General features: G+C 40.3%; 2 protein-coding genes across 2 annotated transcripts in view; one reads left to right on the top strand and one right to left on the bottom strand.

Annotated features, from left to right (window-relative positions):
* Positions 1–37,141: 37,141 nt before the first annotated feature.
* Positions 37,142–61,896, bottom strand: LOC142170468 (uncharacterized). Its single transcript, XM_075232383.1, has 4 exons — positions 61,643–61,896; positions 38,107–38,350; positions 37,510–37,639; positions 37,142–37,365 (listed from the first exon to the last, which is right to left on the bottom strand). The coding sequence occupies exons 1-4, from the start codon at positions 61,894–61,896 to the stop codon at positions 37,142–37,144; spliced, it is 852 nt and encodes a 283-aa protein (XP_075088484.1).
* Positions 61,897–71,920: 10,024 nt separating this feature from the next.
* Positions 71,921–72,089, top strand: part of LOC107808000 (multiprotein-bridging factor 1c-like) — a 787-nt gene continuing 618 nt past the window's right edge. Inside the window, exon 1 of the mRNA XM_016632483.2 lies at positions 71,921–72,089. This exon is cut by the window's right edge and continues 618 nt beyond it. Within this exon, the coding sequence (XP_016487969.1) occupies positions 71,993–72,089 (97 nt within the window). The 5' untranslated portion in view covers positions 71,921–71,992.

Raw genomic sequence — 72,089 nt, 5'->3', positions numbered from 1 at the left:
ACTACGCCTGACCTGGTTCCCATTTAAGAGGGGATACGTAGGTAGCCCTATGGGTTCAGTCACAATTCAATAAAATTTCCATTTTCCCCACTATTGGAAACTGAGGCAGAATTTTGAGGAGGACCCTCAAAATTCCGAAGTCGATTCCAGCCATTTATCGTTAACAGCCGTCAGGAGCAGCCGCCCAGTAAACTGGGGCAGAATTTTGAAGAGAACCCTCAAAATTTCGGACCAAGTGAAGTTGCAATATTTTGAACCACGTCGCAGTCATCGGTTCATCTAAAGAAAATTATTCTTAATTATGTACTTATATTATGCTTTTACTAAATCATGCATGTCTGTTACCAAAATTGCTTTGTTTAGCAATGCTACCCCAATGATATGCACAGTATCACCGAAACAGAGCCGAGCATGTCAAGCAAAGTCAGCGGGGATACGAATTAACCTTTCCCCTTTACAAAACTCACGATTTTTCTTTGGATGCAGGCACCTGAGTTGGAAAATCTTCGAATATACTATACACTCATATTGATCAGGAATACAACTATCAGAACCGTCACCTACTCATAGTTTCTATACGCACACAATATCCCCAACAACCACAATATTGAAATCAGATATCAGCTAAGAAAAATCTACTGCCACCTACCTTTTATTTCTTGCATAAGGCTACCATTCGGACTTCCGAGACTAAGCTCTGTCTCCATCTGCATTCTTTGCATTGCATAAGGCTACCATTCTACCTTCAGAGACTAAACTTTGTCTCCATCTGCATTCTTTGCATTGCATAAGGCTACCATTCTACCTTCAGAGGTTAAGCTCCACCTCCATCTGCATTTCCTGCATTGCATGAGGCTACCATTCTGCCTTCCGAGGTTAAGCTCTACCTCCATCTGCATTTTGCCGCATTGCATAAGGCTACCATTCTGCCTTCCGAGACTAAGCTCTGTCTCCATCTGCATTCTCCGCTTTCCATAAGGCTACCATTCTGCCTTCCGAGGTTAAGCTCTACCTCCATCTGCATTTCGCTGCATCGCATAAGGTTACCATTCTACCTTTCGAGACTAAGCCCTGTCTCTACCTGCATGGCTGAAATATCGCCACTTTATTTATGTCTCGCATGGCTGAAAGATCGCCACCTTCATCTACATCTTGCATGGCTGAAATATTGCCACTTTCTATCTTGCATCGACTGAAATACCGCCACCTCGTTTACATTTTTGCATGGCTGAAATATCGCCACTTTCTGTTTACATCTTGCATCGGCTGAAATACCGCCATCGCATTTACATTTTTTGCATTGGCTGAAAGATCACCTCCTTCTGCATCTCATGGGCTGAAAGATCGCCAAATTGTCCGAAGGCATCATTATTCGGAGGCGCTATTTTCATAGCCCGAGAACGCCATGCCATGGCCTGAGGACCCCATTTTATCTTTTGCATATCATTATTCAAAGGCATCATAGCTCGGAGGCATCATCTTCATAGCCCGAGAGCATCATTTCATGGCCTGCGAATCCTTTATTATACACTTCATGGCCCAGGACATCATGGTCTGAGCACATCATCTTAACCGTCCAAAGACAACATTCATGGTCCAACGAAACTTGCATCACGTTTAAAATTATGCACAATATATGTTCATATTGCTCATTTGCAGGTAAACCGGCTATTAACGATCGTCTCAGCAGGAGCGATCCCGCTCCAGTTCCCGCAGCCCGGATTAGACCTTAACTATCCTTACTGACCTGAATACCGCGTCCGTTCTTGTAAAACCTCCGTCAGCATATTCCGCCGATGGATACTGAACTACATATGACCTGATTCCTATAAGACCAGGGATACCTAAAAGCTCAGGAACCAGAGCATAGTTAAATTCTTCAAACCATCTCGTTCGGTCAAAATTGACCATCATATCTTTACCTGACAACTCTTTCATCCTTCTCGGGTAAAGAGGGGCAGCTGTTGATACCCAATTTTTCCCTGTATATTTTTCACATATACAAAATACTTTCAAAATAATATATGTACGCATATATAAGCATGCCCAAGTATTTTAGTATTTTTTTTCCAATTTTTAAAGATTTTTAAAATCAATTTATTGCTCATTTCAACAGTATAAAAACCAATAATTATTCCCAAAATTATCATTTTGGTGGATAATTTGTTTTATTTACCATATTTATACCAAAATATAGTTAATTTAATTTTTACATATTTTTACAAATTTATTTGGTATTTTTAAAGCTAAATTGCATATAATTGCAATTCTAGCCTACTTTAAGATTTAATAGCATTTTTATAATTATAAAATTGGTTCCAACATTTTTAAATCAATATTTATATATTATTAACTGATCCAGTACTCTTAATTTACTTTCAAAATCATTTTACTATTTTTTATAAAATAAAAAGGAAAAAACTGGATATTTAAATTTCTGGCCCATTTTTATTTCAGTCATAGCCAAATTGACCCCCCCTAATTGACCCAGTCTGAAACCCAATTGGACCGACCCAATTCTAATCTAACCCGACCCCTGACCCAACCAATTAACCCACCTGGCCCTTTCTTTCAATCTAGGCCATTAATCATTTAGATCAACGGCCACGATTATCCCTTACCTTTTTTAATTCACTAACCCTACCCTAATCCCCTCATTTCCATCTCTCAGCCGCCTTTGAATACTCTCCCTCTCTCAAACTCTCTCGAAAGTTCCTGAAACCCTGGCTTCTCCCACCTCCCTTCAACCGCAATCTCACCGGAACCCATGGCTTCTCAGGCCATGGATGACCTGTACTCACCCTCCTCCACCATTAAACCCTGGGTGTTCGTTTCGAGGTCCGAACTCGATGGTGTCCTTTCATATCTCTACAGATCCAAGGTTCTATGGCCTCTCAGGCCTGGCTCCGGCGTATTCAAGCATCAGAAGCCTATCTCTGACCTCTTCGACTCAAGATCGGACCTTCTTCCAAGCCTTTCTCATTTCTAGGGTTTCTCTGAAACCCTAAGCTATTCGAAGTTTTTCTCTGGTTGTTTTCTTATATCTATGCTATGTCTGTGCTCTACTTGATTTCTTAAACGTTTCCCCTAATTTTCTTTCAAAAATTACTTCTCTTCGATTAGGGTCTCTCAAAAGGTTTTAAAATATTTTCTGACTCCTCTTCTTCTTCTTCTTCTTCTTCTTCTCTTTGTGTGAATCTGTCTATGCTATGTTTTTATGTTCTCTTTTCTACCTCGCATGTCCTTCTCCTATGTTCTTATGTTTTCCTTATTTTGTATGTCCTTCTATTGTGCTCCGTTCTTTCTTCTACTGGTTTCTATATCATGCGTTCACATGTTTATCTTATATGTTCGTTTACCCCTATGTTCCTTTACTGTATTTTCTACTAAGCTTTTAGGTCTTTAGTTGCCTTCTTCTAGATTTTGTTTGATTTCTTTGTTAAACATGTTTCCTCTACTGTTCTCTTAAGTGCTATACTATCTCGTTTCTCTTCTGAAACTTGTTTAAGTTCCAAGCTTTCTTAAAACGTGTTCTTTATGCTTCAAATCAGTTCTTCATTCTATTAGCCTTGAACCTGCTATTTTATTTGTTTGTTTTCACATGAATCCCTGAAAGAGACCTCTGAGCCTATTTAAGTTATTTGTTTTCTCTTCTCTGTATCTAACTCGAGTTGAAAACCCTGGGATTTGGAGGTTTTTTGGCGAGTTTGATCTTGTGTTTTGAACTAGGGTTCTATTTGGGACCCTGGACACTCTCAAACTCATTCTGAGTCTATGTACTGGATTTGAGCCTCTTTGTTATGACCCAGAACTCTTCTATACTAGGCTTTTTCGCATGATAGTTCTTTCTTGTTCGATATATATGTATGCTTTATATATGAGGAATTTTGCCTTCAAAAGGTTTTGTCAACTTGTGATTGATTTGGAATTCCTCTTAATAAGGTTTGATTGATTGTTACTAATTTTCCTTAAGTAAAACCCTTTCCTCATTTTTCCTGACTTGGTTCATTCGAACAAAGCCTGCAATTTTGATTTCACTGGCTATTGAGTGATCGCCTTTCCTTATTTGCACAAACCATATACCACTGGACTTTTGCCTTAAATAAATTCTATGTATTTACCCTTCTTGTGCTACTTTGGAAAATATTTTGATCAAACTCTTTCCTTAATTATCTTGCCCGTTTGAAATCAGAATCCCTTAATTGAAGGGAGACCTTATGTGATTGATTTCAAAACTATTTTCTTACCTTTTCTTACTTGTTTTCTGCACTATAAAGGGCACGACCCTTCTGCACTTTTACACACTTCTAATTCAATACTCTTTAAGACCTTGAGTTCAATACTCTGACAACACTTATTGAACACTTTCAATTTCAATACTCCTACATTCTCAATTCAACACTCTACTCTCTTCTGAAATCTTCTGGCTGTGTGTTTGCAATTTGGCTTTACTACTGCTCTTCTCTTCTTATTTTCCTGAAACCGGTATGTTCTAATTTAACTTTCAGCTTCATTCCTATGTGTTTGCTTTACTGTTTCAACAATCTTGTCTACTTTGCTTTTTATTTTCTGTATTGAATATGCTGTCTCTTTGCATCTGTTGCTGTGTGAATTCCCCATACCCTTATTCTTCTATGTGTTTGAGTTAAAGTTCAAAGCATGGTAATATCCAAATTGTTGCTCATGTCTGGACTTGATACTTTTATGGATCTTAACTCCCAAACAATGTGGCTAACAGGCTAGTTGGGGTGTTTCAGCACTTCCAATTGCTGGGTATGACCACTAGCTTGTCTTGGCTTTCCCCAAAATCCCCTTTATGCACTTGCACTCTCTCTTAGATTCTAAGTTCTGCCCCCCTCCTATGAGCCTTGCTTTGGGACCTTGAGCTCCTTATGAACTTGGACATTTGAGGGCTGGCCCTTCCACACTGCACTATAATCCAATCCTGCAAGATATTTGGGTGTAAGCACTCTCGAAGTCCACTTGATACTCTTAGGGAACTTTGACACATCCCGAATAGGAGAAAGGCTTTGGAAATTTGATCTTTGGAGTTGGTTTACTTCATGCTTCAGACAGAAGTCTGAATCAGGCTCTCCTTGGTTGGGATTTTTAGCTTTCTGATATAATTTTATTTAACTTTTCTTTATTCATTCTGTGTTGTAATAATTTGTAATAACTTATGGGGTTCTAGTGAAAAGGGGAGGGTCACTCACGTATGCATAAGGGTAGATATCATATTCATAGGTATTTACTGCTGCAATCATGTCTTGTTTTCACTTCTGTATTTTCATATTGAAATCATGTTTACAAGTCCTGCACTTCTGCGTTTTCATATAGAAACCATGCCTACAGGTTCTGTATTTCATATAGAAATCCTCTCTATAGGTTCTGCATTTCATAAGTAGATACCATGTCTATAGCCTCTGCATTTACTATATAGATACCATGTCTATAGCTTCTGCATTTCATACATAGAGACCATGTCTATAGGTTTCTGCGTTTCTGCCTATCAAATGGAGAACATGTCTATAAAGTTTCCTGAATTATGCATATGCATCTATCACTAGGCAAACACATTTATAGGCTTAAATAATAAAAATCAGGGTTTTAAACACCATGCCTATAGGATTTCTGCATTTTCGTAAAGGTTAACTCAATAACGCTTAGAAATCATGTCTACAGGAGTAGCCAACTGATCTGAATCGTTTACAAGTCCAAAATCAGTAGTAACATTTATCGACGCCCCCTTTTTCTCTAACCGTGGGGTCAGAAATCGGGTATATGACATTGGGAGGACAACTCTATTCCCTTTCGAGAATTGGGTTTAGAAGTTGAAGAGTCGCCACCTAATGATTATAGTGCATTAGGACACTTTAAGAAGGGTTTGAGATGAAGAGACCAGGGATTATGGTAAGGGTTAGAAATTATCCCGAGGAAGGTGTTAGGCACCCCTCAGGATCCACGAGTGTGGTTCTCGGCCATGCTACAATTGTGACTTTACAAGTAAACCATCAAGGATCAAATAAAGACATGCATACAACATTGCAATTAGGTTGAAACTTATGAAATTAAGTAGAAAGAGAGCAAGAATCTGAAAAGTTTAAACGACTCTAAAGGAAGCAAATAAAGAAAAGGGGTCCTAGGTTTGTATTTAATATGGATCCTTTCAATGCAATATCCAGCAATCACTCCTCAGAAGAGGGGTCGCACATGATATTAGCGCACTGGTCATCATATCCATATCTACCCTTCCCAACCCGTTAAGATATTAAAGCGCGGAATGGTATCGTTGTTTATTGCATGCTATTACCCGTCCCAATCCGGTCAGTCTCGGAGGCATTGAGACTACTAATCCTAAAGGGGAGGGAGTTGGGGCTTTTTCAGAGTTTTCAAAAGGATAAAAATCTAGGCGACAAGCAATAACAAATAGCAGTTAAAAGGGGAACAAATAGCAGTTAAGGCTCAAGTAGGCCTCCTCGTTCAAATCAGCAGATCATTTAGCATGACTTACAAGTACTGGTTTGGTCTGAATTAAATTTAACGTAGGAAGGGTGGCTAATTTATCACATATTTTCAGATAAGAAGTCTGAATTAGGCCTGCCTACTGGTTGTAATTATCAAAACTGATGCAATTATAAAAATTTACCCTAAGGCTTGCCTAGGCGTTAAACAGAACCTATAGGCATGATATCTATTAGTTTCAGAAATAAAGAAGTAAACTGATTGCAGAAAAAGAATTGTCAATTACAGGGACATAAGATCTGCAGGCGTTAAACATTATTGCTACTGATTTTAGGCTTATAAGCGAGTTGACGATTCAGGTTTAGTTAACAGCTCCTATAGACATGCTTTCTAGGTGTTACTGATTTGAGCACTGTTATTGCTTATGCAGGAATCCTATAGGTAGATCGTCTACATGCAATTGATTAGGTATTTAAATCCTATAATAGGTTTGCCTGATGACGGATGCAGAATGTAGAAAGTTCTATAGGCATGGCGTCTATATGAAGATGCAGAATTTTAAAATCGGCTTCAAGCATGGCATCTGTTATGAAATTGCAGAAAACCCTATAGATATAGTATTTATATGATAATGCAGAAAATCCTATAAACATGGTATCTATACGAGAATGCAGAGTTTCAGTGATTTATAAAATGCAGAACTTTAGAAAAATGGTAATCCCTATGAACATGGTATCTACATGAGTGCTGAATTTCAGAAGTATAGTAATTCCCTATGAACATGGTATCTATCCCTTGCATGCATAGTCCCCTGCCCTTTTCCACTAGCCGACCCCAAATGTTATTACAAGATTATTACAGACCAGAATGAATAAGAAAAATATATCAGAAATTAAAGATTCCAACCAAGGAGAGCCTAATTCAGACCCCAGGTCTGAAATATGAAATAAACCAACTTCCCAAGATCAGATTCCAAAGCCTTCTCTCATCCGGGGTGCTTCAGAGATCCAAGGAGTTTCAGGAACTCCAGGCAGTGCTTACACCCCAAATATATTGCAGAATTAGATTATAGTGCAGTGGGGAAATGCCAGCTCTCAGGTGTCCAAGTTCAGAGGGAACTCAAGGTCCCAAAGCAGGGCTCAAAAGAGAGGGGCAGAACTTAAGATTCTAGGAATAGGTGTAAGTGCACAAGGGGGAAGGGAATCAGAGAGAGACAGGGCAAACTAGTGGTCATGCCCAGCAATTGGGATGCTGGCACTCCCCTGACCAGCCTGCTAGTCAAGCATTGAGAGTTAGGATCCATTGTGGATCAAGCCAAGGCTTGGACAGTAATTAGGATACTGTCAGGCCAAGAGCTTAACTCAGCACATAGAAGGGAATAGGGGTAGAGGATTCATAACAGAAACAGAAGCAAAGAAAGGAGATATGAAGCACAAATTACAGCATATAGGCAATAAAGTAAACACGAAGCTTGAAGTTGTGAAGTAAACACATAGGGGGTGAGGTAGAATATTTAAACAAAGGACATACCAGTTTCAGAAAAGTAAGCACAGAAAAGCAGGATTCTTTCAAGCAAAGTCACAATCAGAGAAGAACACTTTATGCTTGTGAGTTCAGAGAACTCGGGCTCTTATGAAAATTCTAAGTGTATTTGAGAGTGAGAAGTGATCAGAATTGATCGTGTCAAAATTGATATTCTAAAGTGCAGAAGGGAAGCCCCCTCTTATAGTGTAGAGAAGCAAGCAAGAAAGGTAAGAAAACCTTTTAAAAATCAGTCTCAAATATTCTCCCTTTAGCCAAGGGATTTAATTTCAGACGGAAAAATGTAAACAAGGAAAGGAAAATTGAGTAAAATCTTTCATAGTAGCCTAAGAAGGGAAAATACATGAAGTATATTTAAGGAAAAGTCTCAATAGTACTTGATTTGTAAAGAGAAAGGAAAGGGAATCAATCAGACAGTTAACAAAATCAAAGTAAAAAGGTTTGATTCGAATGAACCCAGTCAGGAATAGGGAGAGAAAGGCTCAACAAAAGGAAATTAAGGGCAATCTATCAAGACCCTATCAAAGGGGGTCCAAAATCAATCAAGCAATCGTCAAAAATCTTGAAAGAGGGTTTTCTCACATATAAAGCAAACAATTCAAACAGAATAGTCTAGCATTGAAGGGTTTAGGATCACAAACAAAAGAATACGAGTTCAGTCATAGATTCATGGTGAGTTTGAATGTTCAGGGTCCCAAAGTGGAACCCTAATCCAATTTATCGAAGAAACCCCCAAAATCTAGGGTTTCAAATTGAATCAAACACATAAACGAGAAGGCAAGTGAACAGACCCAAGGAGTCTCATGAGGAACAAACAGACCACGATAGCAGGTTTGAAACAATCAGAGAAAGAAAATCGATTTGAGAGAATAAAAGGACACGTTTTGGAAACCCAGAGCTCAGACAAGTCCAGAATAGATGAAACATGCTTAACAAGAACACAAACAGAGTTTAGAAAAGAAAAAGTTAAGAAACTCGGTAGTAAACACACATGGTAGAAGAGTGAGGAAAATTTAACACGGATTAATCATGTGAGCACACATATAAAAGAAAGAAAAAACAATACATGCGTAATAGAGAAGGAAAACATACGAGCATAATATAGACGAACATCTAAAAGAAAAGAACAGCAAGAATCAAAAGACCTTCAGAAACCCTAATTTGAAATCGAACGATTTTTGAGAAGGAAATATGGAGAAAACACTCAAATCGTCAAGAAAAGCACAGACATAGCACAGATCTAAACAAATAACGGTGAAAGAACCTCGAATGGCTTAGGGTTTCAGAGAAACCCTAGAAGTGAGAAAGGCTTGGAAGAACAAGATCAGATCCTGAGTCGAAACGGTCAGGAATAGAGCTTCCAGCGCTTGAATATGCTGGAGCGTGGCCGGAAAACCATAGATCTACGGATCTGAGATGGATCTGAGAGAGGACCATCGAGGTCAAGCCTCCAGACTTCGTGCCACTCAGGCTTGGGCGTGAGAGAGGGTGAGTAAAGGCCATCTATGGTAGGAGATGCCATGGATTCCGGTGGAAACGAGGTGAGGTAAGGTGGGAGGTAATTAGGTTTTCGGAGAGGTTCGAGAGGATTTGAGGGAGACGAAGAGAGTTAGAGGCGGCGTCTCTATGCAAATGAAGTAGGGTTAGGGGTGTTAGGTGATTAAAAAGGGAAAGCCTAAACTACAGTCGTTGATCAAAACGATCAACGACTAGGATTTAAAGAAAAATCGGACGGGTTAAAAAATTGGGCTAAGGGGTCGGGTCAAAATGGGAATTGGGTCGTTTAATTTGGGGCAGAATTGGGCCAATTGAGGCTACAATTGAAAGGGAGAAAGGCTGTTATTGAAATAGAAATAGGCTAAGTGTTAAATAGCTGATTTCCCCCTTTTTATTTTATAAAAAATAGTAATAATGATTTAAAAAGTAAATTAAAAATACTGAGCAAGCAAATACTATATAAATATCAATTTAAAAATATTGGAACCAGTTTTATAATTATAAAATGCTATTAATCATAAAATAGGCCATAATTGCAATTACATGCAATTAGCTTAAAAATGCCAAATAAATTTGTAAAAATATGCAAAAATCACCTTAATTATATTTTGGTGTAAATACGGGAATGAAATAAGTTATTCACCAAAAAATAATAATTTTGAGAATAATTATTGGATTTTGTGGTATTAAAATAGGTAGTAAATCGGTTTAAAAATCATTAAAAAAATATTAAAACTCTTGGGTGTGATTATATATGCACATACACGCTATTTTGGAAGTATTTTGGGTACAAAATTACTAGGGAAAAATTGGGTATCAACAGCTGCCCCTCTTTACCCGGGGAGGATGAAAGAGTTGTCGGGTAAAGATATGATGGCCAATTTTGACCGAAGGAAATGATTTGAAAGGTCTTGACCGAACCCTGGTTTCTAAGCTGCCTACATATCCCTGGTCTTACAGGAATTAGGCCATATGTAGTTCAAGATCCATTGGGCGGAATATGCTGATGGAGATTTGAAACGGACGAACGCGACGTTTAAATTAAGAGAGGTTTCGGAAAATCGATAGGCTGCGGGAACCGGAGCGAGATCGCTCCTGCTGAGATGGCCATTGCCAGCCGATGTACCTGCAAGTAAGCAATACAAGCGCATATTGTGCGTAAATTTAAACGTGATGCAAGTTCCCATTGGACCATGAATGCTATCCTCGGACGGTTAGGATGATGTCCTTGAACCATGACGTCCTGGGCCATGAAGCGTATGATAAAGGATTCGTGGGCTATGAAATGATGTTCTCGGGCTTTGAGAATGGTGCCTCCGAACCATGATGCATTTGAATAATGATATGCAAAATATAAAATAGGGTCCTCAGGCCATGGCATGGCGTTCTCGGGCTATGAAAATGGTGCCTCCGAATAATGACGCCTTTGGATAATTTGGCGATCTTTCAGCCCATGAAATGCAGAAGGTGGCGATCTTCTAGCCGATGCAAGATGTAAATAAAAGGTGGCGGTATTTCAACCGTGCAAGAAAAATAAAGTGGCACTATTTCAGCCAATACAAGACGTAAAATAAAAGTGGCGATATTTCAGCCATGCAAGAAAATAAAGTGGCGATATTTCAGCCGTGCAGGATGGAGGTAGAGCTTAACCTCGGAAGGCAGAAAGGTAGCCTTATGCAATGCAAAGATATGCAGATGGAGGTAGAGCTTAACCTCGGAAGGCAGAAAAGTAGCCTTATGCAATGCAAAAAATGCAGATGGAGACAGAGCTTAGTCTCGAAAGGCGGACAAGTAGACTTATGCAGGTGATGATGGAGGTAGAGCTTAACCTCGGAAGACAGAAAGGTAGCCTTATGCAATGCAAAATGCAGATGGAGTCAGAGCTTAGTCTCGAAAGGCAGAAAAGTAGCCCTCTGCAGATGATGATGGAGGTAGAGCTTAACCTCGGAAGGCAGAAAGGTAGCCTTATGCAATGCAAAATGCAGATGGAGACAGAGCTTAGTCTCGAAAGGCAGAATAGTAGCCTTATGCAGTGCAGGAAATGCAGGTGGAGGTAGAGCTTAACCTCGGAAGGCAGAAAGGTAGCCTTATGCAATGCAAAATGCAGATGGAGATAGAGCTTAGTCTCGAAAGGCAGAATAGTAGCCTTATGTAGTGTAGGAAATACAGGTGGAGGTAGAGCTTAACCTCGAAAGGCAGAAATGTAGCCTTATGCAAAATGTAGATGGAGGTAGAGCTTAACCTCGGAAGGCAGAGAGGTAGCCTTATACAATGCAAAGATATGCAGATGGAGGTAGAGCTTAACCTCGAAAGGCAGACAGGTAGCCTTATGCAAAATGCTGATGGAGGTAGAGCTTAACCTCGAAAGGCAGAAAGGTAGCCTTATGCAATGCAAAATGCAGATGGAGACAGAGCTTAGTCTCGAAAGGCAGAATAGTAGCCTTATGCAGTGCAGGAAATAGAGCTTAACCTCGGAAAGCAGAAAGGTAGCCTTATGCAAAATGCAGATGGAGGTAGAGCTTAACCTCGAAAGGCAGAGAGGTAGCCTTATGCAAAATGCAGATGAAGACAGAGCTTAGTCTCGAAAGGCAGAATAATAGCCTTATGCGATGCAACGATATGCAGATGGAGGTAGAGCTTAACCTCGAAAGGCAGAAAGGTAGCCTTATGTAAAATGCAGATGGAGGTAGAGCTTAACCTCGGAAGGCAGAAAGGTAGCCTTATGCAACACAAGAATGTAAAAGGATGATTAGTAGTAAGATCTCTTAGCTGATAGCCGATTACGACAATATGACTACTGGGGAGATTGTATACGGATAGCAATTGCGGACAAGTGATGATTCTGAGAAGTTGTATTCTTGAGAGTGCATAAATATACCTAATGATATTGCGAACTGAGTGCCTGCATCCAAAGAAAAATCGTGAGTTCTGTAAGGGGAAAGGTTAGTTTGTCTTCCCCGGGCTCTTGACGTTGTGTGTTATTGGGGTAGCGTCACTAAACAACAGCAATTCGGATAATAGTTATGCATGATCTAGTAAATATATAATCAAAAATAGTTTTCTTTAGATGAACCAACAACTAGGACGTGGTTCAAGACATTGCAACCTCTTTTTCTCCGAAATTTTGAGGGTCCTCCTCAAAATTCTGCCCCAGTTTGCTGAGCGGACATTTCTGACGGTTGTGCTGAATGACTAAAAAACATCTTTGGAATTTTGAGGGTCCTCCACAAAATTCTGCCCCAGTTTATTGGGCTGGTGCTCCTGGCGATGCATGAACTAAAATTAACTTCAGAATTTTGAGGGTCCTCCTCAAAATTCTGCCCCAGTTCCAATAACGGGGAAAAATGGAATTTTTTATTAAATTATGACCGAACCCATAGGGCTGCCTACGTATCCCCTCTTAAACGGGAATCAAGTCGGGCGTAGTTCAAATTACATCATAGAGGGAATCATAAGTGGTTACACATAATATCGTTTCACTGCATCTAAATTGATTGGATTCGGCCAGACTTCTCCATCCATATTTGATGATACCCAGCGAAACAATCAACAAAATACTGCAACTCATGCTTGGTGCAGTTGTCGATAAGAATGTGTATGTTAGGCAAGGGGAAGTCGTCTTTGGGACTGGCCCGATTAAGATCCCGGTAGTCTACACAAACTCTAACTTTCCCATCCTTTTTTGGCACTGGCACGATGTTGGCTAACCATGTCGGATACTCTACTACCCTGAGAACCTTGGCTTTGACTTACTTGGTAACCTCTTCTTTGATTTTCAAACTCATATCGGGTTTGAATTTCCTGAGCTTCTGTTTTACCGGCGGGCATGTTGGATCTGTTGGCAGTTTGTGAGCTACAATGGATGTGCTGAGACCAGTCATATCATCATATGACCAGGCGAATATGTCTTCATATTCCTTTAGGAACTCCGTGTACTCTTTCTTTTCTGATGGTGACCGGTGAATACTGATGCGTGTCTCTTTGACACTGCCTGTATCTCCCAGATTAACGACCTCCGTTTCGTCCAAGTTAGACTTAGGCCTATTTTCAAAATTCTCAACTCCTCTAATGACCTCTTCTGGTATATCATCCTCTTCTGAGTCCGTATCCGTTTGTTGCGTTGTCTCGTTGCAAGTCACAATCGTTGGTTCATCATCAAGGCAAGGAATAGTAATGATGTGTAAAATAAAGTGAATGGTAGAAAAATAATAAGAGCGAGATATATAATAAACTGAAATGTTTCGATTAAATTCTTAATTGTTTTGAATATCAGAGCTTTTTTCAGAATTAAAGACAATGCGGAAATAAAATCAGCTAGTAAAAAGTAAAGTGTGATGCATGGTGCTTTTGTTTAGCCTTGCTACCCCGAAGCTTTCCGGGCCCTGGTGGTTCTGATTGACCAATTGCTGAGGAGCTCTCCTCGGTTCACAACTTGTATAGAAGGGCCTTCCTCCCCTTCCTCCTCAAAAATAACACAGCAGTCCATATCATCATCCTCCAGGAACAGATTCTTCACGGCTGCCAATGCTTCATCTTCCCCCGACCCATATATAATATCTGCCGGCTGGAAAGTCTGCTTTAGGTGAGGTATCAGATGCTCTAGTGGGTAGTAGGGACCACGCCATGGTGGCGACCAGTGATTGAACTCCTCCCAAGTGTACTCATACCCCAAACCAAATGTAGTGCCATGTTTATTCAGCTTGATGGGTTTGGCAATTCCCTGGAGGTTTTGCCGAGTCCCTTTCTAGGTTCGTATCCACACCAATTCAGGATACTTTCAATCTTGTTATCCCACCATTTATCTTTGTCTACAGCATTGACTCTTTCAATGCTGTGGTATGTTTCTCCGTCTATTCTCCTTCTGCCTCCAATCATCGGGATAGTCTAGCGACTATATATGGGGTTGCTACCATCGCCATGAATGATCACCTCTTGGTGATTCCATTCGAACTTTACTGCCTGATGCAGGGTCGATACTACAGCTCCAGCGGCATGGATCCATGGTCGTCCCAACAGCAAATTGTAGGATGCTGGGACATCTATCACTTGAAAGTCAACATCAAACCAGGTTGGCCCCATTTGCAAGCATAGGATGATCTCTCCGATAGTAGACCTTTGGGACCCATCGAAGGCTTTGACATTGATGGCCCCATCTTTGATCTCGTGCAGGCTCTTTCCCAATGTTCTGAGAGTTACCAACGGACAGATGTTGAGGCTGGAGCCTCCATCGATCAAGACTCTAGTGACGAAGTAATCCTCGCATTGCACGATGATGTGTAGGGTCATGTTGTGACTCAGTCCTTCCGGCGGCAGTTCATCTTCGTGGAAGGTGATTTTGTGGCTTTCCAGTATTTGTCCTACCATATTTGCCATTTCGCCCCCAGTTATGTTGCTGGGCACATAAGCTTCGCTCAATATCTTCATCAAGGCATTTTTGTGTGCGTTAGAGCTCTGTAGAAGAGCTAGGATGGAGATCTGTGCTGGTGTTTTGTTCAACTGCTCAACGACCGAATACTCCTTAGCTTTTATTTTCCTCCAAAGATCATCGAGACCAGTTTTAGTAGTTCGTCCCGAGGATTGCTTACTGGACTCAACTAGGTGCTTTGGAGTGTAAACCCTGCCTGTTCTGGTCATACCCTGCACAGCGATTGCTTCTCCCGTCTTGGTCTTTCCTTTCCTCCTTGCTTCAGCTGTGTAATCCCATGGTGTGGCATTTGAGTGGAACGGTGTTATGTCTGACATTGCTACAGGAATGGGTACCCTCGGTGGTAACACAACAACTTCAAAGAGTACAGGTGCCTTTGGAGCCCCAAACTCAACCTCAATTGGCCCGGCCACCTTCGCAGAAGAAGGTGCTTCAAATTCGAGAGGCATAGACATGTTTACTTCATCGCCCCTGGAGGGCTGGTTCTGCACAATAATCGGGTTAAGTGTGACTGCTGGTTTCTTTGGCTCATCATCCTCAGCAATCAGTCCTATCGATCCCTCGGGGTCCCAGTCATCTTCGATCTCGATCATGTGAATGTCCCCACCTATGTGATCAGGCAGTTACGGACATTAGGATCAGGCTCCTTTGCTACGATAACCTTATTGTCGATCAGAGTTTGAATCTTGTCCTTCAACGAGCGACATTTGTCAATGGTGTGACCTTTCATGCCGGAGTGGTACGCACAGGTCTTATTAGGGTTGACCTACTGGGAAGGATTTTCTGGAGTTATGGTAGGGATAGGGGAGACGTAACCATCAGCTTTAAGTTTCTCATATAGCTGGTCAATTGGCTCAGCGATGGCTATATATTGTCTGGGAGGTCTGCGGTCAAAATTTGGTCTGGGTCTAGGGAAATTTGGGCGAGTGGGAGGTGATTGGTAGTGAGGGGGTTGGGCATTATAAGCTTGGTAAACAGGTGTAGGTTGAGAGCATCTGGGTGAAGTGGGTTGATATGCGGGAGGTGGAGATGATTGGTAAACGGGTGGTGGATTTTGGTAAGAGGGTGTGGGTGCTTGGTAATTCGGGATAGGCTGATATGTAAGTGGAGGTGACGGGTAAGTGTGGTATTTTAGTGGTGATTTGGCTCCCTGTGTGACCATCACGGCATTGACGTCCTTCTTCTTGGACATGCCACCAGACTTTAAAGCCTTATTGGTGGCCTGCAATGCTTCAAGATTAGTAACCATACCATTCTTAATGCCTTCCTCAATTCTTTCTCCTGGCTTGATGATATCAGAGAATTTCTGGCCCTCGATCAGCATCAACCTCTCATAATATTGTGGGTCCTGAGCCCGGACGAAGAATCTGTTCATTTGTTCCTCTTCTAGGCCGTCCTGACCTTAGCAGCCTCTAGTCTCCAACGAGTAGCATACTCGCAGAATGTCTCGGTAGGCTTATTCTTCAGATTCTGGATGTAGAATACATCCGGTGCATTCTCTGTATTGAATCGGAACCTATCCATGAAATCTGATGCCATACCTACCCAGCTTGTCCATTTCTTGGGGTCTTGACTGATGTACCAGGATAAAGCATCCCCCTTCAGGCTTCTCATGAAGAGTTTTATACGGATTTTCTCATTCCTTCCGACTCCGACCAGCTTATCACAATATGTCCTCAAATGGACTCTGGGATCTCCCATGACATCGAACATTTCGAACTTGGGAGGTTTGTATCCCTCCGGAAGTTCAACATCTGGCTGAATGTAGAGGTCTTCATAATTCAGACCCTCTATGCCTTTGTTTCCTTCCATGCCCTGGACTCGGCTGGTCAATTTCTTGAGTTCTGCTGCCAAGTTTCTGATAAGAGAGTCCTTGTCATCAAACTCAGGTGCACTTGAGATTGGTTGAGTGTAGTGAGGTATGGTATCTACGTAGATGGGAGTGTTGTAAGGGTGGTCGTTTGTGGTGTTCAGTGGTTCAGGAATGGGTAGTGGAGTGTGGCATGTGTTGCTTGGGTGTGAGCGGGTTGTACTGGTGGTTGTGGGGTGTTCTGTGGAGGTGCGGGTTTTTGAGCAATTGGGAAGTTGACATCAGGAGCGGTGAGAGTGAATGATAAATTTGCCAAGTTTCGAACTTGATCCAGTTCTTCTTGGAACTTCAACAGTTTCTGCTCAAGTTGGGCAGCAGTTTCCTTAGCAACCGGGGTACCCTGAGGAATCTCAATTCTTTCAATTTCCTTTCTGGCACTTGAATCTCCCATTCTACCTTTGTTCTTGTTCCGGATAGGACTCGGAGGAGGAGGAGGAGGAGGGCCCTTGGATCTCGTACTGTATGATGATGGTGCCAGAATGCACGAACTAACCTTTTTGGAGAGGAATAAAAATAAAGAAAAATAAAAAAAGTAACAAGTTAGTGCGGGTTATGAGAAGAAAATGTTACAATATTTAAACACATTGTGCAAGAATATAAATCGCGTCCTAATTTGGGTGCCTCATTGTGCCCGAGGTAGGCCTAGCGACAAATTAATTTGGAGAACTTATAATGCTAAATTCCTCATTTTATCGATAAAAATAAGACGAGTTCGCAACGATGCTAAATAACAGAAAATAAAATGTCACTAGTGGCCATTGGCCTTATTACATCATTAAAAGCAAAATAAAAGACTCCTAATACTTGGTCCCAGAAGGACCTTCCCTAGATTTGGCATCTTTATCCCCCTCGAACAGCTTCGCCAGCTCGCGCAGTCCTAGCAGCAGATACGCTTGGGCCAAATGTCCGCCTGCATTCCCTTCAGCGTTTCGACAATCTTCAATCCTCTTGAGGAACTTTCCTTCTAGCTCCATTAGACCCCGCTCCAAATACCCTAGTCGTTTGTTGGCGCTGACAGTCATATCCTTCCATTCCTCGATCAACTTTTGATGGGCTTCTTGTATTTCCTAATGCTCACTTTCACACTCTCAAATTCTCTTGCGTAGTTGATTGTACTTAACCTGTGTTTTAGCTTTTTCATCGATGATTCTGTGTCAGTGAATGAACCCGGGCTGACCCATACCATTGTGATCATCTTCCAACCAACCCGAATAGTGTGGCATGCAACCAGCATGATACCTGTCTGGCTCAATAGATTCTTTCCCCAAAACGAGCTTGCAATGCCACATGTGTTGAGCTTGGCATTTGTGAGGGCTATCATCGTCCTGGAAATCAGCCCTAAAGTGACTCATTTTGTCAACCCTTGGTATGATTTGCTTTCTTCCCACCTGCCTCATGGCTCGGAGGGGAACGTAGGGATAAGTTCCTCTTAGACCAATGAGTATGAGAAATGGTGCGTCTCGGGATTGAACAATGAATTCTTCCATAGGGAACCATTCGACCATCCACTGTACCTGGTCTTCTTTTAGATTCTCGAATAGATCCACCCATCTTCCAGCGTCCTCTGGCTGAGCAAATATGTTAGGCATATAATTCATACGCCTTGGTTGGTGGAAGGCAATGTGATCATCCCAGTCTCTACGTAAGATCTCTTGTCGGTATTCTCCCTTCTGGAGGTGCTCCATGAGCCAGAGCTGAAGTAATAAATTGCATCCCTCAAAATGACTGGCTTTTCACTGACAGTTGTCCAGAGCCCGGTATATCTCAGCAACAATCATAGGCACTATACTGAAAGGCTGTCCGCCAATTCCTTCCATCAGAGTCTTGGTTATCATGGCCAGTCTAGTGTGGATCCTAGCCTTCTTCATAGGGAACACTATCATCCCCAGGAAATAAAACATGAATACGAAGATCCTTCTGTGAATATGCCCCAGTGAGGTGAGGGCAAATTCATCTGAGTAGGTGTGGTATGACTTGCTATGGCCGTACCTCTCATATAGATAGTCGAATGGGATGTAGGAGTCTTTCAAATAGGTCAAGTTTGGGTTCTTCTTCAGTCTCATCATCTTAAGGAAACCCCTACCCTTGTGATTTTCTGGCATAAACAAACCCGAAGTCTCCCAAGGAATACCAGCTAATCCTCCTATTTTTTCGAGCAAAGGAGTCATTTTAAGGTCTCTGAAGCGGAACACGGACCTGTTACTATCCTAGAACAGAGTTGCAGCCTCTATGATTTTGTTGTTAGGCTGGATTTCTAGAAGAGAAGGCAAATTCCCTAAATATTTATGGACGAGTGTCTGATCACTGGAGTGGAGATTTTCCCACCAATTCAGCAGCCTTGGATGAATGTTGGTTACAATGCCAAATCTGGGGACTTCGTGCCTCATTTTCTGCAAAACAAAGTGTTAGACCCCTACCCCACTAGACTCGACTATTTAAACCAATAATTAGTATACAAAGCGTTTAGTTCTCCAAATAAATGCACAAAACATATAGGTGTCCGTTTGGGTTTCAGGGAAACCCGATGGAATTTGGACAAGGCTATCTTAATGAGTCATTATGTGGACAACATAACTGACTCGGCTAGGTTTGACCATGATACATGCTCAGTTAGACAGAGTAAGGTTTCTATTGGAGTATTAGATAGGAACCCTTGAGCGGACAACTCAAGAGGGAAAGGAACAGAACCGTCGACTGCACCGCTGATTGACTGGTTTTACCGCAAATACGCCTTTGCCGAATTTAAAGGGTGATAATATTGGAAGAGCGCAACCACTCATTATAAGCGTTGCTATGGTATTTGTTTGGCACAAGTGGAATATGATGTTGAAGATGCAGTTTACAAGAATGAAACAAATTGACATGTATTTTCACGTTCATAAGATAAATGATTACAATAATTGCAGTAATTACAAAAATATTGAAATAAAGCAGTAAAGGAAAGCAGCTAAAGGAAAGAAACGACATGAAGAGCCAAGTCAGTTTTGTAGTGAAAGTATAAAAGACAGTAAATAAAACAATTAATGAGATAGTAAAGTCACAAGCAACATGCAATGGTAAAAGCCTAAAGAATCTCCCCAGCAGAGTCGCCATGCTGTGGACGCCCCCTTTTTCTCTAACCGTGGGGTCAGAAATCGGGTATACGACATTGGGAGGACAACTCTATTCCCTTTCGAGAATTGGGTTTAGAAGTTGAAGAGTCTCCACCTAATGATTATAGTGCATTAGGACACTTTAAGAAGGTTTTGAGATGAAGAGACCAGAGATTAAGGTAGGGGATAGAAATTATCCCGAGGGGAAGGTGTTAGGCACCCCTCAGGATCCACGAGTGTGGTTCCCGGCCATGCTACAATTGTGACTTTACAAGTAAACCATCAAGGCTCAAATAAAGACATGTATACAACATTGCAATTAGGTTGAAACTTATGAAAGTAAGTAGAAAGAGAGCAAGAATCTGAAAAGTTTAAACGACTCTAAAGGAAGCAAATAAAGAAAAGGGGTCCTAGGTTTGTGATTAATATGGATCATTTCAGTGCAATATCCAACAATCACTCCTCAGAAGAGGGGTCGCACGTGATATTAGCGCACTGGTCATCATATCCATATCTACCCTTCCCAACCCGTTAAGGTATTAAAGTGCGGAATGGTATCGTTGCTTATTGCATGCTATTACCTATCCCAATCCGGTCAGTCTCGGAGGCATTGAGACTACTAATCCTAAAGGGGAGGGAGTTGGGGCTTTTTCAGAGTTTTCAAAAGGATAAAAATCTAGGCGATAAGCAATAACAAATAGCAGTTAAAAGGGGAACAAATAGCAGTTAAGGCTCAAGTAGGCCTCCTCGTTCAAATCAACAGATCATTTAGCATGACTTACAAGTACTGGTTTGGTCTGAATTAAATTTTACATAGGAAGGGTGGCTAATTTATCACAAATTTTCAGATAAGAAGTCCGAATTAGGCCTGCCTACTGGTTGTAATTATCAAAACTGATGCAATTATAAAAATTTACCCTAAGGCTTGCCTAGGCGTTAAACAAAACCTATAGGCATGATATCTATTAGTTTCAGAAATAAAGAAGTAAACTGATTGCAGAAAAGAATTGTCAATTACAGGGACATAAGATCTGCAGGCGTTAAACATTATTGCTACTAATTTTAGGCTTATAAGCGAGTTGACGATTCAGGTTTAGCTAACAGCTCCTGTAGACATGCTTTCTAGGTGTTACTGATTTGAGCACTGTTATTGCTTATGCAGGAATCCTATAGGCAGATCGTCTACATGCAATTGATTAGGTATTTAAATCCTATAATAGGTTTGCTTGATGACGGATGCAGAATGCAGAAAGTTCTATAGGCATGGCGTCTATATGAAGATGCATAATTTTAAAATCAGCTTACAGGCATGGCATCTATTATGAAATTGCAGAAAACCCTATAGATATAGTATTTATATGAGAATGCAGAAAATCCTATAAACATGGTATCTATATGAGAATGCAGAGTTTTAGTGATTTATAAAATGCAGAACTTTAGAAAAATGGTAAACCCTATGAACATGGTATCTATATGAGTGTAGAATTTCAGAAGTATAGTAATTCCCTATGAACATGGTATCTACCCCTTGCATGCATAGTCCCCTGCCCTTTTCCACTAGCTGACCCCAAATGTTTATTACAAGATTATTACAGACCAGAATGAATAAGAAAAATATATCAGAAATTAAAGATTCCAACCAAGGAGAGCCTAATTCAGACCCCAGGTTTGAAATATGAAATAAACCAACTTCCCAAGATCAGATTCCAAAGCCTTCTCTCATCCGGGGTGCTTCAGAGATCCAAGGAGTTTCAGGAACTCCAAGTAGTGCTTACACCTCAAATATATTGTAGAATTAGATTATAGTGCAGTGGGGAAATGCCAGCTCTCAGGTATCCAAGTTTAGAGGGAACTCAAGGTCCCAAAACAGGGCTCAAAAGAGAGGGGCAGAACTTAAGATTCTAGGAATAGGTGTAAGTGCACAAGGGGGAAGAGAATCAGAGAGAGACAGGGCAAACTAGTGGTCATGCCCAGCAATTGAGATGCTGGCACATCCCTGACCAGCCTGCTAGTCAAGCATTGAAAGTTAGGATCCATTGTGGATCAAGCCAAGGCTTGGACAGTAATTAGGATACTGTCAGGCCAAGAGCTTATCTCAGCACATAGAAGGTAATAGGGGTAGAGGATTCATAACAGAAACATAAGCAAATAAAGGAGATATGAAGCACAAATTACAGCATATAGGCAATAAAGTAAACAAGAAGCTTGAAGCTGTGAAGTAAACACATAGGGGGTGAGGCATAATATTTAAACAAAGGACATACCAGTTTCAGAAAAGTAAGCACAGAAAAGCAGGATTCTTTCAAGCAAAGTCACAATCAGAGAAGAACACTTTATGCTTGTGAGTTCAGAGAACTCGAGCTCTTATGAAAATTCTAAGTGTATTTGAGAGTGAGAAGTGATCAGAATTGATCGTGTCAAAATTGATATTCTAAAGTGCAGAAGGGCAGCTCCCTCTTATAGTGTAGAGAAGCAAGCAAGAAAGGTAAGAAAACCTTTTAAAATCAGTCTCAAATATTCTCCCTTCAGCCAAGGGATTTAATTTCAGACGGAAAAATGTAAACAAGGAAAGGAAAATTGAGTAAAATCTTTCATAGTAGCCTAAGAAGGGAAAATACATGAAGTATATTTAAGGAAAGGTCTCAATAGTACTTGATTTGTAAAGAGAAAGGAAAGGAATCAATCATACAGTTAACAAAATCAAAGTAAACAGGTTTGATTCGAATGAACCCAGTCAGGAATAGGGAGAGAAGGGCTCAACAAAAGGAAATTAAGGGCAATCTATCAAGACCCTATCAAAGGGGTCCAAAATCTATCAAGCAATCGTCAAAAATCTTGAAAGAGGTTTTTCTCACATATAAAGCAAACAATTCAAACAGAATAGTCTAGCATTGAAGGGTTTAGGATCACAAACAAAAGAATACGAGTTCAGTCATAGATTCATGGTGAGTTTGAAAGTTCAGGGTCCCAAAGTGGAACCCTAATCCAATTTATCGAAGAAACCCCCAAAATATAGGGTTTCAAATTGAATCAAACACATAAACGAGAAGGCAAGTGAACAGACCCAAGGAGTCTCATGAGGAACAAACAGACCACGATAGCAGGTTTGAAACAATCAGAGAAAGAAAATCGATTTGAGCGCATAAAAGGACACGTTTTGGAAACCCGGAGCTCAGACAAGTCCAGAATAGATGAAACATGCTTAACAAGAACTCAAACAGAGTTCAGAAAAGCAAAAGTTAAGAAACTCGGTAGTAAACACACATGGTAGAAGAGTGAGGAAAAGTTAACACAGATTAATCATGTGAGCACACATATAAAAGAAAGAAAAAACAATACATGCGTAATAGAGAAGGAAAACATACGAGCATAATACAAACGAACATCTAAAAGAAAAGAACAGCAAGAATCAAAAGACCTTCAGAAACTCTAATTTGAAATCGAACGATTTTTGAGAAGTAAATTTGGAGAAAACACTTAAATCATCAAGAAAAGCACAGACATAGCACAAATCTAAACAAATAACGGTGAAAGAACCTCGAATGGCTTAGGGTTTCAGAGAAACCCTAGAAGTGAGAAAGGCTTGGAAGAACAAGATCAGATCCTGAGTCGAAACGGTCAGGAATAGAGCTTCCAGCGCTTGAATATGCTGGAGTGTGGCCGGAAAACCATAGATCTATGGATCTGAGATGGATCTGAGAGAGGACCATCGAGGGCAAGCCTCCAGACTTCGTGCCACTCAGGCTTGGGAGTGAGAGAGGGTGAGTAAAGGCCATCTATGGCAGGAGATGCCATGGATTCCGGTGGAAACGAGGTGAGATAAGGTGGGAGGTGATTAGGGTTTCAGAGAGGTTCGAGAGGATTTGAGGGAGACGAAGAGAGTTAGAGGCGGCGTCTCTATGCAAATGAAGTAGGGTTAGGGGTGTTAGGTGATTAAAAAAGGAAAGCCTAAACTACAGCCGTTGATCAAAACAATCAACGGCTAGGATTTAAAGAAAAATCGGACGGGTTAAAAAATTGGGCTAACGGGTCGGGTCGAAATGGGAATTGGGTCGTTTAATTTGGGGCAGAATTGGGCCAATTGAGGCTACAATTGAAAGAGAGAAAAGGCTGTTATTGAAATAGAAATAGGCTAAGTGTTAAATAGCCAATTTTTCCCTTTTTATTTTATAAAAAATAGCAATAATGATTTAAAAAGTAAATTAAAAATACTGAGTAAACAAATACTATATAAATATCAATTTAAAAAATATTGGAACCAGGTTTATAATTATAAAATGCTATTAATCATAAAATAGGTCATAATTGCAATTACATGCAATTAGCTTAAAAATGCCAAATAAATTTGTAAAAATATGCAAAAATCACCTTAATTATATTTTGGTGTAAATACGGGAATGAAATAAGTTATTCACCAAAAAATGATAATTTTGAGAATAATTATTGGATTTTGTGGTATTAAAATAGGTAGTAAATCGGTTTAAAAATTATTAAAAAATACTAAAACTCTTGGGTGTGCTTATATATGCACATACACGCTATTTTGGAAGTATTTTGGGTACAAAATACCTAGGGAAAAATTGGGTATCAACAACATTACTCAATGTCTGCAGAACTTATATTTTCTTTAATCAACATGCCTTCTTCTTGTAAAAATCAGTACATTTCTGCATTATTAGATGTCATGCCTGTAGGTTTCACTTAGGCAAGCTATAAGGTAAAATTAGCTAATTGAATCAGACTCTGTTAATTCCAACCAGCAGGCAGGTCTGATTCCGGTTTCTTATCTGAAATGTGTAATAGACCAGTCTGCCTTCTTAACGTTTAAGTTTAATTCAGACCATTACCAGTATCTGCAAGACATGCTAAACAATCTGTCTTTAAGTGAGGAGGCCCATCTGAGCCTCTTAAATTGTTATGTGTTTATATCTGCCTCATGTGTTTTTTTTGTCGCTTTAGAATTTTATCCTTTTAAACCATACAAAGCCCAAATCTCCCTTCCCATTAGTACTAGTAGTCCCAAATGCCTTCTAGACTAATAGGATTGGGGCGGGTACTAGCATGCAATAAGTAACGAAACCATTCCGCGTTTAAATACCTCAACGGGGTCGGAAAGGGTAGATATGGATATGATGACCATTGTGCTAATACCACGTGTAACCTCTCTTCTCAGGAGTGATTACCGGGTATTGCATTGATGTTATCCATATTATTTATAAACCTAGGACCCCCTTCCCTTTACTTGTTTATTTTATTACTTTCAAATTCAAACTCTTTTTTCTCAAATTTCAACTTCCTTGTTTCTTCAAACTTTAACTTATTTGCAATCACAATGTGACAACCTCTCATATTTGAAACCCTTAATTGCTTATTTATTGTTTGTACTTAAGTCACAATTGTAGCATGGCCGAGAACTACACTAGTGGATCTTGAGGAGTGCCTAACACCTTCCCCTCGAGATAATTTCTAGCCCTTACCCAAACTCTGGTTTTTCTTAACAAATTCTTCCTAGTGTCCTAATGCACTTAATCATTAGATGGTGACTCTTCAAATCAATAAACCCAATTCCCAAAAGGGAACGAGTTGTCCTCTCAAATGTCATAAATCCGATTTCGCGAGAGAAAGGGGGTGCGACACCATGCATATACCCGGGGGTGACCCAACGTCACCCTATCTCATATAGGTCCGATAACACATTGACATTGAAATTACACAACCCCATCTAGCCCATAAACCATAGAATCACATTTTCACTTCTGAAACCATCAATACGATCAAAACCTCACACCTATACCCTGAATAGGCCCGAACCAGCTATAATAACCCATTCCTGCAACCTCAGGTGCAATTATCTGATATAACACATAACTCAAACACATGTAGCGATAACTCCCATTCACAACAACTAAAGTTTCATTCCAACACTTTTATATATACTGCAAATGATACTAAAACACGTAGTGAGCCATAACTATTTCTCAGAACAACCTTTCATGAAGCCACTTCTCCTTTGGCAAATACCATAGCATATTTCCGAGTCGAACCTCGATATTATCCTTCCAACAAGCTGAAATCAGATACATTCATATTCATTAATGATCCTAACGATCTTCTCTAATCCAACACACCACACGGCGACATGACACATCAATAGAGGCCTAAGCCACAACTAGCATAATACGCGCACCAATAAGCAACGATCCGAATATACTCAATTCATGAAAATAACCCAAATGAAAGAGCTGTCCCTCAAGCTCACCAGTACCATCACAACACAAGGCCGAGAACCTGTCTCTCATCATAGAAATAGAACACATGAATCTAACCCGCAAGGTCATATCTCCATATAGCTTCGCTGAAATGCCCGATCCTAACAAACACCGCTCCACATGAAACACCTCAAGTTACTACGCTCGAAAGCTACCACCACACACAACTTGATGCCTGGAACCAAAGCACATCATCATACGCACGGTTAAACAAATAACATATACCACGCAAACCCGATAGGACATAACCGATACGCCATTTATCGAGCAACACCCAATTACTCTTCCCGCTCGACTTTGACTATGAACCCCAATAGAACCTCACCATATGTGCCCATAACCAATAAATCATATCTCGCAACACATAAAGGCAACTCATAGATCTCCCCGGATAACCAATAGACTCAATAACAGTCGAATCGTCACATGCCTCAACAATGTAATTCGGATCCAACCAAGCCGACTCAAGTTAAAACACGCATCCACATCAGCCCACCAATGAACTCTTTATCAAGGAATTCTTGAAGCTATTCCTTCTACTACTATAACTCCTACCGGTTCCATACGATACGGTGCCAGCACCAAATCAATATCGAAATCCGCAACCTCGCCCGACGACATACCCGACCACAAGAAACATATCTGAAAAGTTCTTCAACACCGGAACTGAATCAATGGTAGAAATCTCTGCTCTGACATTCATCAGGAAGGCCTAATTAAGAAAGGAAATCCTTCCCAGCCGTCTACTGGGTCCTTGAAATATAAACCACTCTACTAGAACATAACCCGACGCACCTCGCCACTCAACCCGTGGCATTTCCGGCATGGCCCAAAGCGCAATAGTCCGTAATAACCCAACACGGAGACAACCAGTATAAACCCCAACATCACATCCAAAATCTAATATACCAAGCAAAGAAAGATCCACTCGAGCAGAGAAAAGCGGTGCTGCGAACGCTGACAGCCACCTCGCTAAACTCCGATAACCCTACCTCCGATTAGCCAAAACCCGCTACCGGGTGTATAAATACCTGCATCTACATACAAGGTGCAGGGAGTAAATGAGTACTCTAACTCAGTGAGTAATAAAGGTAAATAACAACTGAGCAGTAAGAAATTACATAAAGCAAATCAACATACTGTATAGAACAGCGTAAAACCTTTTGAGAAAAAGCAATGAAGCTATGAAATCTTTAGAAACATCTTAGCTCAGTTTAAACCTTTTCTGAAAATGACTTTTTAACAGTTACGCAAATGAATGCAAAACCGTTAGTGCCGATAAGCATAGAAAATCCGCCCCTCGGGCATAAATACCACAGTATAACAGGTAAAATGACAAGTAAATATGAAAGATGAACACATAAAGGTTTGCCCCTGGGGCAATCTCTCAGAACAGTACCAGCCCCTCGGGCTCACTCTCAGAACAATATCAGCCCCTCGGGCTCACTCTCAGATCATGATGGGTACCTGCGCTCACTATGGAGGAGCAGACTCCGGAGGGGCCCCTTACGGCCCAAGCGCTATATCAAGCCACCTCGTGGCGCATAAAAGTATCTCAGGCCCTCGGCCTCATATCACTCAGCATATCCTCACATATGTCCCTCGGCCTTACTCAGTCTGAAAATCATCACAAGCCCCTTGGGCATTAGCAAAACAGTAGTTCTCAGCCCAAAACATCATTTAAGTTTCAAATATGAATAAAAGTGGCTGAGTTTGTAAAACAGTAGATACCGACAAGACTTAGTTCAAATAATAAGTCAAAACAGTGATAAAAATCCCCGGAGGGTTCAATAATTAGCACGAAGCCCAAATATGGCAATCGGCCCAAATCATGATGATAACAAACAAGTTTCAGTCAAATACGCGGTAAAATCATCAATCGGGACGGACCAAGTCACAATCCCCAATAGTAAATGACCCCACGCTCATCATCAAGCGTGTGTCTCACCTCAATATAGCACTACGATGTGCAATCTGGGGTTTCAAACCCTCAGGACATCATTTACAATCATTACTCACCTCGAACCGGGAAAATCCCCAGCTCGTGATGCCTTTGCCCCTCAAATCGGCCTCCACGTGCGTCGAATCTATCCATAATCAGAACAAATACATCATAATATGCTAAGGGAGCAAAGCCCAAGCGAAAACAATCGAAAATTCCAAAATTAGCAAAACCCGAGCCCCGGGCCCACTTCTCAAAACTCAGAAATTTTCACATTAACGGGTTCTTATCCTACCACGAGTTCATACATATCAAAAGTTCTCAAATCCTACCCTAAATGGTCCTCCAATTCCCCAATCAAAGATTCAAAATCTCAAGCCCTAGTTCTTCCACTTTTAACTTAAGTTTCCATGAATTTCTAGGTAGATTTCACAATAGAAACGCGTTTTAAGTTCAAAAATATTACCTCCAATCGATTCCCTTTGAATCCCTCTTTAATATCCACCAAGAAGCTCTCAAAATGATCAACAATGGGGTAAATGAGCCCCAAGATCGCGGATGAAATAACTTAAAAACTTTCTGCCCAGGTCTGTTCCTAGGTGCGTTCGCAAAGCACAACTTCGCGTTGACCAACTTTTCCTCTTTGCAAACGCGACTCACCCATTACGAACGCGATGCTTCTTCCTACTATACCTTTGCGAACGTGAACCCCTTATGCAAACGGGATGAATAAAAAGTCCTTGATCTCAAATTACACTACGCGATCGCGAGTACCCTATCGCAAACGCGATGCCCAACCTCCAACCCTCCGCGAACGCAAAGCTCCACTCGCGAACGCGAAGGCTTAACCCTGGCCTTCTATAATTCCTTCTTTGCGAATGTGATGACTCCCTCGCGAACACGAAGATAATATCTGCAACACTGAACCTGCATTTTCTGCAATTTCCCAAACTTCAAAATGGTCCGATTGACCACCCGAAACTCACCCGAGGCCCGCAAAACCTCAACCAAAGTCACCAACACATCCTAAAACCTCGTTCAAATTTGTTCCAATCATCAAAACACCTCAAACAACACCAAATCCACCAATTCACATCGAATTCAAGCCTAAGTTTTCTAAAACTTCCGAAATATGCTTTCGATCAAAAACCTAACCAAACCACGTCCGAATGACCTAAAATTTTGCACACACATTACAAAAGACATAACGAAGCTACAGAAACTCTCGAAATTCCATTTCGACCCTCGGATCAAAATCTCGCCTATCAACCGAAAATCTCCAAAATACTAACTTCGTCAATTCAAGCCTAATTTTACACCGGACCTCCAAAACCAATTCTGATCACACTCCTAAGTCATAAAACACCCAACGAAGCTAACCAAATAATGAAAATTTCGTTCCGAGCTCACATACAAATAATTCAACTCTTGGTCAAACCTTACAAATTCAAAGCTTCCATCTGAGACTGTTCTTTTAAATTCATTTCGATTTTCCTGAAAACCAAAACCAACGATCTATATCAGTCATAATACATCACACAGGGCAAGTCATGCCCGAGAACTAGCGATCAAAGTGCAAAGCTCAAAACAACCGGTCGGGTCGTTACAGAGACCAGTCCAGTAAGTAACAATTAGAAGGTACAAGTAAGTTAATTTAAGCAAATAGTAGAGAATCATGAAACTATGAAAAAACCTAACATTATTAATAGAAGAAGACATTGATTAACAGGTGGCAGTTAACCATGGAAAGTATTTAGAGCATATAACAGTTAAGACATGGAAGTAAATAATTAAGAAAAAGCGGGAAATCAGGCAAAACAGACAATTCGACGGCATATAAGCACTCGTCACCTCGAATATATGCCGCTCACATGAAATTCACATAGCACATAGTCCTAGGGCTCCTAATTCCCTCAAGTCAAGGTTAAACTTAATACTTACCTCGCTCCAAAGATCACTCAGAGCTCAACCGTAGCTTTGTCTTTCAAACAAGCCTCTAAACCAACAATATCTAGTAATTACCAACCAAACAATTCAAAATAAGCCTTAGGAATTACCCACGATTGCAAAAGATTTAGTTTAGGTCACTATTGAAAAATTCAACAAAAGTTAACTCCCAAGCCTGCTTGGTTCAAACCCAAAATTTGGACCAAAATCCGACTACCCATTCACTCCGGAGTCCGGTTATATAATTTATTTTGAAACCGACCTCAATTTGAGGTCTAAATCCCGATTTCACAAAAATTCCTAAATTTACCCAAACCCCCAATTTCCACCATGAAAACACTAGAGTTTAGGTTGAGATCTTAGAAAATGTAATGAAATATTGAAAGAAAATGAGTTAAAATCACTTACCAATGATTTGGGGAAGAAGGGTGCTTGGGAATATCGCCTCTAGGGTTTTCTTGTTTTGAAAATTTGAAGAATGAAAAAAATCCCATCTAAATCAAGTTTTGCACAGTTGCAGATGTCGCAATTGCGATATCATGTTCCCAATTGCGAACATCGCAATTGCGAGAAAGAGGTCACAATTGCGAACTCCTTCCCAAAATCCCAGCAATTGCATTTGCGACAAAGTGGTCACTGATCACGCCCAACTATGCCTTATAAAAAGGACTAAGCGGTCGTTGCAAATATAATCCGAGTATTTAGCCCCGAGTCGAATACCATAGGGAATTAACCTACCAATTACTTTTGTCAGACTCGCTGAACTCTCCGTAATCAACTTCTCGGATATTTTGAATAACACTTGATGATATTTCTACTAACTATAAGTGAATAAAATTAAGTAAACTAAAAGCTAACTATGACTGAGTTGTAACCAAATAAGAGAAGGATCTAAGGTTGTGATTTCCCCTATTGATGGAATCCCTTCCTGTATATTTTGCACAGATTTGCCTAATCGTCTCTATCGATCATGAGCACTCTTACTACCGTAAATCTCTCCCGAGTAATTACGACAATTTACTAGACGCACTCTCCCGAGTTACGCTAGTTGGCTTTTATTACAGCTCACTTAGATCGCACCCAAGGTTTTGTTATCCCTAATCCCACCTTTAAACCCTCGGTTATTGATTCCTCATATACTTTGGGAGTGGTGTTGTTCAACAACTACCTAAATATGCACTCTCTCCCGAGTAATACATATTAAATAGGCATAGCTAATTGAGGATCCTATCAATTAACTACAACAAGAACGCAGTTGAACAAATAAAGATTAAACTGGGCAAACTATATTAACACAACAAAAAGTTCATCCTTCAACAGGTTCCATCAAAACCCTAGACTAAATAATTAGCTACTCATAATCATATTCATAATAACAACAACAAAATTTATCATATATGATAAATACAAAAGGAAGAAAGGTAGAACTCGATGTCGAATTATCCTCCTTGCCTCTTGCCTCTTCTTGCCTTCAACAAAACTCTAAAAACCTTGATAATCTCTTTTTGGGCGAGCTGGACCTCTTATAGGTTAAATGGAATTACCCCCAAACTTCCAAGTTTACCCCTGAACTTTCTGCGCTCCAGAGTGACTAGCGCGGCCGCGCATATGGCTAAGTGCATTGTCCTATTTTTCTGCTCTAGCGCGGTCGCGCTAAGGCTGCGCTAGGCCCGCGCTAGAATGGATCAACATTTTCTCTCTTCTTTTATTTCTTCTTTCACATGTACTCAACATCGAGGGGCTTCTCTTGCTTTAATTTAGCTCCAAACACTGTCTTAAATCCTTATAAGCACAATTTGCATATATATATATATATGTATGTATATATGTATATGGATCGGGCTGCACGCTACAACGATACTTATATGGATCGGGTTGCATGTCACAACGATATATATATTGGATCGGGCTGCACGCCACAACAATATAGCGCTTGGGTTGCAGGAACCCCTCCGGAGTCTGCACACCCCAGTGAGCGCAGTAGACTATATATATGGATCGGGTTGCACACTGCAGCAGTTACTATATTGTACCTATTGAGTGTGAGTGCTAAGTGTGAGCGCTGATTGGTAAGAGTTGAGTCATGAGTTACTGAGAGGCTCGCCCGAGGGGCTACATAGATATACATGTATATGAGTGATGCTTTGCCTGAGGAGCTAGTTTCTGAACTTAATGTTTTCACTCCTCTTTAATCGAGTTTCTATTGAACATGTTGATTTGATTACTGCTTTCACTCATCTTTAAACCGAGCCTCTATTGAAAATATCGAACAAACATTTTAAATAATCTTTCATTTAAACTGAAGTTTCTAAGTCATGAAAAGGGTTGTAAAATTTCTGTTTTGCTCCAGGGGGCGGTATGCGAACTATGTTTTGTCTGAGGGGCCGATTATGGTTTTCATATATTTTATTATAAATGGCATTGAACCCCTAATGAAATTGTTGGGAGACATTTTCAAATGATTTTTACTGAAAGCTGGGTTTAAAATGAGATAATTGACTCGTATCCCGATTTGAAAGCCTGTTGTGCTTATTGAGTTTATCATAAATGTGGATTCACCGTTTCCTACTGCTCAATCTTTATTTACTCTTATTACTTACTGGGTTGGAGTACTCACATTACTCCCTGCACCTCATGTATAGATTCAGGTATTTCGGAACCCGATAGCGGGTGTTGATTGCTCAGACGCAGAGTCATCAGAGTTAGCAAGGTGGCTGCACGACGTTCGCAGCACTGCTTCTTTCCTCTCATTTTATTACTGTATTTAGTACTTTTTTGACTCTTGTTGTATTCAGACCTTGGTAGATGCTCATGACTAGTGGCACCCCAATGTCGGGGTTGTGTAATTATTCCGCATTTTTCTTTTAAATGTTCATTAGGAGATTATTGATTTATAAACGGTATAAAACAACTTTTAATGGAAAATGGTTGAATTGGGAATTGTGTCGGCTGACCTTGTTTTCATGAGAGGTGCCATCACGACTAGGTCCAGTTGGGGTCATGACACATAGGCTTGCTCGTAGTGTGCTACTCTACTAATCGAGCTCATTCAGTATAAGATCAATTAGGACTTCATTTGGTTGTAATATAGGCTAAGGGACGGGTAGGATATATTTGGATATAGTGGCTAACCTCCCTAAGTACTTTTAATGCAATCACTTTTGCATTCAGAACCATACTTATGTCAGATCAGACATTCCACCACACTTTTATTTATAAAACCCCAAACTCCTTTAGGTGCAATTGTATCAAGTCACCACTTATCGAAAACTATATTTACTTATTTTCTTTTCTCTTTTTTTCCTCTTTCTCTATTTCTTTGGTTCCACTCGAAAATCAAACGACCACCTCACACTTTAACTTTTGCATATTTCATAACCGTTCAAGTGCTCATGAGAGGTAAATGGGTTCAAATAGATAAGCCGTTCAAACACTTGGGTAAGGTTTGTAATGTGGTTGCCAAAGGAACAGGCTTATAGGTTCAACGGGGTTAACTACGATGCATCACATTTAGGTGGGTCTTCTTTATATATCTAGCTTAACAAAGAAATGCCTATATCACTTCTAAGACTGATTAAGCTACTATTTCGCTTTGCAAACATACAGGGCAAGTTCTAGGCATCAAATGCAGAGCATAGAATACAATACAACTCACACACATATAGCACATGACTCACTCCAGATTGGCTTATCAAAATACTCTCGTTTGAGTACTCAAGTCACTTATAAACATACAATTTAAGGCACGCTAACAAGAATCCACCACTGAGACTAAGCATCACACTCTAGGGTCTACTGTGTTCAGGTGTATCAACGCTAAGGGCTTCGCTTCCTATTTCAGCTCATAGCCCATGAGTACCAACTAAACAAAAACTAACTACACCTGGTTCAAGCAAAACCCTTAGAAAAGAACTGCGGCCCAAAGAAAAACCAAGGGGGAGTTACTACACTACCTAAAACAAAAATCTTTTTGGTATTTTCTTTAGATTTACATCCCTCAAGAAAACTATCTAAAAGATCCGTCATCAGGAAGAGTCCAACATATTTCTATTTTTTTAGAGATTTTCTCGTCGACTTAGACCCTCAAGAACCCCTTCGAAAGAGATCCATCGTCGGGACAAGTCGACTTACCTAGTGCGACTGCTACTCAAAACCAATAAAACAAAGAAAACATAAAACAATCAGGTTCTTACATATATACACAAATTGAAGTATCCCCCACCCCACACTTGAAAAGAAGACATGTCCTCATGGCATACAAAATAAAGAACAGTGAGGTAAAGGAACTTCCCTGATGGATCAATCTTGATCGGAGACTGTCCCCAAGTCCAGATGACATTCACGACCCAAAGCTCGCAGCCAGCTCAATATTTTCTTCTCAGATTTAACCTGTTGGGTGGCCATTGCATGAACACGCGTACTTAACTCATCGACTTAGGTACGCAACCCTACCACCTCCCGCTCTAAAACTATTAATTGGGTAACCTGACCAACCCCAGATGGTCCTACAGCTGCTGCAACCTATGCATGGGCGGGCGACTCGAATCTTACTTCCTTCTGCTCATCCTCTCCATCCTCAGATTCATCGGAGTCAACATTACCATCACCACCAGGTGCCATAGGCTCTTTCCCAGTAGTCACCTTGTCAGCTCGAAACTTTCTCTCTCTTGGCACTATTCCATACACATTCAAATTTTTCAGCACCCGAGCTACCCTACAAAGCCTAGTGACTAGTAAGGGGAAAAAGAAACCATACCTCTTCACCGGACATCGTGTAAACATCTCCTTGTGCATAAGCTTGGCCACGTCAAAGTTGTGACCATTTATAAAGCACCAAATTAAAGCAGCTCGAGGAGCATTCACTTCCGTGGTGTTGGAGGACGGGAGCAGGCGGTTGTTGATGAAATACAAACAACACTTCCCTCCAAAGGTGAGGGTCGCTGAATGGAACTTCTTCCTATATTTCATCCACACAATCTCCTTGCCGGGTACACATATGGTTTCAAAGAACCTCTCCTGTTGAGTGTATTTTCTGCCATATAGTTCATGATAGTCGTTCAACTCCTCTAGCGGTGCGGGCAGTCGGTATATCCTCCGAATAGCCTCAACAGAGGCATTCACAGCCTTCTTGCGCACTGTTACTACATTCACATGTTCTTTTACGTTGGCATAGAATTCACGTACAACCATCAAATTCCCATCGTCCGACTCTTCAAATAAGATTTGCAGCCTCTGCCTGACCAGCTCATTATACAAGTTGGGACAACCCAATTGGAGCGACCCTATATCTATGCCCCTCTCCGGTATTGGTTTCTTGGAGGTATTATCAGCAAAATGGTCTTGAGCCTTGGCAGAGACGAACCTGTTACTATCAAAAGAACGAGCATGAGCTAAAGAACGTGCTCTAGAGGATCTAGCTTGGCTGCTGGATGAAGCACCGGTGGTTCGGCATTTCCTGGAGGGTGCCATAGTACCCGGAAGAAGAATAGCATTAGCACAGCACAAAAGGTGTGACTCAACTGCGGTTACTCAGACTTCACCTACACAATTGGTCACAATTACCATTGACACTCACTGTGGCATTTAAACAAATACTTTGTGGGCATCATTTACCGAAACCCCCAATTAAACATGTTGTAACCCAATTACCACCACAATTGCCCCATATTCACCCAACTAAGTTAAGAGATACTACTCCATAAACATCAGCACCCACAAACACTACGTATACACTACAAATTTCCTCTAAGAAAAGAGAAGAAAAACTACTACATAATTAAGAAGTCAAACGAAAATCCACAAAAAATTGGCAAAAAGAAAACCTTACCTGTAGTGGGAGGAGATTGTAAGAAGTGAAAAACAGTAGTAGAGGGATTGGCTTGAACCTTGGGGAATTAGGGCTGGGATCATTTGGGAGTGGAGAATAGGGGAATTTGGAGAAGAGGGGAATTAGGGCTGGGATCATGTAGAAGAGGAGAATAGTTGGGGTGGGGGGAATAAACAAAATAAAACAATTAACATAAGAAAATAAGAAAATAAAAAAATGTTAAGTTATACAAAGTGGCAGGCGGAACGACACTAGCGCGGTCGTAGCGCGACCGTGCTAGTGAAACAGAGTACTTGGCCATATGCACGGTCATTAGCGCGGCTGCGCTCCTGGGCAGAAAGCTGAGGCAGAATGTTTGGCCATTTGCGCGGCCACTAGCTCGGGCGCGCTCCTGGGCCTAAAATATTTTCCACTTTTTTACCTTTTTCTTCAGCGTCTGATGGACTTATTACTCGCCCAAGCTCACCTGCACTGGTTATTACTTACCAAAATAAAAAATAACAAATATTAACTATGATAAAGTTACTACGCATTGGGTTGCCTCCCAACCAACGCCTTAGTTAATGTCGTGGCATGACAATTACAACAAGTCAATAGGTTACCTTCCATGCATCGCCTGATTTAACGTCACGTCATGACATAGATGAGCCCATTTAAGGCTCGTTCGACCTCTAAGGTTCAGTCAGATGGATCACTGACACTTCTTTGGGTTCTTCCATGCCCACATATGGTTTCAATCTTTGCCCATTGACTCTAAATGTATAGGAATCTTTTTCTGAGGCAATCTCTATGGAGCCTGAAGGGAGCACTTCAACCACTCGAAATGGTCCAGACCATCGTGACTTGAGTTTACCCAGAAATAGCCTTAGTCGTGAGTTATAAAGCAACACCATATCTCTGGGATTGAAATTTCGTTCAACAATGTTCTTTTCGTGCAACCTCTTCATTCTCTCCTTGTATAACCGTGTGCTCTCGAAAGCAAGAAATCAGAACTCGTCTAGCTCATGAAATTTTGTGACTCTATTTGTTCCCGTAACTTCAATGTCCAGATTTAGCTATTTCATTGTCCACCAAGCTCTATGTTCTAGTTCCACTGGCAAGTGACAGGCCTTCCCGAACACCAACTTGTATAGTGACATACCAATTGGTGTTTTGAAAGCGGTTCTGTAGTCCCAAAGTGCATCATCTAGCTTTTCTGCCCAATCAGTTCTTTTGGTGTTCACAGTCTTAGTCAGCACACTCTTTATTTCTCTATTCGACACTTCGACCTATCCACTGGTCTGAGGATGATATGGAGTTGCCACCTTGTGGCGCATATCATACTTTGCTAGCAATTTCTCGAAGGCTCGATTGCAGAAGTGAGTGCCTCCGTCACTGATAATAGATCTCGAGGTCCCTAAACAGGTGAATATATTCTTCTTCAAAAACCCCACCACCAACCTTGCATCATTGGTGGGGAATGCTGCAACTTCTACCCATTTGGACACGTAATCTACAGCAACAAGTATGTACCTATTGCCAAAGGAGCTGATGAAGGGGCCCATGAAGTCTATACCCCATACATCGAACACTTCAACCTATTGAGTTGGGTTCATGGACATCTCATGGTAACGGGAAATGTTCCCGGTTCGCTGACATTCATCACAGCCCTTCACCCATTGATGTGCACCCTTAAACACTGTTGGCCAGTAGAACCCAGCTTCTAAAACTTTGGCTGCCATACTGACTCCTCCAAAATGTCCGCCATATGCCAATGCATGACATGCCTGCAAAATAGAAGATTGTTCTATTTCGGGGACACACCTCCAGATCATATTGTCAACACAAATTCTAAACAGAGAAGGTTCATCCCAGTAATACATGCGGCAATCATGGTAAAACCTTTTCTTTTGCATAGAGGAAAGATCATAGAGAACTATACCGCTTGCTAGGTAATTTCAAAGTCTGCATACCGTGGCACTTCCTCAAGGCTTGTGGTGAGTAGCTTCTCGTCTGGAAAAGTTTCAGAATATCCTCTACCTCAACTAAGTTTTCAGCTCTTTCAATTCGCGATAGATGATCAACGACCTAGTTTTTCGTGCCCTTACAATCACGAATCTCCAGGTCGAACTCTTGCAGTAACAACACCCAACGAATCAGGCGCGATCTGGACTCTTTCTTTTCAATCAAGTACTTGAGAGCAGCATGATCAGTATATACAATTACCTTAGAGCCAATCAGGTATGATCTGAACTTGTCGAATGCGAACACCACAACCATAATCTCCTTTTTCAGTCATAGTGTAGTTCAGCTGGGCTCCACTTAATGTTCTACTGGCGTAGTAAATTGGGTGCATTATCTTGTCTTTCTGCTGTCCTAGCACTGCCCCCAGTGCATAGTCACTGGCGTCACACATGATTTCGAATGGTTGCACCCAGTCAGGGGCAACAATGATAGGTGTTGTGACTAGCATCTTTTTCAACTCCTCTAATGCTACCCTGCAATCATCAGAAAACATGAAGGAGTGATATTTTTCTAACAACTTACAGAGAGGGTTGGAAATTTTTGAGAAGTCTTTGATGAATCTCTGGTAGAAACCGGCATGCCCTAGAAAGCCTTGACTGATGTGGGGGTGGTAGCTTTGCTATCACATCAAATTTAGCACGATCCACCTCGATTCCCTTGCTTGATACCTAGTGTCCCAAGACTATACCCTCTTGTACCATGCAATGACACTTTTCATAATTAAGTACACGGTTAGTCTCGATACATCTTTTCAACACTCGAGTCAGGTTTGTAAGGCACTCATCGAATGAGTTTCCTGCCATTGAGGAATCATCCATGATCACCTCCATTATGTCTTTGACCATGTCAGTGAATATGGACATCATGCACCCTTAGAATGTGGCAGGTGCATTGCATAGGCCAAAAGGCATCCTCCGGAAGGCATAAATCCCATATGGACATATGAATGAGGTCTTCTCTCTGTCCTCTGGTGCAATGGAGATTTCGTTTTACCCTGAGTACCCATCCAGAAAGCAGAAGTGGGACCTCCCTGCCAGTCTGTCACGCATCTGATCAATGAAGGGAAGTGGGAACTGGTCTTTCCGGGTGGCCAGATTCAATTTCCTATAGTCCATACAAATTCTCCAGCCGGTGATAGTTCTTGTAGAAATCAACTCATTGTTATCATTTTTCTACCACCGTCATACAACCCTTCTTAGGAACACATTTCACCCGGCTAACCCAGTTGCTATCAGAGATGGGGAAAATGATTCTTGCATCCAACCACTTAATAACCTCCTTCTTCACCACTTCCTTCATGTTGGGGTTCAGCCTCCTTTGGTTCTCCCTAGAAGCTTTGTGCCCCTCTTCCAGCAGAATTTTATGCATACAGTATGCCGTGATGATCCCCTTAATGTCTGCCATGATCCACTCGATGTCAGTCTTGCACTCCGTGAGTACCTGCTGTGAGCACGTGATTTTTGCCTTAAATATGTTTATTCCCAAAATCCCAAACAAAATAATTTTCCTTTATTTTTTACAATTTTTGTGCATTTTAGTGTCATTTTCTGATAATTGTTGCATTCTATTTGTGCATGTTAATTCTATAAAGTACAAAAGTACGCATTTTTGCGTTTAGGTTTTAGTACCAATTAAGGTTTAATTGTTTTAAAAAACAAAACATGAAAATCACAAAAAATTAAGTTCACTTTTGCATTTTAATGATTGTTATTGTGAATTGGTCATGAAATAGCTGTTGAACAATTCTAGTAATTAATTAATCTTTGTTTTGAAATAACTAGGATTTCATGTTAGTTTTACATTCCCATAAAAATTAGAAAAATTATAAAAATTTTAAAAGTGAGAAAAGAAAACAAAAAAAAAGGAAATAAGAATAGAAATTGGGTCTTAATAAAAGACACAAATTTGGGCCAAATCAAAAGAATTTCTCGGGCCCAAACGCCTCAAAACTGTTGCAAACCAGTCCAGCCCAAATCCCTACCCGGTCTGCCCCCTCTTCTAAACGAAACGGTGTCGTTTCGGGGTCTTTGAATCAGGACCGCTGGATCTCATCAATCCAACTGTCCGGAACTAACGAGGTTTCTAGTTTAAAAAGGTCCGAAAACCCACCCCAGACCCTCGTCTTCCTCACCCCACCCCTCCTCTCAAACCCTAATCCGCATCACCCCTAAATCCCTCGCCGGCGGTGAACGCAACCTACACCGTTCACCCCCAGATTAACACCACAGGTCCCCCATGAACCCCTCTTTCCACTCCCGTTATTAGTTTTCCTCGAATATTGCCGGAACTCGTCGAATCTTAGTTTGAAGTTTTCCAGCCAAGTGACAAGTTCATCCAAATCAGCCCAAAATCACACCACATAATCCCCGTTCTTCCATCAACCCTAATCCATGGTTATTTTCTTTCAAATCTCTGTGAAACGGCCCGAATCTTAGATCTAAGAATTTCTGGCCAAAACCCTAAACCAAATCTTTTTGATTTCGAACCGTAGTATCCTTAACCATGTGTTCTCTCGTAAGAACACATGGTTAGGGATGTTACGCGTCAAAAATCTGAAAGGATTCAAACGTTTCTGACTGGCCGGAGTTCCTTGTGCCTCTGTGACTTTTTACTGTTTCCTTTTACTCGCATGTTTGAAGTTTTATTTACAGTTTTTGTTTCGTTAATTTTTCTGTTAATTTTATGATTTATTTGTGTTAGTTTAGTTCTGTCAATTGTTGATTAGTTCTGAGTTGATATTTGTTTGAATGATTATGAGTTTATGGATTAAGAATTAGTTTCAGTTCATTTAATGTTGTTCATGTTAGTTTAAGCTTAGTTTGATATCATTTAGTTTGATTGAGTTAATATAATTGAACAATTGGGTTTGGTCAGTTGATTGATTGATTTCTGAGTGCTAATTAATCATTCTCAGTTAGTTTTAGATTGGATTAGGGTATTGGTTATAGTTGTTAAGAAAGAGGGAAGGTTCAGTAACTTTGAGGAGCTTTCAGGGGTAATTTGGGTATGGAAAAGGGTAGTTCTGATAGGAATAGTAATATCAAGGTATATGGAGGGGCAATATAGGTATTGTATGGGTAGAGGAATACCCTAGGGCCTTCTAGAATGGGATTTTAGTGCATATTTCAGCACAAAAGGGGTGCTTACTTGTTTAGCAAGTCAAAAATAGGGGGACTAAACTGAAAATAGGGAAGGGACGAATTAGAAAATCAGATTCTGATTTATTCTCTTTGGGTTGCCTATAAAAGGGCATGAAATGCCTTGAAAAAGGGCTTCTTCTTCTTCTTCCTTCAGTTCTAAGCTCGAAAACCCCCCACAAAAGGCTCTCCTCCCTGCTTTCAAATCCAGTTATTAGTTCCATTCCAGTATTCAAAAAATACAAACATCAAAAAAATGAAAAATCAAAAACAACCTTACAATTTCAGTATTAGTTCTGGATTCCGGTTAGGTTTTGAGTTTAGCAGTATTACAAAGGAGTATGGGTTCAGCTGGGAAGGCTAGGAGTGCATTTAAAGTGTGTTGAATTGATCTGTGGAGTCTGCCTATATTTCCGATTTTCAAAGCAATCTGCCTGTATTTCTGTGGTGTAATATTGCTGAGTTTGTTGCTGTTGCTGTTCAAAGTAGCTGACTCCTCTCCTTTTCTCTATTTACATTCCAATTTCCAGGTACATTCCCCTGAACCTCACTGATGTATGCTTGTTGAAGTTGAAATGAAATGTTCAAGGGGCCTGTTATTCAACTGAAAGTAGTCTGTATTTTGACTGATATTAATAGTGTAGTTTCCAGTTATATAACTGGCAGTTATGTGCAATTAAACTTGTTCAGTAAGGTTGATTACATGTTAAAAGTTGCATAATGTTGAACTGTTGAATTGGACATTTGAAATAGCATTGAGCATATGTGGTCTAATTTGAAAATTTGTGTGAATTCAATAGTAATCAGTAGCAATTGGATCTATGTAAATGATATGTGAATTCAGGAGCAAGTCGGGTGACATTCGGCCTGGTTACTAGTAATTTTGTCATTGGTCGTGATAGTGTAGTAGAAGGTCTGCTTTTGATTAAAGGTTCTGAAATCGTTTGGTAGGCAAAACATAGTTATTGTTAGGTGATTGGTATCGAAACCAATTAAAAATCATGAAACAAGATTCATTCATAATTGGTTTGGTTCATTAGAGCAGCAGGTCTTGATAGGTAATTGGTAGGACAAATCAATTTAGTAATTTTGGAACTCACGGCTATCAGCTAAATGAGGGTATGCATTGTCATTGTAGTGATTCGTTGATGTTATATCAAACGTGACAATGGAATTATACCCATATTCGTTGGGCCAATTAGGCTGTATCAACGTCGTGAGGCAGGCCCATTTTATTTGAATTTGGTTTTCTTTAGTTTACTTCAATGTAATTCAAATTCTAAATTCGTTAGTCTTTTAAAGACACATAAATAAGTAGGAAATCATAGTTACTTCGGGATTGCTACTAGCCTCGCCCGAATAAAATCACATACGCGGGCTGTCAACAATTGGTTATAAAAATGATTAGAAATTGGGATGGCCATTTAGCAAATTCCATGGTCTTCCTTAAAATCATATTACATTAGAATCTTTAAGCTCGATTTAATTAAATTACTTCCTTAAACTCAGGTGCGCATTGATGCGACCCAAATCCAAATCTCGATGAAGTCGAAATATGTTGACAATCACGGGCGCATTGATTGCGATGGGGTTCGAAACGCGTTTTCACGACATCGTAATGCTTAAAAATAAATAATGATAGAAAGAGGTCCACAAATTGAGACGAGCCTCACCACACAAAAATGAATAAATGTGGGGCCCTCAATAAATGTTTGATTATAAATATTTTAGAATTTGGGATGGCCGTTTAGCGAACTTCATGGCTTTTCCCCAAATAATGCTACGTTAGCATATTTAAGCATGATTTAATTAAATTACTTTCTTAAACTCGGGTGCGCCTTGATGCGACTCAAATCCAAATCTCGACGAAGTCGAAATGTGTTGATAACCACGGGTGCATTGATTGCGACGTGGTTCGAAACGCGTTTTCACGACGTCGCAATTCTTTTAAAATAAATAACGATAAAAAGCGGTTTACGAATAAAAAGCACATAAGTTAGCATGTATTAAAATCAGATAAAATCAAATATAACAATTAAGCGACCGTGCTAAAACCACGGAACCCGGGAATGCCTAACACCTTCTCCCGGGTTAATAGAATTCCTTACTCGGATTTCTGGTATGCGGACTGTTAACAGAGTCATAAATTTCCTCGGTTCGGGATTTAGCCGGTGACTTGGGACACCATTAATCTCTCAAGTGGCGACTCTGAATAATTAATAATTAAATCCCGTTCCGATTGTCCTTTAAATGGAAAAACTCCTTTACGCCCTTTGCGGGGTGTAGGTAGAAAAAGGAGGTGTGACAGCTCTGGCGACTCTGCTGGGGACCGAACCCAGAATCTCTGGTTCAGGGTTCAGAATTCGAGCTTAGAAAATTGTTGTATTTAATTATATCTGATTTTCCTACATGTTTTTGCTGAGTATGCTAAATGTTACCGCTTTGATATTATCTGAACTGTATATAAACTTTGCCGACACCCTTCTCTCTTCACCTCCGGGGATGTGCTTACTGGTTGAGACTCCCTATTCTGTTAGTGTCATACCTTGAAATAAGAAAGAGGCTGGACAAGTTACGAAGCCGGATGGCCTTTTGGTTCCCGGTAAGTTGCCCCCTCCTCGATTCGAGTTGTCCGCTCGGGTACACAGTCTAGAGCACTGACCCAGGTTTTGAACATAGAATAACATGACTTCACGCCAGATCCCTAGTAGGAACGCCTATTTGCATCACATTGCATTTGACTTAGGGGACTCAACACAGGAGTTGGGTTCGTCTAGGACTAGCAACCTGAAATGAAAAGACCATGTTGATGCATTCTCTTGTGCTGTGCATTTATTTGTTCCGAACCTGCATGTTGACCGGTTTCTGAATCTCGGGTGTTGGAAAATTGAAATAAAGAGAGAGAGTGAAATAAAATGTCAGTTAGGGAGTTAATTGATTATTTTAGAAATAAGAAATCAATGACCAATTACTGGCGAAACTCTGCCGAAATTTTTGGGAAAATGAAGAAGAAAAGAAGGGAAATGTTTATAGAAAAAGAGTCTTTGTTTTGAAAAACATAAGTTGTTTCATTATTTTGTTGAAAAAAAATGAAAAAAGAAAAAGAGTCCGTTTTTTTTAGCTTGGAAAAATAGGTTGTTTTAGTTGTTAAAAAAAAAAAGGAAAAAGAGTTTTGTTTTTAATAGTTGTTATTCACTTATGCTAAAAACAAAAATGGAAAAGAGTCATTGTTTTAAAATAATTTGGTTAATTTGCCCGAAATACGCATGTTTGATTCTCACAGGGCGTGAGATACGTAGGCAACCCTCATCGGGTCCAACCTCCCCTTTGCAAAAATAGTCAAAAAATAATGTGTCAAAAATAGCCAATGTTCCCAAACGGAACGCCAGAAGGCTGACCTCGCGTAGATAGCCACCTTTGGTCATGTGTTTTCATTTTTTTATTTTATTTATTTTTATCTCAAAATGAAAAAGAAGCTAAGTAGAGCCGTCTTGTCATAAATAGCCTTAAAATCTTTTTCCCAGAGCACTGAAAGGCCATGTTTGAAAGTCAAGTTCTTCGCTTGAAAATATATAGGTAATTTTGGGTCGCAAATATAGACAGTTTTCTTTGTTGAGTCAAACAAGAGTTTTCTTTTGCTTAAATGCTTTAATAAATGTGCAGGATGAGCACGATGGTAAATGAGCCCTTTTCAATAATGACCAAAATCCCTTTTGAGCTGCAGTTATGGTGGAATGATTTAGGCAAAGAGGGGCAAGACGAAGTGAGAAAATATTTGAAAGACCTTCCGGATTTATTAAACATTCAGCCTCGGGGGGATATTATCAGGGCATTGGTCGCCCATTGGGATTCGGCACATAATGTATTTCATTTTTCAGACTTTGAGCTCACCCCAACATTGTAAGAAATAGCGGGGTACATTGGAAGTGATCAAGCTCCATTGAGGTTCAAATACTTGATTGCTCCAAGGGCCATTACCATACACCGATTCTTGGATTCCTTGAAATACCCCGAACAGTTCATCATCCAGATTTTGCAAAGGGTTTCTGCAGTTTCCGCTTTATGTATGATAGATATGGCCACGGGGGCGGGTTCAATAATCCAGACTTTAAGCTATGCAGTAAAAATAGCCGACAAAAATGGGAGTAACACAAACGAGCGGCATTTATGATAGCCTTTTTGGGCCTCATAATATTCCCAAGGAAAGATGGTAATATTGATTTGAAAGTAGCGGGAGTCGTCAGTACCTTGCAAACCATGGGGAAAAGCACTTTAGCACCTATGATCGTGGCTGATATCTTCCGAGCTCTCACTGCGTGCAAAGCTGGGGGAAAATTTTTTTAGGGATGTAACCTGTTGTTACAAATGTGGATGACTGAGCATTTGTGCCCTCGCTCTCAGTTATTGAGTTATGGTTCGGTTGAGAAAACTTGTATAGGTGAATTTTACACAAGAATCAAAGGGACTAGTCTACCTGAAGGAGTCACGGCCTGGGCATTATTATTTCGGAACCTCAATGCCAGCCAGATACAGTGGGCGCTTGGATGGTTGCCTGTCGAAGAAATCATATATATGCCAGCAGACCCGCCCGCATTTTTTGTTGATGGGACTCAAAAGCATCCAGCCCTATGCACCATATCGGGTTCTGAGGCAACTCGGGAGATATCAAGTAGTACCGAGAGATGAAGATCTGAGTGCCCAAGTGGTCGAAATTAGTCCTGACGGTCGATTCCCCGAGGAAGAAGTTCGCCAAATTTGGAGTGAGTGTCAACATTTGATGACGAACACTTGTGTGTCTGATAGGGTTAAAAAGAAAGTTGCCCCAGGGTATCATGATTGGTTCAGAGGTGACGTGGCATGTGAGAGACTGGCTAAAAGACCTCATCTCGAAGACTTTGCCAAGTCGTCCCAAGAACAGTGGGACTGGTTAGCAAAGGAAGAAGGCTATCGAGTTGAGATTGGTAAACTAAAGCAGCAAGTTGAGAGTTTGAAATTCGAAAACAGTGTACAGGTTGTCGCGGATCAAGGTGAAAAGAATAGACTGGCTCGAGAAAATGAAGCACTTAGGGCCCAAATCCGACAGTTAAAGATAACCATCGATAAGCAACCGAGGAGCCGATCCGATGAGTAATTGGTAAAAAGATTGGAAAACGAAGTCAGAGAATGGCGGGATGAATTAGAAAAATCTGAGAATGTCATGACATAACTTAAAGCCCAGTGGGCTACAAGAACAGAGGAGCATCGCCAATACTAGAATTAGTTGAAAAGAGACCATGAGAAAATTGTTGCCAATTTAAAGAGAAAAGTGGTTGCCCTTGAGGGTAAAGCGGTTAGGCAGGCTAGAGATTTTGAAATTGAAAGTGGACATTGTTACAACTTGTTGGCCCAAATGGAGGTAGAAGTGCATCAGCTGCAAGACCAACACCTGCGAGACTCTCAAGCTTTAAAGACGTGCAACGATCAGATAAGACGCTTGCTCATAGAAAAGAAGCAAACAAAAGACAGGATTAGAGCCATAGCTCATGCTATTTTCAGGAGATGCCGGGTTTGCCAAGACATGACCCATACTACTTTTGCCTCAGCAGTGATGATCTATTTGGAGCGAACCATGAATGAGTTAGAGCAGATTGAAAGGGATTTAGATCCTAGGCCCGCGGCGAGGCCGAACGACGCCCCGCGGACACCTAAGTTTGAAGCACTAGAATATGCATAGTCTGTATCTGTAATTTTTTACCATTTTGATTCAGTCTTTCGTATGTCTGTTATCTGTCCAGGTCAAGTATGTCTGCAGTTTTAGAGTCTGTATTTGCTTTTAAATTGCGTCTGTTAGCTTCGTTCCGAAAATGTTGGGTTTGTAATAGTTTGTTTAGTGATGAAAATTGAAAATTTCGAAAATTCTTACTTCCACCCTTTATTTTTGCATTTATTTTCACGAACTACGCTTGGTCTGATTCGTGCGGGGTCACGATACGTAGGCAATCTCCATAGGATTCGACCATAATCGTAAGAAAAATAGAAAGAAGAAAAAGAAGAAAATAGAAGGAAAACCGAGAAAGAGAGAAAGAAGGAAAAGAGCAGAAAAATAGAAAGAGAAAGAAAAGCACAAGAGAGGGATGAGGTGAAGAAATTTGAAAAAAAAAGGAAAAGAAACAAGGAACGAAGTGTCGGGATGACGCATGCAATCGAGCAAACGCATAATAGAAACTATTAACTGTATAAGTACATTCATGCCAACGTGCGGTTGTTAAATCTGTTAAGACTTAATCGCTAACAAAGTGGTTGTCTAAATGTGTGAGCCCAGGCAGGTGGTTAGTTGATTGGCAATTCTGGCAACTCACCCGTATAACACCCGATCGAAGGATCAAGTAAAAATGACAGGGCAAGATTCGGAAGTCAGTATCGTAGACCCTTCAAATGAGGTTGAGGTAATAGATGTGGGTGCTATGAAAGAAGAGATGAAGAAATTAAAAGCACAAATGGCTGAAATGCATCGGGCATGGTCTCAGGGACATCCGGCCCCACTATATCCTGCTAATCCATCTTACATCCCACCCTTGGCCCAAGCTCAAGAGCCCACCACTCCCCACGCATCTTCAACTTTGCCCTATCCCGCTCAGGGTTATGGTACCACTTCATACGCTCCCCCAGCTCCACCCCCAAAACAGAACCCTTCACCACCCACGGTTCCAGTCTTTGTTGCACCTCCCCCAGCTCCACTACATAGATCGTCCAGTGAGCCGCTATTCCAAGCTCACGACACCTAATATTACCCTCCCGAACCCACTTTCAAAGCACCTGAGCCATATACCTATTCTCCCCACTTTGAAATCCCTGGAGAGGTTGAGAAACTGGTTAAGAATATAGAACAGGAGGAAGTGATTCGTAAAGTCAAAAGCCTGGAGCAATCCTTCAGGAACATGCATGGTTTAGGTAACCAAGTCAGCGTCGCATACAAAGATTTGTGCTATTTTCCTGATGTTCAGTTGCCTGCGGGGTTTAAAATGCCGAAGTTTGACTTGTATGAGGGTCACGGTGACCCAGTAGCCCATTTGCGTGGCTTTTGTAGCAAAATGAGAGGTGCTGGGGGAAAGGATGAATTGTTGATAGCCTATTTCGGTCAAAGCCTGAGCGGGTTAGCGCTAGAATGGTACACGAGGCAAGACCCCGGTCGATGGTATACATGGGATGATTTGGCACATGCATTCATTGGCCATTTTCAATATAACCTTGAGATAGTCCCTGATCGTCTGTCATTGTTGAAGCTGGAAAAGAAGCCTGGGGAAAGTTTAAGAGAGTTTGGTTTCTGCTGGAGGGAACAGGCTGCAAGGGTTGATCCTCCCATGAGGGAGAGTGAGATGGTAGATTACTTCTTACAGACATTGGAACCTAGCTATTTCGGCCATCTAGTGACATCTGTCGGAAAGTCGTTTAATGAAGTGGTAAAGATGGGAGCCATGATTGAAGAAGGATTGAAATCTAACAAGATCTTGAGCTACTCGGTGTTGAAAGAAACCACCCAGGCCATCCAAAGCGGTACTGGTGGTGTGCTTGGAAAGAAGAAGAAAGAAGAAGTTGCTACAGTTGAAGCTAGTGCTTGGTCCAGGCCCAATAACCCTCCGCTCTATTACAACCAACCCAGACCCCACCACCCAAACTACCAATATACCCCATATGGCCCACCGAAACACTATTATCCACCGCAAGAACCACACTTTTCTATTCACCACGCCCAGACCTACACACAGCCCCTAGTGCACTCACAATGACGTACACCGAATCCCCAAAAACACACATCCATCCCCACAAAACACCTATCCACCTCCAAGGGCAAACAGACCAGGAACCAACTTCCGCCCAAACCAAGCTTTTAGAAGTGAGAAGGCCCCAAATAGAAAAATATTTACTCCATTGGGAGAATCTTACACTGCTCTCTTCCATAGATTGAAACAGTTGGGAATGTTGACCCCGATTGAATCCAAAGCACCAAACCCCCTTCCTAGAAACCTGGACCATTCTGTTAGCTGTGAGTATTTCTCAGGGATGTCGGGGCATGATACTGAAAAATGTTGGAAGTTGAAAAACGCGATACAAGAGCTCATTGATAATCATCGTATTGAGGTACAGGCCCCAAAGGCCACGAACATCAATCAAAATCCTTTACCAGCGCATTATGAGGCCAATATGATCGAACTGATACATAAGGGGGCAGAGCCTAAAAAACCTTCACAGGTGGTTATGGTGATTCGTTCTACGGAAGCCAAAGAAAAGACAGTGGGTGCAAGGCCAGTGGTTCAGTTAAAAGCAACAAAAGACAAGCCACTGTTGGTAATGGGAAAGAGACCATCTGTGGCTGCAAAAAAGCCGGAGCCAGTCAAGTTAATGGCACCAGGGTCATCATCTGCACCCGTGGTGGTTGTGAAAGGAGCCTACGTAGAACCGGTTGTCATAAAACCGGTAGTCCAGTTACCCATGATTGATAGCAAAGCCGTACCGTGGAGATATGACAAGGTAGTGGTGACATACAAAGGAAAGGAAATTGAGGAAGAAAGTTGTGAAGCACAAGGACTAACCCGGTCGGGACGTTGTTTCGCTCCCGAAGAGTTGAGAAAGGCTAAGGGCGCTAAAGACAATCCAGTGCCAGTCAAAAAAGCTGTGACGGAAGAAGAGGCAGAATAGTTTCTAAAGAAGATGAAAGTACAAGATTATTCCATTGTTGAACAATTGAGAAAAACACCGGCCCAAATCTCGTTGTTGTCACTATTGATTCACTCTGACGAGCATTGCCGAGCTTTGATGAAGATATTGAATGAGGCTCATGTGCCTGACAAAATTTCAGTGAACCATTTAGAGACAATTGCCAACAAAATCTTTGAAGTGAACAGGGTAGCATTTTCTGATGATGAATTGTTTGTGGAAGGCACAGAACACAACAAAGCTCTCTATTTGACGGTCAAGTGTGAAGGTTCAATGGTTACTCGGGCACTGATCGATAACGGGTCGAGTGCTAATATTTGCATGTTGTCCACGTTAAACAAGTTGAAGATCGATGAGGATAGAATCCGGAAAAATAGCATTTGTGTTCGAGGGTTCGACGGAGGGGGAACAAACACAGTAGGGGATATTGTACTCGAATTGACTATTGGCCCAGTCGAGTTCACTATGGAATTTCAGGTGTTGGACGCTGCAGTATCCTACAATCTTTTGTTGGGTCGACCATGGATTCACGCAGCCAAAGCTGTGCCTTCCACGCTGCACCAAATGGTCAAATTCGAGTGGGACAGACAAGAAATTGTGCTACATGGGGAAGATCCCACATGCGCCATGAATGATGCCATTGTGCCCTTTATAGAAACTGAAGATGATAAGGGACCATTGGTTTATCAAGTCTTCGACACGGTCCCGGTGAGTAGAGTGCCCGAAGGTAAAAGCATGCCATGTCCCAGGGTGGGAGCTGCGACCGTCATGGTAGTATCAGAAATGCTGAATAAAGGGTTCATGCCAGGGAAAGGTCTGGGGGCTGAACTTCAGGGCATTATTCAACCTATGTCCCTTCCCAAAAATCTGGACACCTTCGGATTAGGTTTCAAACCAACAGCGGCAGATGTTAGAAGAGCCCGTAAATTGAAAAAGAAAGCTTGGGTTCTTCCTAAACCTATCCCACGTTTGTCCAGGTCCTTCGTCAGGCCGGGTAGCAAGAAACAGTCATTGGCAAAGATGTCAGGTTCACTTATTGGGACAGAGGGGAATTTGGATAAGGTGTTTGAGAGAGTATTTGCTGAAGTAAACATGGTTGAGGCCGAGACAGGGTCAAGCGGAGCAGATATACAGTACATCGGACCACATGCTAACATCAACAATTGGTAAGCTACTCCTCTTCCAATTCGGAGGGAGTCATGGTAGTGGGTTTTGTTTTCCTTTTGTCACCTGGATTATTTCAGGATTTGTAATCCAGTTGCTATGTTCCGTCCGTTTGGATGAGTTAAAACCTTGTTATCTTTACATTTAATGAAATGCAATTTTCTTCGTCCCTAATTCTCTTTCCATTTTCTTTTATTTTCTTTTTGTACAGTTCTTTTTATGTTGATATCAATGATATGACATGCATGGGGAAACTTCGGCCCAGATTTAAAAGCCAATATAGCTCGGAAGTAATAATACAAGAAATCGAGTGTGATGATGGGGTGGATGGTAACAATGATGAAGCTTATGAGGAAATTAGTAAAGAATTAAGTTATTTTGAAGAAAAACCCAAACCTAACTTAAATGACATAGAAGCAGTTAATCTAGGGGACCAAGGCAATGTGCGGGAAACTAAAGTAAGTGTTCATCTGGACCCACAACTCAAAGAGGAGATAATTAAAGTATTGCATGAGTATAAAGATGTTTTTGCATGGTCATATGACGACATGCCAGGTCTAAGCACCGATTTGGTGGTTCATAAATTACCCACTGATCCGGCACTCCTCCCTGTCAAGCAGAAGTTGAGAAAGTTCAAAACGGACATAAGTGTGAAGATCAAAGAAGAGATTACCAAGCAGTTTGAGGCAAAGGTCATTCAGGTTACGCGGTACCCCACTTGGTTAGCCAATGTCGTGCCTGTGCCGAAGAAAGATGGCAAGACCAGGGTGTGCGTCGATTATCGAGACCTTAACAAGGCAAGTCCAAAAGATAATTTCCCACTGCCCAACATCCATATACTGATCAACAATTGTGCCAAACATGATATTGGCTCTTTTGTGGATTGTTATGCGGGTTATCATCAGATTCTAATGGACAGGGAAGATGCAGAAAAGACGGCATTCATCACGCCGTGGGGAACATATTGTTATCGGGTCATACCGTTTGGTTTGAAAAATGCCGGGGCAACTTATATGAGGGCCATGACAACCATATTCCATGATATGATACATAGGTAAATCGAGGTGTACGTGGATGATGTGATTGTGAAGTCTAGACAGCAATCCGACCATGTCAGAGATTTGAGAAGTTCTTTCAAAGGCTTCGCAGGTACAATCTTAAGCTCAATCCTGCAAAATGTGCGTTCGGGGTGCCATCTGGGAAGTTGTTGGGGTTTATAGTCAGCCGGCGGGGTTATCGATTAGACCCGTCGAAGATCAAAGCCATTCAGGAGTTGCCACCTCCAAGAAACAAAACCGAGGTGATGAGTTTGTTGGGAAGATTGAACTATATCAGTAGGTTCATTGCTCAGCTCACGGCAACTTGTGAACCAATTTTCAAGTTGTTAAAGAAGGATGCCGCGGTCAAATGGACTGATGAATGTCAAGAGGCTTTTGATAAGATAAAGGGGTATCTGTCAAATCCACCCGTATTGGTCCCGCTAGAACCAGGGAGGCCTTTGATTCTATATCTGACAGTTGTGGACAGTTCATTCGGCTGTGTACTGGGGCAGCACGATGTTACGGGCAGAAAGGGGCAGGCTTTCTACTATCTCAGCAAGAAGTTCACATCTTACGAGATTAAGTATACTCATCTGGAAAGGACATGTTGCGCCCTAACTTGGGTGGCACAGAAGTTGAAACATTATTTGTCATCTTACACTACTTACCTTATATCTCGCTTGGACCCATTGAAGTATATTTTTCAGAAATCCATGCCCACAGGGAGGCTTGCAAAGTGACAGATCTTGCTTACAGAGTTCGACATTATCTATGTGACACGGACTGCCATGAAAGCACAGGCATTAGCCTATCATTTGGCTGAGAACCCCGTCGATGAAGATTATGAGCCTTTGAAAACCTATTTCCCTGATGAAGAGGTGATGCACATTAATGAATTGGAACAAGCTGAGAAGTCGGGATGGAAACTTTTCTTTGATGGGGCCGCAAATATGAAAGGCGTGGGAATAGGAGCGGTACTTATTTCGGAAATAGGTCAGCATTACCCTGTTACAGCTCGGCTTCGTTTCTACTGTACAAACAACATGGCAAAATATGAGGCATGTATATTGGGATTGAGATTAGCTGTGGATATGGGTGTACGGGAAGTCTTGGTCATGGGTGACTCGGACTTACTGGTACACCAGATTCAAGGAGAATGGGAAACACGGGATTTGAAGCTTATACCGTATCGGCAGTGTCTGCATGAGCTTTGCCAGCATTTTCAGGCCATAGAATTCAGGCACATTCCAAGGATTCATAATGAGGTTGCTGACGCTTTGACTACTTTGGCGTCAATGTTGCACCATCCAGATAAGGCTTATGTTGATCCATTGCAGATTCAGATCCGTGATCAGCATGCTTACTGTAATGTGATAGAAGAGGAAATTGATGGAGAGTCGTGGTTCCATGATATCAAAGAGTACATTAAAACGGGAGTATATCCGATACAGGCCACCGGTGATCAGAAAAGAACGATTCGGCGATTGGCAAGCGGGTTTTTCCTTAGTGGAGGAGTGTTGTACAAAAGAACTCCAGATCTCGGTTTGTTGAGATGTATAGATGCAAGGCATGTCACAACTATCATGACTGAGGTACATTCCAGAGTTTTTGGACCGTATATGAGTGGGTATGTTCTAGCAAAAAAGATTCTCCTAGCGGGTTATTATTGGCTCACGATGGAGCGGGATTGTATCAGTTTTGTGCGTAAGTGTCATCAATGCCAAGTACATGGAGATTTGATTCATTCTCCACCATCAGAATTACATACGATGTCCGCACCATGGCCTTTTGTTGCGTGGGGCATGGATGTTATTGGGCCAATTGATCCAGCAGCATCAAATGGGCACAGGTTTATTTTGGTAGCTATAGATTATTTTACCAAATGGGTGGAAGCTAAGACGTTCAAGTCTGTGACTAAGAAAGCTGTAGTCGACTTCGTGCACTCAAATATCATCTGTCGGTTTGGGATTCCAAAGGTAATCATCATAGATAATGGGGCTAATATTAATAGTCATTTGATGAAGGAGACGTGTGAGCAGTATAAGATTACCCATCCGCATTCTACTCCATACCGTCCCAAGGCAAATGGTGCGGTTGAAGCAGCAAATAAGAATATAAAGAAAATACTCCGGAAGATGGTTGAAGGATCTAGACAGTGGCATGAGAAATTACCTTTTGTATTGTTAGGATATCGCACCACCGTTCGTACCTCGGTGGGGGCAACTCCTTATTCATTGGTATATGGTACCGAGGCAGTAATACCCGCAGAAGTGGAAATCCCATCTTTGCGAATCATTGCAGAGGCTGAGATTGATGATGATGAATGGGTGAAAAGCCGTCTTGAGCAGTTGAGTTTGATTGATGAGAAGAGATTGGCATCAGTGTGTCATGGCCAACTGTACCAACGAAGAATGGCAAGAGCATACAACAAGAAAGTACGTCCAAGGAAATTCGAAGTCGGGCAATTAGTACTGAGGCGGATTTTGCCTCATTGGGCTGAAGCGAAAGGAAAGTTTGCCCCAAACTGGCAGGGACCATTCGTAATAACCAGAGTGTTGTCTAACGGAGCATTGTATTTGACAGATGTGGAAGGAAAATGTATAGAAATGGCCATCAATTCCGATGCGGTCAAGAGATATTATGTATGATTTCTTTATTTTCTGAATGTATCTGTTTGTATTTGGCATATCTTAAAGATTGAAATGATGAAGGCGTTTTGTCTTGCTATCCAAACACTCTTATCCCTTGTTATCCCCTTTTAGCCTTACTTATTTTTCATACCCCTCTTTCGGAATCAACGGCACTATCAGGGAACACAGGTGCCGAACATAAAAGAAAGAAGAGAAAAACAAAAGGAAAAGAAAGAAGAGAAAAACAAAGGAAAAGAAAAGAAAGAAAAGCAAAAAGAAAAAAAAAAGAAGGAAAAAGGAAAGAAGAGAAGAAAAAAGAAAAAAAGAAGAAAAAAGGAAAGAAGAAAAGGAAAAGAAAGAAAAGCGAAAGAAAAGAAAGAAGAGAAAAACAAAAGAAAAGAAGAAAAAAGAAAAAGAAGAAAAGAAAAAGAAAGAGAAAGAAAAGGAAAGAGAAAGAAAAGGAAAGAAAGAAAACACAACAACAAAAGTTAAATACAGTGAACTACGTTTGACTTGATCCCGAAAGGGTACGTAGGCAGCCTTACTCCGAGGTTCAGTCATACCAAAATAGAAATCCAAAAGTCCCCAAGCAAGAAACTGGGGCAGAAGTTGTGGTTTTTGTGAAAATTGGATTCCGAAAGTTGTAATTTAAACTCATTCGAATTGTTTTGAGCCTTTTATACCTTTCTTTCTAACCCAATCCAAAAGCCTACATTACGGTCCAAAGAAAGACCTTTTGATCAATTTCTAAGAAATGCCAGGTCAAACAGGTAGCAGTAATTCGTATCAATGGCGACACTCTGGTCCAAGCAAGAAAGAATGAAAGTAAAAATGAGAGAGTCTTATTGGTGAAAACCTTCACAGGCACCGTAAGGCGACGGGAGCTGAGAGAAAATAAACGAGAGAGTCTTATTGGTGAAAACCTTCATAGGCACCGTAAGGCGACGGGAGCTGAGAGAAAATAAATGAGAGAGTCTTATTGGTGAAAGCCCTCGCGGGCACCTTGAAGCGAAAGTGAGTCGGAAAATGTTTGAATGGCAAAGGGTCTGTGGGTGGAAAAATGTTTTGAGGTACCGCAGGAAAGTAAAGTTAAAGTTTGGGTAATTCAAACAAGTGATGGAAGTTCGGGGCAACCAAGTATGGCGATTGAAAGCCGGTTATTTGGATAGATTGGGCCGGTCAATTCAAAATGCATGTCATAACCATTGGTACCAGCTGTCTCGCTCAGATAAGTTTCTTTTCCTTCTCTTTTAAAATAACCATCTGGTTTTGGATTCTTCTTATCCTTGACTCAAAAATCATCGCATTTCATTTTCTTTTGAGGGTTTTATCTAGTTGAGATGTTTCAGTGCTAGTCTTGGTCAATGCAAGCAGAAAGGACTTCAAAGCTCACTACCGGTTTCTAGAAATGTAAAGAACAACGTGGTCATAGCATGTCAAAAAATAACTTGATGTCAGGTAGAACACAGGGAATTAACAGAAGCTCCATCGGTGAAATTATTGGGGAATGTCGTGGGAAAGGCAAAAACTTAAACAAAAGGTCAGAAAATGAAATAACAGCATGGGTGTAAAACAATTAGGTCGCCGGATGTTGGGAAATTTAAAAGTTGGTCAGAAAGCCAGGCGGTTCAGGGACAGTGCGTGAAAGGCAGTCAACACAAAGCAAGGCAGTGGAAGGATTTTTCAGCAGGAAGGCCATCAACTAACCACCATTTTAAACTGACGAAATTTTCTTTGATTGTAACAGGGGCAGAAAGTTAGCCGTTGAAAAGGAATTCTCCAAGAAGGAAAACAAGCAGTAATCAGGTTTGACCGCAAGTGCGGTTTGATTAAATACGAGATAATCTTGAAGTGCATAAAGGGAATGGAATTGGATTGCAAAGTTGGCATGATTAGAATAAGTGCAAGTTGTCAGGACCTTCCTGGATAATAGGACGTAGTTCATATACCCGGGTAAGATACCTTGGTACAGTGAGAAGTAACACCTTAGGTTCATAATTGTTTGGAGCAATCAGGAGCCCGCCTGGATAACAGAGGACATACAATTTAATTTTAGTAATCAGGAGTCCGCCTGGAGAATAGAGACATAAAATTTAATTTTAGTAATCAGGAGTCCGCCTGGAGAATAGAGACATACAATTTAATTTTAGAAATCAGGAGTCCGCCTGGAGAATGGAGACATACAATTTAATTTTAGAAATCAGGGGTCCGCCTGGAGAATAGAGACATACAATTTAATTTTAGTAATCAGGAGTCCGCCTGGAGAATAGAGACATACAATTTAATTTTAACAATCAAGAGCCTGCCTGGATAATAGAGGAGTAGTTTCAATTCTAAGTTCAAACAGTCAGGAGCCCGCCTGGAAAATGGAGGTGTTTAATATTTTAAGCAGTCGAAATCAGGAGCCCGCCTGGAGAACATAGGTGATATAATTCAATTTTAGTTTTCAATCAATCTCTTTGTCTGTTTTGAAGTCAGGAGACCGCCTGAAGAATAGAGGTATGCAATTCAAGTTTCGGAGGTCAGGAGCTCGCCTGGATAACAGAGGAATACATACAGTTCAAGTTTCAGAAGTTGGGAGTCCGCCTAAGGGAATAGCAACATGGATTTTATCGAGAAAGAACAAGACAACAAGGCAACAAGGAAGTACAAGAGCAAGTTTGAAGAATTTAGATAGGATTTTTATAATTCATAGAGCATAGTTAGTTTAGCTTCTTTTATCTTTGACATGGTGTAATAAGGGAGGTCAGCAAGCGGTAACAGCAGCAGTAACAACAACAAGCGCAGCACAATCACAGTTCCTGGTAGTCCCAGCTACCAGACATTCCCGAACTACACTGACCTGATTCCTGTTTAGCCCAGGATATGTAGGCAACCTCTGAAGCAGGATGCGGTCAAACTTTTCAAAAATGCTTCACACGGAATTTTCAAACAGGCAAAAATCGCTCGTATGTGCTCACTTATATTTGCCCGAAAACCCTTCATGTTTCCGAGCAAAGAGGGGCAGCTGTGAGCACGTGATTTTTGCCTTAAATATGTTTATTCCCAAAATCCCAAACAAAATAATTTTCCTTTATTTTTTACAATTTTTGTGCATTTTGGTGTCATTTTCTGATAATTGTTGCATTCTATTTGCGCATGTTAATTCTATAAAGTATAAAAGTACGCATTTTTGCGTTTAGGTTTTAGTATCAATTAAGGGTTAATTGTTTTAAAAAACAAAACATGAAAATCACAAAAAATTAAGTTCACTTTTGCATTTTAATGATTGTTATTGTGAATTGGTCATGAAATAGCTATTGAACAATTCTAGTAATTAATTAATCTTTGTTTTGAAATAACTAGGATTTCATGTTAGTTTTACATTACCATAAAAATTATAAAAATTATAAAAATTATAAAAAATTTAAAAGTGAGAAAAGAAAACAAAAAAAAAGGAAATAAGAATAGAAATTGGGTCTTAATAAAAGACCCAAATTTGGGCCAAATCAAAAGAATTTCTCGGGCCCAAACGCCTCAAAGTTGTTGCAAACCAGTCCAGCCCAAATCCCTACCCGGTCTGCCCCCTCTTCTAAACGAAACGGTGTCGTTTCGGGGTCTTTGAATCAGGACCGCTGGATCTCATCAATCCAACGGTCCGGAACTAACGAGGTTCCTAGTTTAAAAAGGTCCGAAAACCCACCCAGACCCTCGTCTTCCTCACCCCACCCCTCCTCTCAAACCCTAATCCGTGCCTCCCCTAAATCCCTCTCCGGCGGTGAACGCAACCTACACCGTTCACCCCCAGATTAACACCACAAGTCCCCCATGAAGCCCTCTTTCCACTCCCGTTATTAGTTTTCCTCGAATATTGCCGGAACTCGTCGAATCTTAGTTTGAAGTTTTCCGGCCAAGTGACAAGTTCATCCAAATCAGCCCAAAATCACACCACATAATCCCCGTTCTTCCATCAACCCTAATCCATGGTTATTTTCTTTCAAATCTCTGTGAAACGGCCCGAATCTTATATCTAAGAATTTCTGGCCAAAACCCTAAACCAAATCTTTTTGATTTAGAACCGTAGTATCCTTAACCATGTGTTCTCTCGTAAGAACACATGGTTAGGGATGTTACGCGTCAAAAATCTGAAAGGATTCAGACGTTTCTGACTGGCCGGAGTTCCTTGTGCCTCTGTGAGTTTTTACTGTTTCCTTTTACTCGCATGTTTGAAGTTTTATTTACCGTTTTGTTTCATTAATTTTTCTGTTAATTTTATGATTTATTTGTATTAGTTTAGTTCTGTCAATTGTTGATTAGTTCTGAGTTGATATTTGTTTGAATGATTATGAGTTTATGGATTAAGAATTAGTTTCAGTTCATTTAATGTTGTTCATGTTAGTTTAAGCTTAGTTTGATATCATTTAGTTTGATTGAGTTAATATAATTGAACAATTGGGTTTGGTCAGTTGATTGATTGATTTCTGAGTGCTAATTAATCATTCTCAGTTAGTTTTAGATTGGATTAGGGTATTGGTTATAGTTGTTAAGAAAGAGGGTAGGTTCAGTAACTTTGAGGAGCTTTCAGGGGTAATCTGGGTATGGAAAAGGGTAGTTCTAATAGGAATAGTAATATCAAGGTATATGGAGGGGCAGTATAGGTATTGTATGGGTAGAGGAATACCCTAGGGCCTTCTAAAATGGGATTTTAGTGCACATTTCAGCACAAAAAGGGTGCTTACTTGTTTAGCAAGTCAAGAATAGGGGGACTAAACTGAAAATAGGGAAGGGACGAATTAGAAAATCAGATTCTGATTTATTCTCTTTGGGTTGCCTATAAAAGGGCATGAAATGCCTTGAAAAAGGGCTTCTTCTTCTTCCTTCAGTTCTAAGCTCGAAAACCCCCCACAAAAGGCTCTCCTCCCTGCTTTCAAATCCAGTTAGTAGTTCCATTCCAGTATTCAAAAAATACAAACATCAAAAAATGAAAAAATCAAAAACAACCTTACAATTTCAGTATTAGTTCTGGATTCCGGTTAGGTTTTGAGTTTAGCAGTATTACAAAGGTGTATGGGTTCAGCTGGGAAGGCTAGGAGTGCATTTGAAGTGTGCTGAATTGATCTGTGGAGTCTGCCTATATTTTCGGTTTTCAAAGCAATCTGCCTGTATTTCTGTGGTGTAATATTGGTGAGTTTGTTGTTGTTGCTGTTCAAAGTAGCTTACTCCTCTCCTTTTCTCTATTTACATTCCAATTTCCAGGTACATTCACCTGAACCTCACTGATGTATGCTTGTTGAAGTTGAAATGAAATGTTCAAGGGGCCTGTTATTCAACTGAAAGCAGTCTATATTTTGACTGATATTAATAGTGTAGTTTCCAGTTATATAACTGGCAGTTATGTGCAATTAAACTTGTTCAGTAAGGTTGATTACATGTTAAAAGTTGCGTAATGTTGAACTGTTGAATTGGACATTTGAAATAGCATTGAGCATATGTGGTCTAATTTGAAAATTTGTGTGAATTCAATAGTAATCAGTAGCAATTGGATCTATGTAAATGATATGTGAATTCAGGAGCAAGTCGGGTGACATTCACCCTGGTTACTAGTAATTTTGTCATTGGTCGTGACAGTGTAGTAGAAGGTCTGCTTTTGATTAAAGGTTCTGAAATCGTTTGGTAGGCAAAACATAGTTATTGTTAGGTGATTGGTATCGAAACCAGTTAAAAATCATGAAACAAGATTCATTAATAATTGGTTTGGTTCATTAGAGCAGCAGGTCTTGATAGGTAATTGGTAGGACAAATCAATTTAGTAATTTTGGAACTCACGGCTATCAGCTAAATGAGGGTATGCATTGTCATTGTAGTGATTCGTTGATGTTATATCAAACGTGACAGTGGAATTGTACCCATATTCGTTGGGCCAATTAGGCTGTATCAACGTCGTGAGGGAGGCCCATTTTATTTAAATTTGGTTTTTTTGTAGTTTACTTCAATGTAATTCAAATTCTAAATTCGTTAGTCTTTTAAAGACACATAAATAAGTAGGAAATCATAGTTACTTCGGGATTGCTACTAGCCTCGCCCGAATAAAATCACATACGCGGGCTGTCAACAATTGGTTATAAAAATGATTAGAAATTGGGATGGCCATTTAGCAAATTCCATGGTCTTCCTTAAAATCATATTACATTAGAATCTTTAAGCTCGATTTAATTAAATTACTTCCTTAAACTCGGGTGCGCATTGATGCGACCCAAATCCAAATCTCGATGAAGTCAAAATGTGTTGACAATCACGGGTGCATTTATTGCGACGGGGTTCGAAACGCGTTTTCACGACATCGTAATGCTTAAAAAATAAATAATGATAGAAAGAGGTCCATAAATTGAGACGAGCCTCACCACACAAAAATGAATAAATGTGGGGCCCTCAATAAATGTTTGATTATAAATATTTTAGAATTTGGGATGGCCGTTTAGCGAACTTCATGGCTTTTCCCCAAATAATGCTACATTAGCATCTTTAAGCACGATTTAATTAAATTACTTTCTTAAACTCGGGTGCGCATTGATGCGACTCAAATCCAAATCTCGACGAAGTCGAAATGTGTTGATAACCACGGGTGCATTGATTACGATGTGGTTCGAAACGCGTTTTCATGACGTCACAATTCTTTTAAAATAAATAACGATAAAAAGCGGTTTACGAATAAAAAGCACATAAGTTAGCATGTATTAAAATCAGATAAAATCAAATATAACAGTTAAGCGACCGTGCTAAAACCACGGAACCCGGGAATGCCTAACACCTTCTCCCGGGTTAACAGAATTCCTTACTCGGATTTCTGGTATGCGGACTATTAACAGAGTCATAAATTTCCTCGGTTCGGGATTTAGCCGGTGACTTGGGACACCATTAATCTCTCAAGTGGCGACTCTGAATAATTAATAATTAAATCCCGTTCCGATTGTCCTTTAAATGGAAAAACTCTTTTACGCCCTTTGTGGGGTGTAGGTAGAAAAAGGAGGTGTGACACCTGCAAAAGCTGTTGTGCCTGCACATCTAACAAACTAGATAAGATAATAATAGGTAATGTGGAGTTAGGTCCTAGAAATGCATACCTGAGATGGGCGGGCAGTGGCGTCAACTCCAGCTTTGGTGGTTCTTCTATGGATGGCTTGGATGGAGGAGTTTCTCTGTTTTCTAAGTGCAGGGGCTCGAATTCAAGTGTTCTCTCCCAAAACCCTTTGCCCTCTAGAGCCAGCACCCATTCTGCCAATTCTTCCCTATTCACCTCATCTAAATTCACAAGACATGCAGCAAGAGGATCCTCAATAGTCAATGTATCATCATCCTCTTCGACGATTACATCCATGACATCAATAAGAGAACAATTGGTGAATTCACTTGGTCGCCTCGTAGATTTCTACACGTTGAATGTTATCTCCTCATCGTTCAACCTCATATTGAGCTCCCCAATTTCACAATCAATAAGTGCTCTCCCTGTGGCCAAGAACAACCTTCCCAAAATTATGGGAATTTCTTCATCCACTCTACAATCCAGAATCAAAAAATATGCAGGGAACACAAATTTTCCTATCTGTACTAACACATCATCCAAAATACCTAAGGGTCTTTTCACAGTTCTGTCAACCAACTACAACAACATAGACGTGGGTCTATCTCTTCCAATCCCCAATCTCTTATAGATCGCCAGAGGCATAAGATTTATGCTAGACCCAAATCACAGAGTGCTTTGGCAAAGGCAAAGTTACCAATGGTGCAGGAAATTATGAAACTCCCTAGATCAGATAACTTCTCAGCAACTGGTCTAGTCACCACATCACTACAGGTCTGAGTTAGAGTCACTGTGGCCAAATCTTGGAAGTCAAATTTTCGGGACATTAAGTCCTTCATCATTTTTGCATAACCAGGCATCTCTTCAAAACATCAATCAATGGAATATTTACCTGGATTTGTTTCAACATCTCCAAGAATTTCTTGTAATGTTCCTCTTTCTGGTATTTGGCCAGCCTCTGTGGGAATGGTGCTGGAGGTCTCTTCTTCTCGATGATTTGGATTTTCTCTTTGTCGAACACCACCTCAACTACCGGTTCCTAGGTTGTCTCAGCTTCTTTCTCAGCCTCAGTCTGTGTGTTGGTTTCTTCCTAGGTAGGTTGTACTGTCATCTCTATTAGTTTTGCTGAATCATCTAGCTCAATGGGCACTGGTAGAAGTGTCTCAGCCTATCTGCTTTCTCGAGACCTCTCTTGCTCCAAGTCGAAGTCTCTGCCATTACGTAGACTCACTACCATCAACTGCTTCGGGCCTTGATCTTTTGGATTTACCTGAGTGTCTGCAGGCAATGTCCCATGAGGACGATTATTTAAAAACATCGAAATCTGGCCCATTTGCACTTCAATATTCTTTATGGCTGACTCATGTGCATCTACTCTTTCACTCATTTTTGCATTTAACCCAATAACCTGTTGCATCATTGCCTCGAGTCTAGCAAACCCATCTTCCTGTCTCCCACCATGTTGCTACTGAGAAGGATGATAACCCTGCTGTTGATTTTGGTTGTTGTATCCCTATGGCCTTTGGTAAGGCGCCATATTATTGTGAGGTTGCATGGTTCCCATATTTCCATTGTTGTGTTGTGGCTGGACTAGCCTGTATGGCTGATTCTATTGGCCCCAATTCTGATCACCCTATCTCTGGCCCCTATAATTAGACACATAATTCATGTCCTCAAGGTAATGATGATGATCATTTTTCGCATTCCATTGGCTACCAATTGGTTGACTAATGCAAGATATGCATAAGCCCTGACTCTTCCATTTTTTGGTGAGTATACTCATTTGTGTCATTAAGGTGGCCATATTTTCAGCAAGAGTGTTGGATAGATCTAAGGGCACTAAGTGAACTACTGGAGTGATCGGTGCATTCCTGGTTGTCCACCCCGAATTCTGTCCCATCTTGTCAAGCAAGATCTGGATTTCTCTCCATGATTTGCTCAAGAATGCTCCACCAGCTGAATCATCAACATTAGCCTTCATGCTATCTGTCAGACCTATATAAAACCGCTACCCCAACATCTGGTTTGGAATACCGTGGTGCGGACATATAACCAACATCCTTTTGAATCGTTTCCATGTTTCTTGAAAGTTTCGATTGGTTTCTGTCTGAAGCTCAAAATTTCATCAATTTGTTGGGCAGTCTTGTTAGGTAGATGAAACTTATTCACAAATTGCTTGACTAACTTCTCCCAAGTCGTAATGGAATTAATAGGGAGTGAATTTAGCCAAGTCTGGCAGCTCCTGTCACTAAAAAATGGAAACAACAACAACTTTATTGCTTCCTGAGTTACGTTTGGGCTGCCTTTGAATTTTGCAGATTGATAGGAAATTCTTCAAGTGCTGTTGAGGAACTTCAATGTATGACCCCGAAAATAGTCCCTTGTTTTGCAACAATTGTCGCATGTTGTTTGTGATTTGAAAAGATTCAGCCACTATCTGCGAGACTAATATCGTTGTGGCCAAATTCTCTGTTGTGGGTTGCGCCCAGTCATATAGAGGAGCCTCTGGCACAAGACGTTCCACTACCTGCACAGCCGAGTCTACCACGTTATCCCCCATATATGGTTCTGGTTGTTCAGTTGATTATTGTTGTTTGTTTTTCGGTTGGCCCGATTCAAGGCCTTGAAAATTTTCTCAGGATCTGATAATGCTTCAAACACATCACCAGTTCTCGATGAGTTTCTAGGCATGCACATGTACAACCAAGTTAACAAATGTTAAAATTTCAATGCATGGATTGAAAATAAAGAAAATTGACTACACTAAGAATTTTTGCATTTCTTTCAACTATAATTGATAACACCATTAATTCCCCGGCAACTGTGCCAAAATTTGATCACGCCCAACTATGACTTATAAAAAGGACTAAGTGGTCGTTGTAAATATAATCCAAGTATTTAGCCCAGAGTCGAATCCCATAGAGAATTAACCTACCATTTACTTTTATTAGACTCACTGAATTCTCCGTAATCAACTTCCCAGATATTTTGAATAACACTTGATGATATTTCTACTAACTATAACTGAATAAAATTAAGTAAACTAAAAGCTAACTATGACTGAGTTGTAAATAAATAAGAGAAGGATCTAAGGTTGTGATTTCCCCTATTGATGGAATTCATTCCTGTATGTTTTGCATAGATTTGCCTAATCGTCTCTATCGATCATGAGCACTCTTACTATCGTAAATCTCTCCCGAGTAATTACGACAATTTACTAGACGCACTCTCCCGAGTTATGCTAGCTGGCTTTTATTACATCTCACTTAGATCACACCCAATGTTTCGTTATCCCTAATCTCACCTTTAAACCCTCGGTTATTAATTCCTCATATACTTTGGGAGTGGTGTTGTTCAACATCTACCTAAATATGCACTCTCTCCCGGTAATACATATTAAATAGGCACATCTAATTGAGGATCCTATCAATTAACTAAAACAAGAACGTAGTTGAACAAATAGAGATTAAACTGGGCAAACTATATTAACACAACAAGAAGTTCATCCCTCAACGGGTTCCATCAAAACCCTAGACATAATAATTAGCTACTCATAATCGTGTTCATAATAACAACAACAAAATTCATCATAAATGAGAAATACAAAAGGAAGAAAGGTAGAACTCGATGTCTAATTATCCTCCTTGCCTCTTGCCTCTTCTTGCCTTCAACAAAACTATAAAAACCTTGATAATCTCTTTTTGGGCGACCTGGACCTCTAATAGGTTAAGTGGAATTACCCCCAAACTTCCAAGTTTACCCCTGAACCTTCTGTGATCCGGAGTGACTAGCGTGGCCACGCTCGAACCACGCTAGTAGCCACGCATATGGCTAAGTGCACTGTCCCGTTTTTCTGCTCTAGCGCGGCCGCGCTAGAGTGGATCAACATTTTCTTTCTTCTTTTCTTTCTCCTTTTCTTTCTTCTTTCATATGTACTCAGCTTCGAGGGGCTTCCCTTGCTTTAATTTAGATCCAAACATAGTTCTAAGTCCTCATAAGCACAACTTGCTCCTGCAAAACATGAAATTCACAATTAGAGCTAATTTATCGTCATTTAACCTTCCTAGAACGGTGAAGCATAGTCAAGTTGGGCATGAATAGTCGCCAAACTACATGAATCTAGCCTATTATCAGTCGCAAATGCGAACCCTGGTGCCCTTGCAAATGCAGACCTTTCTTCGCAAATGTGAAGATCATCCCAACAGGTGTTGAGTCGCAAATGCGACTCTAGCTTCACAAAAGCGGAAAAGACAAGTTCGCAAATACGAACTTTTACCTCGCAAATACGAGTACCCCCTGCCATACCCAGGCTCGCAAATGCGAGCCAGATCTACAGCAGACACCAGAAACTAAAATGCACCAGCTATATTTTCTAAGTCCAATTCACTCCGTAGCTTATCCGAAACTCACTCGAGCCCTCGGGGCCAAACCAAACATCTACACCAGCCCCAATAACATCATACGAACTTGCTCGCACTGTCAAATTGCCAAAATAATACCTTGAACTACGAATTGAACACCAAATCAAATGAAATTTTCAAGAAAACTTTGAAACTTCTATTTTTGCATCCGGACGTCCGAATCACGTCAAACCAACTCCGTTTCTCACCAAATTTGACAAACAAGTCGTAAATATAGTAATGGACCTATACCGGATTTTGAAATTAAAATACGGACTCGATATCAATAAAGTCAAACATTGGTTTTCAAAGTCATTAGGCTTTTAAACTTCCAAATTTTTACAAAATGCAATAACTCGAGCTAGGGACCTCCAAATTTGATTCTGGGCATACACCCAAGTTCTAAATCACGATACGGACCCACTGAGACCATCTAAATACGGATATGAGTCAGTCTACTCAAAATGTTGACCAAAGTCAACTCAAATAGATTTCAAAGAAAAACTTTCATATTTTATCAGTTTTTAATATAAAAGCTTTCCAGAAAAATACCCGTATTGCACATGCAAATCGAGGAGGGCTACAATGAAGTATTTGAGGCTTCGAAATACAAAATTAGGTTCTAAAACATGATAGGTCATCATAAATTTTTATATTACCTATACTAAAGTTAAGAAAAAGAAATTAAAAAAAAAAGAAAATCGGATTAAAATCTGAACTAAAAAAACATCTAAATTAAATCATTCTGGCCAAACTCTTCTCTCTGTCAAATTCTCTCAAGTGGTTCTCCCATTTTCCCCTTCGATTTACCTATAAATCTTAGGGATCTAGTCAAGAAATTTCCATTAAGCAATTTTTAATAAGTTTCTGTTTATGTTTGTTGGTTGTGGTGTTTAATCAGTGTGGGTGAGTTCCAATAAAGTGGAATAGTATTTCAATTATGGTGGATCTTTGATTGACAAAGTGGGTTCATCTTCCATATCTGAAAAAAAGTTGAAAAGAAAACCAAAAAAATATGTGTAAGAACTTTTGCAATTAAAAAAGAAAAATCAGAATTATGGAAAAAAAAAGAACACTAATTGTTCTTTAATGGAAAAAGTTATAAAGAGGAAGAAATAGGAAGAATAGTCATAGAAAAGATGGAAAAAATAAAGAAAATATTAATTAGGGGGCTTTTAACTGTTTGAGCTGATTAGGTGACATTTTTTATACACCCTCACGCCCCAAATGTTGTTTGAAGCCACTTGCTATGCCATATGGTAGACCGAGTGTGTATTTAAATTTACTTATTCAAGTGTAGGGGTGTAATTGGGACTAGGCATAATTTGGGGAGAAAACTAATAATCAGTGTCAAGTTTATGGGCGATTTAAGATATTCTTCCTTAAAAGAACTATGATATATATTAGATAGAGAATGGGATGTGAGTTGGGTATGAGAAAGCGAAGAGAGAGAAGATGAACAAATGAGAGGTATTATTTGGCTTTTGACTATTATTTGCTTACATGGAAAAAAATACACGTGCTAATATATTATTCGTTCATTTGCCATGCAAGTGGCGTTTGGACCTCACACACAAAGTTTGACATACAGAGATGTTTAAAAATTACATTTTGAACGAGTTCAAGTGTCTATCTAGTCACTCCGTAAGTTTATATATTTATTTTACAAAACATGCCAAGTTTAAGGGGCTATATAAGATGGCCTTATGTATATATGAGTTTTTCTAATTATTTGTAATATTTTTATATAATTTTAAATAATTTAAATTATTAATTATTATAATTTATAATAGTTTTTTTAGTACGTGAATATATAAATTATATTTCAAAACATTAAAAGATAATATGTCCAAATACACGGCTAAAATTAAGAAATTTAAATTTCACAAAGCAAAAAATATCACATAAATTGGGAAAGATGCATAAGTAATCCCTGTCCTATACACGAATTTCCAACTATACACTTTACCTTTGCGAAATTTTTATTACCCACTAAACTATTATATAGTGTAATAAAAACAAACCTTAAAATTGGACAACCACATTCCTGATGGAGAGTGTTGTCCACGCACTGCCAGCCAGTAATTCTTTTTCTTTTTTCTTCTATTTTTTCTTATTATATTCTAGTTTCATATACATGGTTGCCTGCTAATGTAAAATTATTTTTCGACTTTAGAGCCGGAGAATGTGAATTCGTAAATGGAAATCGTAGTCCGAGCCAGAGCAGTACCGTTGAGGCGTCGTCACCGGTAATGGTGGAAAACTCGTTGTCGGCGGTGATATTAGACTCATCATCGTTGGATCTCAGCCTTGGTGGATCTGGTAATTTATTTAGCAATAGTGTGGGTAGATTTTGTTCTTGAATAATCTGTTTTACGGTTCTCTGGTCGCCGAAGGAATCGACGGAGGTGTGACGCCGGTGAATCATATGTACTATTTGGAAGCTCGCAACGAGGGAGGGTGATTTCTTCATGTAAAAAAAGTTGGAGGAGAATGGCGGATTTTATTGTCGATGTTGGTGAAGATGGCTCCGGTGAGTCGGATTTGTCGTCGGTGAAAAAGAAAAAAGGGACTGGATTTACAGAAAGAACAAAAGAAATGTATTAGTCAAAGTTATAGTAATAATTAATTAAGTCTAAAATAATGATATAATTTTCAATTAAAAGTTTTCATTTGTATAAACTAATCAGTTTTAAACTTAAATTTTGCCTCTCACATGCTTTTAAGAGAGTGAACATACTCTCCTTGCCACGTCATAAATTAAGGGTGTGTTTATTACACTTTATAATAATTTAGAGGTAATAAAAACTCCGTAAAGGTAAAGTATATAGTTGGAAATCCGAATATAAGATATGGATACTTATGCATTTTTCCAATAAATTGTGATAAAAGAAATATAAGTGTCAGGTAAATTGAGCATTAAATTTTGCTTTTAAATCTAACCATAGACTATTTTGACATTATTCACTTAATATTCTTAAAGTATATTGGTTTTTTTTTTCTGGAGAGGGTCTCACCTGGGATAACCTTGCAGTCCTCGTACAATCTCCTGTCGCATCTCCTGAGGAGGAGATAATCAATCTGAGTCTTCGCCACCGAACTTTGGTAAGTAATCAAATGTTCATCCCGCTTCGTAAAACTCGAGTTCGTAATGACTAGATCGAAAGCCTTGGCAAAGTCCAACAGCGAAATGCCCTCTCCGTTCCGCTCCCCGAAACCAAAGCCGCCATGCACCTCATTGTACCCACCTGCAGATGACCCAATATGACCATTGAAATCTCCTCCTATAAATAACCTCTCAGAAGGCGGTATACTACGAACAATCTCATCCAACCCCTCCCAAAAACGCCTCTTAATATCCTCATCCAAACCTGTTTGAGGTGCGTACGCGCTAATGACATTTAAAATTCCCTCACCCACCACCAACTTAATAGTCATTAGTCTATCATTCACCCGCCTGACCTCTACCACGGACTCTCTAAGATGGCTATCTACCAGGATACCCACTCCATTCTTACCCCTCAGGACACCAAAGTACCACAACTTATACCCATCCACGATTTTCGCCCTCGATCCGACCCACCTAGTTTCCTGGACACACACTATATTAATCTTCCTCTTCTGCAGGATTTTCGTCAACTCTATGGATTTACTCGTTAGTGAACCTATGTTCCATGACCTGACTCTCAACCTATAGGCTCCCTTGCCCCCTCTACCTCCCCTTCTACCCGACCCCAGCCCCACACTCTGCCCCACCCGAGGACATGCCATTATTCTATCATCACAGGCTGCAGTCATTACACCTACAACCGTCTTAGAGAAGACTCGCTAGTGCACAACGTACACAAATCAAACTAGAAGGAAACAAGTGGTAACTAGTACCTTAGTTAAAAGGTTTAACTATTGCGAAGTAAAGTAACAGTAATTTAGCTAACACCAAAAGGGAAACGGTAAAACAGGAGGTACCAACTCCCGATAACAAAACTTGTGGCTGATTTGTTGTACTCGATGTATTTGCACGCTCACGCACCACTTCCTACCGCCTTTTATATAATTTTTAAATAATTTAAATTATTAATTATTAAGTGAAGCTGAACTATTATATAGGTTGCGAAATTTTTATTACCCACTAAACTATTATATAGTGTAATAAAAACAAACCTTAAAATTGGACAACCACATTCCTGATGGAGAGTGTTGTCCACGCACTGCCAGCCAGTAATTCTTTTTCTTTTTTCTTCTTCTATTTTTTCTTATTATATTCTAGTTTCATATACATGGTTGCCGGCTAATGTAAAATTATTTTTCGACTTTAGAGCCGAAGAATGTGAATTCGTAAATGGAAATCGTAGTCCGAGCCAGAGCAGTACCGTTGAAGCGTCATCGCCGGTAATGGTGGAAAACTCGTTGTCGGCGGTGATGTTAGACTCATCATCGTTGGATCTCAGTCTTGGTGGATCTGGTAATTTATTTAGCAATAGTGTGGGTAGATTTTGTTCTTGAATAATCTGTTTTACGGTTCTCCGGTCGCCGAAGGAATCGACGGAGGTGTGACGCCGGTGAATCATATGTATTATTTGGAAGCTCGCAACGAGGGAGGGTGATTTCTTCATGTAAAAAAAGTTGGAGGAGAATGGCAGATTTTATTGTCGATGTTGGTGAAGATGGCTCCGGTGAGTCGGATTTGTCGTCGGTGAAAAAGAAAAAAGGGACTGGATTTACAAAAAGAACAAAAAAAATGTATTAATCAAAGTTATAGTAATAATTAATTAAGTCTAAAATAATGATATAATTTTCAATTAAAAGTTTTCATTTGTATAAACTAATCAGTTTTAAACTTAAATTTTGCCTCTCACATGCTTTTAAGAGAGTGAACACACTCTCCTTGCCACGTCATCAATTAAAGGTGCGTTTATTACACTTTATAATAATTTAGGGGTAATAAAAATTCCGCAAAGATAAAGTATACAGTTGAAAATCCGAATATAAAATATGGGTACTTATGCATTTTTTCAATAAATTGTGATAAAAGAAATATAAGTGTCAGGTAAATTGAGCATTAAACTTTGCTTTTAAATCTAACCATAGACTATTTTGACATTATTCACTTAATATTCTTAAAGCATATTGGTTTTTTTTCTACTCAGTTAAGTCTTTAAAATCAGAATAGACTTGCCTTTTGCTTATGTTTAAGAAGAAAAAAAAAAGTGTAACAAATTTTGTTTTTAAGAAAAATGGTGAAAAAGACTCGAAGGCTGAAATCAAGTACTCCATGATGCAAGGAAACCAAAAAATTGCAGAACATAAGATTGTAATATATATTTTTTAAATTACTTTGTGTGGACTCCAAGATATACGAAAAATTGGTTAAAATAGCACGGTATAGCTAGTTTTCGGACATATCATTCAAAAATAATAAGTGTTTACCAAGTCAATAAAAAATAGCCACTATTTTGCTGCAACAGAGATCGGTCCAGCATAATATACTGGAGTTCGGTATACCTGTGTATGAACTTCCAGCATATTATGCTGGATTGGTATACTTTGCTGGCTTCAGTATAATATAGTAGAGACTGGAGCACCAATGCTCCAAACTCCAGTATATTATACTGGAGTACTTTTCCGAATTTTGAACAGTATTTTCATTCAGATTTATTTTTACATAAAACGTGACTAAATTTTGATTACCTTGGCCATTTTTGAATGGCCCCTTGTAAATCTCCCAAAAAAATTGGTCTTCTGATAAATTTTCCCTCAAAATCAGTATATTCTTGGACAACAAGCAAACGTAGTTTTTAGTTGACTAAAAGATAACCGATTCTGGAACCTTCCACACATAGTTCACATTATTAGTCGATCCACATTTTACCAGAACCTTCCAGAGTTCCACTCCACTATATATAATCCTTCCCCTTCCCTTTCCTCCCCCAATTCGAAATTCAACTAAGAAAAACAAAATTTTATCACCACCAATTATATTCGTTTAATTGAAGATGCCGGTCCGACCAACAGGAGGAATGAAACAAGAGTGGGAGCCAGTCGTGCTCCACAAGCCAAAGAAATCACAAGACCTAAGGGATCCAAAGGTTG

The sequence above is a fragment of the Nicotiana tabacum genome, chromosome 16 (genome assembly GCF_000715075.1).
Source record: "Nicotiana tabacum cultivar K326 chromosome 16, ASM71507v2, whole genome shotgun sequence".
NCBI lineage: Eukaryota > Viridiplantae > Streptophyta > Magnoliopsida > Solanales > Solanaceae > Nicotiana > Nicotiana tabacum.
The sequence above is the reverse complement of the archived record's forward strand: the minus strand, read 5'-3'. Positions and strand labels throughout refer to the sequence as shown.

Coding starts and splice junctions, on each gene's coding strand:
- LOC142170468 (XM_075232383.1), bottom strand. CDS start 61,896: ATGGATGTAATCGTCGAAGAGGATGATGATACATTGACTATTGAGGAT. Junction 38,351..61,642: donor CCACTGCCCGCCCATCTCAG/GTATGCATTTCT, acceptor TGATGATTGCAG/GGTAGCATTAGAGGAGTTGA. Junction 37,640..38,106: donor GTGGTGTTCGCATTCGACAA/GTTCAGATCATA, acceptor TCTATTTTGCAG/GCATGTCATGCATTGGCATA.